The sequence below is a fragment of the Leuciscus leuciscus genome, assembly GCF_965113295.1.
Source record: "Leuciscus leuciscus genome assembly, chromosome: 8".
Lineage (NCBI taxonomy): Eukaryota > Metazoa > Chordata > Actinopteri > Cypriniformes > Leuciscidae > Leuciscus > Leuciscus leuciscus.
In genome coordinates, this window is record NC_138732.1 from 41367832 (window position 1) to 41418472 (window position 50641).

Sequence of the window (50641 nt, forward strand, 5' to 3'; positions counted from 1 at the left end):
TACAGCGATCACATGGTACAAGTCGGAGCTCTCAGAAAATTCCACGTTTACAAGTTGTTGTTATGAATACACCTCTTACACCTAAACTCTACTGGAAGTGGATCTCTACTGGCATAAATTTGCGTAGAATATGAAGAGACACAGCATACACAGACACAGGGGCATGTCTAGAAATGGAAACTGAATTACAATTGCTGATTGACTTGCGATGCGGATCCAAGTAATTATGACTAACAACAATGTTTCAAGCAACTAGGGAATACAGCCATTCTTATATCAACGCCACTTTAAAAAAAAATAATATATATATATATATATATATATTGATGATGAACAGATAGAATTTAGGCTGAAAAATTTTTTATTGAGTTAACAATAGGGGAATACAGAGCCATAAAAACACTTGAATCTATAAAACAATGAAATCAAAACTTTGCATCTTGTATCAAAATCATACATCTAAAACATAAGCTATCTTTTTCAACAGCCTGTATGTCTTAACAACTTTATAATTGTCCTCTATTGAGGTTAGGGAATTGTGAAAGATCTTTAAGTCAGTGGAAAACTGTCTACCATTCGGTACAGTTGACGTACTTTGCTTTATGTATATTATATTTCCCAAATAAAATATGAATTTAATTAAATTGTCAATTTCCAATAAACCGGTATCACATTCCATAAACAAGACCATAGATCTTGCACCTTGGAAACATATATGTTTCTGGATATATCTATCATAAACGGCAACACTTCTGTCATCTCTCAATAATATTTCATCTCATTCACTCCTGTCGTCATTATCTTAAAATCTGTAAATATGCACATTATTAGCAAACCTTAGGTTACTTGTGTAACCCTGGTTCTCTGTGAACAGTGCGATGTATCTCACTATACATCCCCAGGCGTGATAGACTTTGGAAGCACCAATTACGCCACAGCTCACAGTTACAATCACAGCTCATGATAAGGAGCCCACCCCCTCTCTATATATACAGCTATGAAACCCAAAACGGCATTCTAAGCACGCTCTTCCCCTGTGTTATGCGAGTAGGGAAGCTTGGTCAGATACCTTGCTCTGTTCCCAGAGAGCCGGAGTTACGCAAGTGACCTAACGTTCTCTTTCAAGCAAACACTCGGTATATCTCTATGGAAATGATATAGCCAACTCCCGTAACGCATGCTTTCCAAAGTTTTTTCGAACAGACCCAGCAAGAAAGAAAGAGAACCTTTCGATTCTCCAAAGAACCAACATTGAGAACTTCATGAGCCATAGAGGTTGCAGTTAGAGACCTGCACTCCCGCGGGACTACCGCGGGACCCGCGGGACCCAGCGCAACCGAGTGCGGCGCGGGACAATATTTGATGGGTGAATGCGGGTGCGGGCGGCAAGATATTATTGTGTGCGGGTTGCGGGAAAATAAAATTATTTGCGGGAAATATCGAACAAAATAAAATAACTAGAAACAAATAAAGCGTTATTTATCTAATGCACAAGCAACAAGGATAACTAAAATAAAAACGATTTACAGGCGCAAGGTCGGAAGCTAACTCTCGCGTGGTTCATAGGCGCGGAACAGCCAAGCCTTGCACCGCATTACTCAGGTGGATCGTTTAGTGTTACAGATATTAGTTCGTTATTAAAGAAAGGAACCTGCAAAACTACAAAACCAAACAAAGGAAAATCTGATATTTGGAAATGTTTTAGTATGCGACAGCGATGGAAAGCACCTTCCTTTTGCGAGCTGTGACAAATGCAGCAAAATACTCACAAGTCTGGAACTTCAGGTCTGAAGCGTCATGTGTGCACCGTTTTGAAAGGACAAAATCTTGCGGGAGCGAGACGGAGAAATCCGTCCCATGCAGGTCTCTAGTTGCAGTGACATTCAGACAGTAAAATCTGACAAATGTATGAGGGGAAGTCCAGCTTGTAAGGGTGGAATTCCTGCAGAGGTTCAAGCTGCAAGACTGCCGAATGACAAAAAAAAAGTTGTCAGTAATATGGTAGAAAACTGTACATTTCTTGTCTTTTCCACCCACTGCCACTTATACCACTGACGGATATAAGCGCAGTTACAACAGCTTAATATGTGGGAGAGCGTTGCTATAGAGAGTGACAATATTGCATTGCAATATGTAACACTTCAAAGTCAATACCAAATCAAAACTAGTTAGCACATTATTTGTAAATGAAAAGGTTTAATGACAAAATATGGTTATGGTTACACTTAAAATAGTTACAAAATAGATGTATGAGATGATGATAACTTATACCATTAATCTTACCCAGCATGTAAATGTTACCTGAGAGAGAGAGAGAGAGAGAGAGAGAGAGAGAGAGAGAGAGAGAGAGAGAGAGAGAGAGAGAGATTAAGAGGAAAGAGGATGTAAAGAGAGAGAGCCCCAAGAAAGGGATCCAGAGAAGAAGAGAGCCAGAGCATAAAAGAGACAGAGCAACAGTTTCAATCTTCTTTTATCCTTTCCCGACCATGTGACTAATACCCAATTGTGAGACATTCAAACTTACCAATCAGATAATTACACTTCCCCCACCTTACTAAAGGTGTGACAATTCATCGACCCACATATTGTACACACATATTGGCCTACAGGCTTTGATCACTATCTGTGTCTTTGGGAACTCCAAATGGCCCTTGTGTTGGAAAGAGGGGGTAGAAAAACAGTCAAGCAAATGTCTTTGTTCGTTTCGAATATCTTGGATTATTTCAATTCTACAAGCTTGCCGCTGCACAAATATCTCATACCGAAATCCTCTTGAACACTTCCCTGAGGTAGCCATACCCCTTGTAGAATGAGCCCTTAAGCCCACTGGGGAATGAAGACTCATAGAAGTATAGGCCAATTCAATCGCCTCCACCATCCAGTGGGAAAAGCGCTGCGAGGAGATCGGCTTATGAGATCGGTCCATGAAACGAATTACTGATCATTCTTAATGAATGATCATGTCCTGTTTACATAATGCCGTAGCGCTTGTACAGGACACAAAGTGTGCAATTTCTGCTCCTCTGAAGAAAATGGAGGGGGGTAAAAGTAGGGCTGGGTATCGAGTTCAATACTTTTTAGGCACCGACCGAATTGACTCGATACCATTGAGTATCAAAAAACGTCTTGTTGTTCGTACCAAATTTCAATACCTAAGGGGTCAATCTCGTCAATATCTGTGAGCCAATAATCATGAAGCGTGATTGGCTGTGGCGAGGCATCAAGGAAAAACACTAGTTTACTCCGGGCGGTTACACCCAGAGACGTGGCTCACATGTGAGGCTGTAGTATGTAAGCGTCCCAAACAACCCATGTAAAAGATGTGCTTTGTGACAATACACTTGAGAACTTGTGATTGTGCCCATCAGACCACATTCTTTTGGTGGATGAGTATTCTGGACTGTCAGCAATCCACGGAACATTGTGTGTTGAGGGGAAGCTGAACTGGGCCGAACACAACTTAGAACCATTTGCCCGCCCAAATTCCACATCCCCCGCTTCTTCGCAGGTGGGGAAACAAATGTGGTGGAATCGGGAGTGGAATTTATCCCTGTCCACAATGCTCCAGAGATTTAGCCACAGTGACCTCTCAGGGTGGTAAGAGGAACTAATAGGTTCAGTGGCTTTGGCCACATTCAAATAAATTGACATTGGATGGTTAGCGGACTTGGACTTTGCAGCCGCCGCGAATGACTGCTTTCCCCACACCTTTTGCAGTCCTGGACTGGTGAAACAGGACGCGGGGGAACAGGAGGACGTGGTGATCTCTTACACACTCATGTGACTGAGCGCATATAAGAAAATCGTCCAGATAAGCAGATATTCTGAGCTCATTGCCTCTCTGCACCTGCTGAACCCATGCAGAGTTAGGCTGAGCCTGAATGGAAGAGTAAAAAAAAAAAAAAAAAGTGTACACATTGCTCTGAAAGGAAAAACTGATATATTTCCTGTGCGCAGGATAGATGCTTATATGAAAGTAAGCATCCTTGAGATTGCCCCTGCAGATTGTGCGAGCGAGAGCTTTGTACGCACTACTGCAACGCTTTACTTTGGAATTGACAACAAAGCATTGGCACGTCTTCAAAGTACAGAATGCTGGCGAGAATGCTCAAGTCAGCCTAAAGAAATGAGTCAATAACTGTATTTTTAAAATAGTCGCCGTTTCGGTATAATTATCTATAAGATCATGTTACTTGTTTAGAAGATGTCACACAATTTTGCCAGTTCTTATCTCTTTAGCATGCTGGCATTTTATAATCCATCTTGAGATAATGGCGACAGAGTGTTCTCATGTCGGAACCAAACTTTGGAATGAACTCCCACTTTCTGTAAAGTCACTACCGAAATTTAAGGCCATGTTAAAAGCACATCTTTTCAGACTTCCTAGGCATCTTCATGACGGGTGTTTGATCATTACCTTGTCTATGTTTTGTTTTTTTCTCTGTACTGTTATTTGTTTTTAGTTATTGTGAACCACTTTGGGCAACAGCTGTTGCAATATAAAAATGAAACTCTTCAGGCAAATAAAAATAAATCGAGACTTAAAGTAAGACATTTATTTGTTAGACAGGAAAAACATCCCATACATCAGTGGTAAACATCAACACCGTTAACTGCATGCATGGCCACATTCTTTATGGCCAGGAGGACACCCCTTAGGGCCAGGACATGGGGCATCAGGGTGACTTTTTTGGCAGTTTTCTGCACACACTGCAGGCTTTGCTGGTTCGGCCACATACTTCACTGGAGGCTTTGCTGGTTCGGCCACGTACTTCACTGGAGGCTTTGCTGGTTCGGCCACGTACTTCACTGGAGGCTTTGCTGGTTCGGCCACGTACTTCACTGGAGGCTTTGCTGGTTCGGCCACGTACTTCACTGGAGGCTTTGCTGGTTCGGCCACGTACTTCACTGGAGGCTTTGCTGGTTCGACCACGTACTTCACTGGAGGCTCTGGAGGACCCCCCTTAGGGTCAGAACATGGGGCATCAGGGTGAGTTTTTTGCCAGTTTTCGGCACACACTGCAGGCTTTGCCGGTTCAGCTGCAGGCTTCACTGCATGGATTCAGATAGTCAGCTTTAATCAGTCCGTTTAACAACATTCAGTCTTAGATGTACAGCACAAAACACGCAAAGCATGAACAACAAGTTGTACATACAGAAATACATTTTATTTTAATTATTATTCATCATCTATTAAATTTGTAAAGCAATCCTGTGCTTGAAACTGTGCTATCGGCTCAATACACGGTGAACGATAAAATAAGTCCAACTGAAATAACGAGAAGGCTGACTCAAACACTAATAGAACATAAATACCTGTAAGTGGAGCCATACACTGACGTCCACATCCATTGCTGCAGCATTTCTCATGTTTCGGACAGTCACTATCATAGGAACACAACTCAGCACACGTTCCTCCTCCAGATTTTGTGCTTGGACACTGTCCTGGCTTTTCTGTGATAGAGACACATGACAGAAACATACAGTAATGAGACTTTCAGCATTCAGTGATATGAAAAGAGTAGTCAAAGATCAGAGTAGGTTTTACAAGAAAATACTAGTTCAGTCTTTCTACTTTATAGTTTCATATTTAGTTCAGTTGAATTAACAATGTCCTCCAGAGCAGTCTCGATCACAAGTACATCCTCCACAGCACGACCGTCAGCTTTACCAGACACCACATGAGTGTTGTTGTAATAGTTTCAGTATTTATAAGTCAGGGGTTTCGCAGTGTGCGTCTCAAACTTGAAAATATTCATACATTTATCAGCTTCAAATCAAGTAGAAATACCATTTATAACTAAACTGACAATTAGTTTCAAAGACACAGAGTGCCATTACAACCTACCCCACTACTGGTGAGGTGTGTTATAGAAGCACAATGCAGAAAGAAGACATCCATCAATATGTTGTTCATAAGTTTACCATTACAACTAATTGTACTGTACATCATATTTTGTAAGGCATTTATTTATGCATTTCTTCGGGTGGTGTAATGAAGCTAAAAGATCTTCTCACCTATGACTCCAGCATGGTTTGTGCTCAAACATGCAGACAGACACAATAAAACAACACTCAACGAGCAGTACACTCGAGCTATCATCCTCTCGACCTGTGATCTCACAATCAACTCTACTGGAAAACGCGCTGAATTAGTCAGTCAGTAGGAACAGTGAGGCACACAAAACTACACTGAAAACATGTGTTGCTGAATCCCTTAACATAAAGTGCTGTCCAAAGATTTATAGATCCAAGGACGTCTGGGTAACTCCAACCCTGATGAAACTCACCTGCGTGTAGCTTTCTAGTAGCCTAATCTTGAAGACCTTGATTAGCTTGTTCAGGTGTGTTTGATTAGGTTTGGAGGAGTGGAGCACTGCGGTCACCCAGATGACATAATTAGAAGATTGAGTGTTTCTATGGCAACACTATCAATGACAAAATGGTCAGGTGGTACAGCGATCACATGGTACAAGTCGGAGCTCTCAGAAAATTCCACGTTTACAAGTTGTTGTTATGAATACACCTCTTACACCTAAACTCTACTGGAAGTGGATCTCTACTGGCATAAATTTGCGTAGAATATGAAGAGACACAGCATACACAGACACAGGGGCATGTCTAGAAATGGAAACTGAATTACAATTGCTGATTGACTTGCGATGCGGATCCAAGTAATTATGACTAACAACAATGTTTCAAGCAACTAGGGAATACAGCCATTCTTATATCAACGCCACTTTAAAAAAAAAATATATATATATATATATATATATATATATTGATGATGAACAGATAGAATTTAGGCTGAAAATTTTTTTATTGAGTTAACAATAGGGGAATACAGAGCCATAAAAACACTTGAATCTATAAAACAATGAAATCAAAACTTTGCATCTTGTATCAAAATCATACATCTAAAACATAAGCTATCTTTTTCAACAGCCTGTATGTCTTAACAACTTTATAATTGTCCTCTATTGAGGTTAGGGAATTGTGAAAGATCTTTAAGTCAGTGGAAAACTGTCTACCATTCGGTACAGTTGACGTACTTTGCTTTATGTATATTATATTTCCCAAATAAAATATGAATTTAATTAAATTGTCAATTTCCAATAAACCGGTATCACATTCCATAAACAAGACCATAGATCTTGCACCTTGGAAACATATATGTTTCTGGATATATCTATCATAAACGGCAACACTTCTGTCATCTCTCAATAATATTTCATCTCATTCACTCCTGTCGTCATTATCTTAAAATCTGTAAATATGCACATTATTAGCAAACCTTAGGTTACTTGTGTAACCCTGGTTCTCTGTGAACAGTGCGATGTATCTCACTATACATCCCCAGGCGTGATAGACTTTGGAAGCACCAATTACGCCACAGCTCACAGTTACAATCACAGCTCATGATAAGGAGCCCACCCCCTCTCTATATATACAGCTATGAAACCCAAAACGGCATTCTAAGCACGCTCTTCCCCTGTGTTATGCGAGTAGGGAAGCTTGGTCAGATACCTTGCTCTGTTCCCAGAGAGCCGGAGTTACGCAAGTGACCTAACGTTCTCTTTCAAGCAAACACTCGGTATATCTCTATGGAAATGATATAGCCAACTCCCGTAACGCATGCTTTCCAAAGTTTTTTCGAACAGACCCAGCAAGAAAGAAAGAGAACCTTTCGATTCTCCAAAGAACCAACATTGAGAACTTCATGAGCCATAGAGGTTGCAGTTAGAGACCTGCACTCCCGCGGGACTACCGCGGGACCCGCGGGACCCAGCGCAACCGAGTGCGGCGCGGGACAATATTTGATGGGTGAATGCGGGTGCGGGCGGCAAGATATTATTGTGTGCGGGTTGCGGGAAAATAAAATTATTTGCGGGAAATATCGAACAAAATAAAATAACTAGAAACAAATAAAGCGTTATTTATCTAATGCACAAGCAACAAGGATAACTAAAATAAAAACGATTTACAGGCGCAAGGTCGGAAGCTAACTCTCGCGTGGTTCATAGGCGCGGAACAGCCAAGCCTTGCACCGCATTACTCAGGTGGATCGTTTAGTGTTACAGATATTAGTTCGTTATTAAAGAAAGGAACCTGCAAAACTACAAAACCAAACAAAGGAAAATCTGATATTTGGAAATGTTTTAGTATGCGACAGCGATGGAAAGCACCTTCCTTTTGCGAGCTGTGACAAATGCAGCAAAATACTCACAAGTCTGGAACTTCAGGTCTGAAGCGTCATGTGTGCACCGTTTTGAAAGGACAAAATCTTGCGGGACGGAGAAATCCGTCCCGTGCAGGTCTCTAGTTGCAGTGACATTCAGACAGTAAAATCTGACAAATGTATGAGGGGAAGTCCAGCTTGTAAGGGTGGAATTCCTGCAGAGGTTCAAGCTGCAAGACTGCCGAATGACAAAAAAAAAGTTGTCAGTAATATGGTAGAAAACTGTACATTTCTTGTCTTTTCCACCCACTGCCACTTATACCACTGACGGATATAAGCGCAGTTACAACAGCTTAATATGTGGGAGAGCGTTGCTATAGAGAGTGACAATATTGCATTGCAATATGTAACACTTCAAAGTCAATACCAAATCAAAACTAGTTAGCACATTATTTGTAAATGAAAAGGTTTAATGACAAAATATGGTTATGGTTACACTTAAAATAGTTACAAAATAGATGTATGAGATGATGATAACTTATACCATTAATCTTACCCAGCATGTAAATGTTACCTGAGAGAGAGAGAGAGAGAGAGAGAGAGATTAAGAGGAAAGAGGATGTAAAGAGAGAGAGCCCCAAGAAAGGGATCCAGAGAAGAAGAGAGCCAGAGCATAAAAGAGACAGAGCAACAGTTTCAATCTTCTTTTATCCTTTCCCGACCATGTGACTAAAACCCAATTGTGAGACATTCAAACTGACCAATCAGATAATTACACTTCCCCCACCTTACTAAAGGTGTGACAATTCATCGACCCACATACTGTACACACATATTGGCCTACAGGCTTTGATCACTATCTGTGTCTTTGGGAACTCCAAATGGCCCTTGTGTTGGAAAGAGGGGGTAGAAAAACAGTCAAGCAAATGTCTTTGTTCGTTTCGAATATCTTGGATTATTTCAATTCTACTAGCTTGCCGCTGCACAAATATCTCATACCGAAATCCTCTTGAACACTTCCCTGAGGTAGCCATACCCCTTGTAGAATGAGCCCTTAAGCCCACTGGGGAATGAAGACTCATAGAAGTATAGGCCAATTCAATCGCCTCCACCATCCAGTGGGAAAAGCGCTGCGAGGAGATCGGCTTATGAGATCGGTCCATGAAACGAATTACTGATCATTCTTAATGAATGATCATGTCCTGTTTACATAATGCCGTAGCGCTTGTACAGGACACAAAGTGTGCAATTTCTGCTCCTCTGAAGAAAATGGAGGGGGGTAAAAGTAGGGCTGGGTATCGAGTTCAATACTTTTTAGGCACCGACCGAATTGACTCGATACCATTGAGTATCAAAAAACGTCTTGTTGTTCGTACCAAATTTCAATACCTAAGGGGTCAATCTCGTCAATATCTGTGAGCCAATAATCATGAAGCGTGATTGGCTGTGGCGAGGCATCAAGGAAAAACACTAGTTTACTCCGGGCGGTTACACCCAGAGACGTGGCTCACATGTGAGGCTGTAGTATGTAAGCGTCCCAAACAACCCATGTAAAAGATGTGCTTTGTGACAATACACTTGAGAACTTGTGATTGTGCCCATCAGACCACATTCTTTTGGTGGATGAGTATTCTGGACTGTCAGCAATCCACGGAACATTGTGTGTTGAGGGGAAGCTGAACTGGGCCGAACACAACTTAGAACCATTTGCCCGCCCAAATTCCACATCCTCCGCTTCTTCGCAGGTGGGGAAACAAATGTGGTGGAATCGGGAGTGGAATTTATCCCTGTCCACAATGCTCCAGAGATTTAGCCACAGTGACCTCTCAGGGTGGTAAGAGGAACTAATAGGTTCAGTGGCTTTGGCCACATTCAAATAAATTGACATTGGATGGTTAGCGGACTTGGACTTTGCAGCCGCCGCGAATGACTGCTTTCCCCACACCTTTTGCAGTCCTGGACTGGTGAAACAGGACGCGGGGGAACAGGAGGACGTGGTGATCTCTTACACACTCATGTGACTGAGCGCATATAAGAAAATCGTCCAGATAAGCAGATATTCTGAGCTCATTGCCTCTCTGCACCTGCTGAACCCATGCAGAGTTAGGCTGAGCCTGAATGGAAGAGTAAAAAAAAAAAAAAAAGTGTACACATTGCTCTGAAAGGAAAAACTGATATATTTCCTGTGCGCAGGATAGATGCTTATATGAAAGTAAGCATCCTTGAGATTGCCCCTGCAGATTGTGCGAGCGAGAGCTTTGTACGCACTACTGCAACGCTTTACTTTGGAATTGACAACAAAGCATTGGCACGTCTTCAAAGTACAGAATGCTGGCGAGAATGCTCAAGTCAGCCTAAAGAAATGAGCCAATAACTGTATTTTTAAAATAGTCGCCGTTTCGGTATAATTATCTATAAGATCATGTTACTTGTTTAGAAGATGTCACACAATTTTGCCAGTTCTTATCTCTTTAGCATGCTGGCATTTTATAATCCATCTTGAGATAATGGCGACAGAGTGTTCTCATGTCGGAACCAAACTTTGGAATGAACTCCCACTTTCTGTAAAGTCACTACCGAAATTTAAGGCCATGTTAAAAGCACATCTTTTCAGACTTCCTAGGCATCTTCATGACGGGTGTTTGATCATTACCTTGTCTATGTTTTGTTTTTTTCTCTGTACTGTTATTTGTTTTTAGTTATTGTGAACCACTTTGGGCAACAGCTGTTGCAATATAAAAATGAAACTCTTCAGGCAAATAAAAATAAATCGAGACTTAAAGTAGGACATTTATTTGTTAGACAGGAAAAACATCCCATACATCAGTGGTAAACATCAACACCGTTAACTGCATGCATGGCCACATTCTTTATGGCCAGGAGGACACCCCTTAGGGCCAGGACATGGGGCATCAGGGTGACTTTTTTGGCAGTTTTCGGCACACACTGCAGGCTTTGCTGGTTCGGCCACATACTTCACTGGAGGCTTTGCTGGTTCGGCCACGTACTTCACTGGAGGCTTTGCTGGTTCGGCCACGTACTTCACTGGAGGCTTTGCTGGTTCGGCCACGTACTTCACTGGAGGCTTTGCTGGTTCGGCCACGTACTTCACTGGAGGCTTTGCTGGTTCGGCCACGTACTTCACTGGAGGCTTTGCTGGTTCGGCCACGTACTTCACTGGAGGCTTTGCTGGTTCGGCCACGTACTTCACTGGAGGCTCTGGAGGACCCCCCTTAGGGTCAGAACATGGGGCATCAGGGTGAGTTTTTTGCCAGTTTTCGGCACACACTGCAGGCTTTGCCGGTTCAGCTGCAGGCTTCACTGCATGGATTCAGATAGTCAGCTTTAATCAGTCCGTTTAACATTCAGTCTTAGATGTACAGCACAAAACACGCAAAGCATGAACAACAAGTTGTACATACAGAAATACATTTTATTTTAATTATTATTCATCATCTATAAAATTTGTAAAGCAATCCTGTGCTTGAAACTGTGCTATCGGCTCAATACACGGTGAACGATAAAATAAGTCCAACTGAAATAACGAGAAGGCTGACTCAAACACTAATAGAACATAAATACCTGTAAGTGGAGCCATACACTGACGTCCACATCCATTGCTGCAGCATTTCTCATGTTTCGGACAGTCACTATCATAGGAACACAACTCAGCACACGTTCCTCCTCCAGATTTTGTGCTTGGACACTGTCCTGGCTTTTCTGTGATAGAGACACATGACAGAAACATACAGTAATGAGACTTTCAGCATTCAGTGATATGAAAAGAGTAGTCAAAGATCAGAGTAGGTTTTACAAGAAAATACTAGTTCAGTCTTTCTACTTTATAGTTTCATATTTAGTTCAGTTGAATTAACAATGTCCTCCAGAGCAGTCTCGATCACAAGTACATCCTCCACAGCACGACCGTCAGCTTTACCAGACACCACATGAGTGTTGTTGTAATAGTTTCAGTATTTATAAGTCAGGGGTTTCGCAGTGTGCGTCTCAAACTTGAAAATATTCATACATTTATCAGCTTCAAATCAAGTAGAAATACCATTTATAACTAAACTGACAATTAGTTTCAAAGACACAGAGTGCCATTACAACCTACCCCACTACTGGTGAGGTGTGTTATAGAAGCACAATGCAGAAAGAAGACATCCATCAATATGTTGTTCATAAGTTTACCATTACAACTAATTGTACTGTACATCATATTTTGTAAGGCATTTATTTATGCATTTCTTCGGGTGGTGTAATGAAGCTAAAAGATCTTCTCACCTATGACTCCAGCATGGTTTGTGCTCAAACATGCAGACAGACACAATAAAACAACACTCAACGAGCAGTACACTCGAGCTATCATCCTCTCGACCTGTGATCTCACAATCAACTCTACTGGAAAACGCGCTGAATTAGTCAGTCAGTAGGAACAGTGAGGCACACAAAACTACACTGAAAACATGTGTTGCTGAATCCCTTAACATAAAGTGCTGTCCAAAGATTTATAGATCCAAGGACGTCTGGGTAACTCCAACCCTGATGAAACTCACCTGCGTGTAGCTTTCTAGTAGCCTAATCTTGAAGACCTTGATTAGCTTGTTCAGGTGTGTTTGATTAGGTTTGGAGGAGTGGAGCACTGCGGTCACCCAGATGACATAATAATAGGCTTGTTCGACTTGAACCGGCGCTGCACAGACCGATCATTTATGAGATCAAAGTACCGCGAGAGCAATTCAAAAGCATAAGGAGGCGTCTACTTTCTATTCGCTCTCGCGGTACTTTGATGTCATTCACCGATCGGTCTGTGCAGCGCCGGTTCAAGTCGAACAAGCCTTAGAAGATTGAGTGTTTCTATGGCAACACTATCAATGACAAAATGGTCAGGTGGTACAGCGATCACATGGTACAAGTCGGAGCTCTCAGAAAATTCCACGTTTACAAGTTGTTGTTATGAATACACCTCTTACACCTAAACTCTACTGGAAGTGGATCTCTACTGGCATAAATTTGCGTAGAATATGAAGAGACACAGCATACACAGACACAGGGGCATGTCTAGAAATGGAAACTGAATTACAATTGCTGATTGACTTGCGATGCGGATCCAAGTAATTATGACTAACAACAATGTTTCAAGCAACTAGGGAATACAGCCATTCTTATATCAACGCCACTTTAAAAAAAAAAATATATATATATATATATATATATATATTGATGATGAACAGATAGAATTTAGGCTGAAAAATTTTTTATTGAGTTAACAATAGGGGAATACAGAGCCATAAAAACACTTGAATCTATAAAACAATGAAATCAAAACTTTGCATCTTGTATCAAAATCATACATCTAAAACATAAGCTATCTTTTTCAACAGCCTGTATGTCTTAACAACTTTATAATTGTCCTCTATTGAGGTTAGGGAATTGTGAAAGATCTTTAAGTCAGTGGAAAACTGTCTACCATTCGGTACAGTTGACGTACTTTGCTTTATGTATATTATATTTCCCAAATAAAATATGAATTTAATTAAATTGTCAATTTCCAATAAACCGGTATCACATTCCATAAACAAGACCATAGATCTTGCACCTTGGAAACATATATGTTTCTGGATATATCTATCATAAACGGCAACACTTCTGTCATCTCTCAATAATATTTCATCTCATTCACTCCTGTCGTCATTATCTTAAAATCTGTAAATATGCACATTATTAGCAAACCTTAGGTTACTTGTGTAACCCTGGTTCTCTGTGAACAGTGCGATGTATCTCACTATACATCCCCAGGCGTGATAGACTTTGGAAGCACCAATTACGCCACAGCTCACAGTTACAATCACAGCTCATGATAAGGAGCCCACCCCCTCTCTATATATACAGCTATGAAACCCAAAACGGCATTCTAAGCACGCTCTTCCCCTGTGTTATGCGAGTAGGGAAGCTTGGTCAGATACCTTGCTCTGTTCCCAGAGAGCCGGAGTTACGCAAGTGACCTAACGTTCTCTTTCAAGCAAACACTCGGTATATCTCTATGGAAATGATATAGCCAACTCCCGTAACGCATGCTTTCCAAAGTTTTTTCGAACAGACCCAGCAAGAAAGAAAGAGAACCTTTCGATTCTCCAAAGAACCAACATTGAGAACTTCATGAGCCATAGAGGTTGCAGTTAGAGACCTGCACTCCCGCGGGACTACCGCGGGACCCGCGGGACCCAGCGCAACCGAGTGCGGCGCGGGACAATATTTGATGGGTGAATGCGGGTGCGGGCGGCAAGATATTATTGTGTGCGGGTTGCGGGAAAATAAAATTATTTGCGGGAAATATCGAACAAAATAAAATAACTAGAAACAAATAAAGCGTTATTTATCTAATGCACAAGCAACAAGGATAACTAAAATAAAAACGATTTACAGGCGCAAGGTCGGAAGCTAACTCTCGCGTGGTTCATAGGCGCGGAACAGCCAAGCCTTGCACCGCATTACTCAGGTGGATCGTTTAGTGTTACAGATATTAGTTCGTTATTAAAGAAAGGAACCTGCAAAACTACAAAACCAAACAAAGGAAAATCTGATATTTGGAAATGTTTTAGTATGCGACAGCGATGGAAAGCACCTTCCTTTTGCGAGCTGTGACAAATGCAGCAAAATACTCACAAGTCTGGAACTTCAGGTCTGAAGCGTCATGTGTGCACCGTTTTGAAAGGACAAAATCTTGCGGGACGGAGAAATCCGTCCCGTGCAGGTCTCTAGTTGCAGTGACATTCAGACAGTAAAATCTGACAAATGTATGAGGGGAAGTCCAGCTTGTAAGGGTGGAATTCCTGCAGAGGTTCAAGCTGCAAGACTGCCGAATGACAAAAAAAAAGTTGTCAGTAATATGGTAGAAAACTGTACATTTCTTGTCTTTTCCACCCACTGCCACTTATACCACTGACGGATATAAGCGCAGTTACAACAGCTTAATATGTGGGAGAGCGTTGCTATAGAGAGTGACAATATTGCATTGCAATATGTAACACTTCAAAGTCAATACCAAATCAAAACTAGTTAGCACATTATTTGTAAATGAAAAGGTTTAATGACAAAATATGGTTATGGTTACACTTAAAATAGTTACAAAATAGATGTATGAGATGATGATAACTTATACCATTAATCTTACCCAGCATGTAAATGTTACCTGAGAGAGAGAGAGAGAGAGAGAGAGAGATTAAGAGGAAAGAGGATGTAAAGAGAGAGAGCCCCAAGAAAGGGATCCAGAGAAGAAGAGAGCCAGAGCATAAAAGAGACAGAGCAACAGTTTCAATCTTCTTTTATCCTTTCCCGACCATGTGACTAAAACCCAATTGTGAGACATTCAAACTGACCAATCAGATAATTACACTTCCCCCACCTTACTAAAGGTGTGACAATTCATCGACCCACATATTGTACACACATATTGGCCTACAGGCTTTGATCACTATCTGTGTCTTTGGGAACTCCAAATGGCCCTTGTGTTGGAAAGAGGGGGTAGAAAAACAGTCAAGCAAATGTCTTTGTTCGTTTCGAATATCTTGGATTATTTCAATTCTACAAGCTTGCCGCTGCACAAATATCTCATACCGAAATCCTCTTGAACACTTCCCTGAGGTAGCCATACCCCTTGTAGAATGAGCCCTTAAGCCCACTGGGGAATGAAGACTCATAGAAGTATAGGCCAATTCAATCGCCTCCACCATCCAGTGGGAAAAGCGCTGCGAGGAGATCGGCTTATGAGATCGGTCCATGAAACGAATTACTGATCATTCTTAATGAATGATCATGTCCTGTTTACATAATGCCGTAGCGCTTGTACAGGACACAAAGTGTGCAATTTCTGCTCCTCTGAAGAAAATGGAGGGGGGTAAAAGTAGGGCTGGGTATCGAGTTCAATACTTTTTAGGCACCGACCGAATTGACTCGATACCATTGAGTATCAAAAAACGTCTTGTTGTTCGTACCAAATTTCAATACCTAAGGGGTCAATCTCGTCAATATCTGTGAGCCAATAATCATGAAGCGTGATTGGCTGTGGCGAGGCATCAAGGAAAAACACTAGTTTACTCCGGGCGGTTACACCCAGAGACGTGGCTCACATGTGAGGCTGTAGTATGTAAGCGTCCCAAACAACCCATGTAAAAGATGTGCTTTGTGACAATACACTTGAGAACTTGTGATTGTGCCCATCAGACCACATTCTTTTGGTGGATGAGTATTCTGGACTGTCAGCAATCCACGGAACATTGTGTGTTGAGGGGAAGCTGAACTGGGCCGAACACAACTTAGAACCATTTGCCCGCCCAAATTCCACATCCCCCGCTTCTTCGCAGGTGGGGAAACAAATGTGGTGGAATCGGGAGTGGAATTTATCCCTGTCCACAATGCTCCAGAGATTTAGCCACAGTGACCTCTCAGGGTGGTAAGAGGAACTAATAGGTTCAGTGGCTTTGGCCACATTCAAATAAATTGACATTGGATGGTTAGCGGACTTGGACTTTGCAGCCGCCGCGAATGACTGCTTTCCCCACACCTTTTGCAGTCCTGGACTGGTGAAACAGGACGCGGGGGAACAGGAGGACGTGGTGATCTCTTACACACTCATGTGACTGAGCGCATATAAGAAAATCGTCCAGATAAGCAGATATTCTGAGCTCATTGCCTCTCTGCACCTGCTGAACCCATGCAGAGTTAGGCTGAGCCTGAATGGAAGAGTAAAAAAAAAAAAAAAAAAAAGTGTACACATTGCTCTGAAAGGAAAAACTGATATATTTCCTGTGCGCAGGATAGATGCTTATATGAAAGTAAGCATCCTTGAGATTGCCCCTGCAGATTGTGCGAGCGAGAGCTTTGTACGCACTACTGCAACGCTTTACTTTGGAATTGACAACAAAGCATTGGCACGTCTTCAATGTACAGAATGCTGGCGAGAATGCTCAAGTCAGCCTGAAGAAATGAGCCAATAACTGTATTTTTAAAATAGTCGCCGTTTCGGTATAATTATCTATAAGATCATGTTACTTGTTTAGAAGATGTCACACAATTTTGCCAGTTCTTATCTCTTTAGCATGCTGGCATTTTATAATCCATCTTGAGATAATGGCGACAGAGTGTTCTCATGTCGGAACCAAACTTTGGAATGAACTCCCACTTTCTGTAAAGTCACTACCGAAATTTAAGGCCATGTTAAAAGCACATCTTTTCAGACTTCCTAGGCATCTTCATGACGGGTGTTTGATCATTACCTTGTCTATGTTTTGTTTTTTTCTCTGTACTGTTATTTGTTTTTAGTTATTGTGAACCACTTTGGGCAACAGCTGTTGCAATATAAAAATGAAACTCTTCAGGCAAATAAAAATAAATCGAGACTTAAAGTAGGACATTTATTTGTTAGACAGGAAAAACATCCCATACATCAGTGGTAAACATCAACACCGTTAACTGCATGCATGGCCACATTCTTTATGGCCAGGAGGACACCCCTTAGGGCCAGGACATGGGGCATCAGGGTGACTTTTTTGGCAGTTTTCGGCACACACTGCAGGCTTTGCTGGTTCGGCCACATACTTCACTGGAGGCTTTGCTGGTTCGGCCACGTACTTCACTGGAGGCTTTGCTGGTTCGGCCACGTACTTCACTGGAGGCTTTGCTGGTTCGGCCACGTACTTCACTGGAGGCTTTGCTGGTTCGGCCACGTACTTCACTGGAGGCTTTGCTGGTTCGGCCACGTACTTCACTGGAGGCTCTGGAGGACCCCCCTTAGGGTCAGAACATGGGGCATCAGGGTGAGTTTTTTGCCAGTTTTCGGCACACACTGCAGGCTTTGCCGGTTCAGCTGCAGGCTTCACTGCATGGATTCAGATAGTCAGCTTTAATCAGTCCGTTTAACATTCAGTCTTAGATGTACAGCACAAAACACGCAAAGCATGAACAACAAGTTGTACATACAGAAATACATTTTATTTTAATTATTATTCATCATCTATAAAATTTGTAAAGCAATCCTGTGCTTGAAACTGTGCTATCGGCTCAATACACGGTGAACGATAAAATAAGTCCAACTGAAATAACGAGAAGGCTGACTCAAACACTAATAGAACATAAATACCTGTAAGTGGAGCCATACACTGACGTCCACATCCATTGCTGCAGCATTTCTCATGTTTCGGACAGTCACTATCATAGGAACACAACTCAGCACACGTTCCTCCTCCAGATTTTGTGCTTGGACACTGTCCTGGCTTTTCTGTGATAGAGACACATGACAGAAACATACAGTAATGAGACTTTCAGCATTCAGTGATATGAAAAGAGTAGTCAAAGATCAGAGTAGGTTTTACAAGAAAATACTAGTTCAGTCTTTCTACTTTATAGTTTCATATTTAGTTCAGTTGAATTAACAATGTCCTCCAGAGCAGTCTCGATCACAAGTACATCCTCCACAGCACGACCGTCAGCTTTACCAGACACCACATGAGTGTTGTTGTAATAGTTTCAGTATTTATAAGTCAGGGGTTTCGCAGTGTGCGTCTCAAACTTGAAAATATTCATACATTTATCAGCTTCAAATCAAGTAGAAATACCATTTATAACTAAACTGACAATTAGTTTCAAAGACACAGAGTGCCATTACAACCTACCCCACTACTGGTGAGGTGTGTTATAGAAGCACAATGCAGAAAGAAGACATCCATCAATATGTTGTTCATAAGTTTACCATTACAACTAATTGTACTGTACATCATATTTTGTAAGGCATTTATTTATGCATTTCTTCGGGTGGTGTAATGAAGCTAAAAGATCTTCTCACCTATGACTCCAGCATGGTTTGTGCTCAAACATGCAGACAGACACAATAAAACAACACTCAACGAGCAGTACACTCGAGCTATCATCCTCTCGACCTGTGATCTCACAATCAACTCTACTGGAAAACGCGCTGAATTAGTCAGTCAGTAGGAACAGTGAGGCACACAAAACTACACTGAAAACATGTGTTGCTGAATCCCTTAACATAAAGTGCTGTCCAAAGATTTATAGATCCAAGGACGTCTGGGTAACTCCAACCCTGATGAAACTCACCTGCGTGTAGCTTTCTAGTAGCCTAATCTTGAAGACCTTGATTAGCTTGTTCAGGTGTGTTTGATTAGGTTTGGAGGAGTGGAGCACTGCGGTCACCCAGATGACATAATTAGAAGATTGAGTGTTTCTATGGCAACACTATCAATGACAAAATGGTCAGGTGGTACAGCGATCACATGGTACAAGTCGGAGCTCTCAGAAAATTCCACGTTTACAAGTTGTTGTTATGAATACACCTCTTACACCTAAACTCTACTGGAAGTGGATCTCTACTGGCATAAATTTGCGTAGAATATGAAGAGACACAGCATACACAGACACAGGGGCATGTCTAGAAATGGAAACTGAATTACAATTGCTGATTGACTTGCGATGCGGATCCAAGTAATTATGACTAACAACAATGTTTCAAGCAACTAGGGAATACAGCCATTCTTATATCAACGCCACTTTAAAAAAAAAATATATATATATATATATATATATATATATTGATGATGAACAGATAGAATTTAGGCTGAAAATTTTTTTATTGAGTTAACAATAGGGGAATACAGAGCCATAAAAACACTTGAATCTATAAAACAATGAAATCAAAACTTTGCATCTTGTATCAAAATCATACATCTAAAACATAAGCTATCTTTTTCAACAGCCTGTATGTCTTAACAACTTTATAATTGTCCTCTATTGAGGTTAGGGAATTGTGAAAGATCTTTAAGTCAGTGGAAAACTGTCTACCATTCGGTACAGTTGACGTACTTTGCTTTATGTATATTATATTTCCCAAATAAAATATGAATTTAATTAAATTGTCAATTTCCAATAAACCGGTATCACATTCCATAAACAAGACCATAGATCTTGCACCTTGGAAACATATATGTTTCTGGATATATCTATCATAAACGGCAACACTTCTGTCATCTCTCAATAATATTTCATCTCATTCACTCCTGTCGTCATTATCTTAAAATCTGTAAATATGCACATTATTAGCAAACCTTAGGTTACTTGTGTAACCCTGGTTCTCTGTGAACAGTGCGATGTATCTCACTATACATCCCCAGGCGTGATAGACTTTGGAAGCACCAATTACGCCACAGCTCACAGTTACAATCACAGCTCATGATAAGGAGCCCACCCCCTCTCTATATATACAGCTATGAAACCCAAAACGGCATTCTAAGCACGCTCTTCCCCTGTGTTATGCGAGTAGGGAAGCTTGGTCAGATACCTTGCTCTGTTCCCAGAGAGCCGGAGTTACGCAAGTGACCTAACGTTCTCTTTCAAGCAAACACTCGGTATATCTCTATGGAAATGATATAGCCAACTCCCGTAACGCATGCTTTCCAAAGTTTTTTCGAACAGACCCAGCAAGAAAGAAAGAGAACCTTTCGATTCTCCAAAGAACCAACATTGAGAACTTCATGAGCCATAGAGGTTGCAGTTAGAGACCTGCACTCCCGCGGGACTACCGCGGGACCCGCGGGACCCAGCGCAACCGAGTGCGGCGCGGGACAATATTTGATGGGTGAATGCGGGTGCGGGCGGCAAGATATTATTGTGTGCGGGTTGCGGGAAAATAAAATTATTTGCGGGAAATATCGAACAAAATAAAATAACTAGAAACAAATAAAGCGTTATTTATCTAATGCACAAGCAACAAGGATAACTAAAATAAAAACGATTTACAGGCGCAAGGTCGGAAGCTAACTCTCGCGTGGTTCATAGGCGCGGAACAGCCAAGCCTTGCACCGCATTACTCAGGTGGATCGTTTAGTGTTACAGATATTAGTTCGTTATTAAAGAAAGGAACCTGCAAAACTACAAAACCAAACAAAGGAAAATCTGATATTTGGAAATGTTTTAGTATGCGACAGCGATGGAAAGCACCTTCCTTTTGCGAGCTGTGACAAATGCAGCAAAATACTCACAAGTCTGGAACTTCAGGTCTGAAGCGTCATGTGTGCACCGTTTTGAAAGGACAAAATCTTGCGGGACGGAGAAATCCGTCCCGTGCAGGTCTCTAGTTGCAGTGACATTCAGACAGTAAAATCTGACAAATGTATGAGGGGAAGTCCAGCTTGTAAGGGTGGAATTCCTGCAGAGGTTCAAGCTGCAAGACTGCCGAATGACAAAAAAAAAGTTGTCAGTAATATGGTAGAAAACTGTACATTTCTTGTCTTTTCCACCCACTGCCACTTATACCACTGACGGATATAAGCGCAGTTACAACAGCTTAATATGTGGGAGAGCGTTGCTATAGAGAGTGACAATATTGCATTGCAATATGTAACACTTCAAAGTCAATACCAAATCAAAACTAGTTAGCACATTATTTGTAAATGAAAAGGTTTAATGACAAAATATGGTTATGGTTACACTTAAAATAGTTACAAAATAGATGTATGAGATGATGATAACTTATACCATTAATCTTACCCAGCATGTAAATGTTACCTGAGAGAGAGAGAGAGAGAGAGAGAGAGATTAAGAGGAAAGAGGATGTAAAGAGAGAGAGCCCCAAGAAAGGGATCCAGAGAAGAAGAGAGCCAGAGCATAAAAGAGACAGAGCAACAGTTTCAATCTTCTTTTATCCTTTCCCGACCATGTGACTAAAACCCAATTGTGAGACATTCAAACTGACCAATCAGATAATTACACTTCCCCCACCTTACTAAAGGTGTGACAATTCATCGACCCACATATTGTACACACATATTGGCCTACAGGCTTTGATCACTATCTGTGTCTTTGGGAACTCCAAATGGCCCTTGTGTTGGAAAGAGGGGGTAGAAAAACAGTCAAGCAAATGTCTTTGTTCGTTTCGAATATCTTGGATTATTTCAATTCTACAAGCTTGCCGCTGCACAAATATCTCATACCGAAATCCTCTTGAACACTTCCCTGAGGTAGCCATACCCCTTGTAGAATGAGCCCTTAAGCCCACTGGGGAATGAAGACTCATAGAAGTATAGGCCAATTCAATCGCCTCCACCATCCAGTGGGAAAAGCGCTGCGAGGAGATCGGCTTATGAGATCGGTCCATGAAACGAATTACTGATCATTCTTAATGAATGATCATGTCCTGTTTACATAATGCCGTAGCGCTTGTACAGGACACAAAGTGTGCAATTTCTGCTCCTCTGAAGAAAATGGAGGGGGGTAAAAGTAGGGCTGGGTATCGAGTTCAATACTTTTTAGGCACCGACCGAATTGACTCGATACCATTGAGTATCAAAAAACGTCTTGTTGTTCGTACCAAATTTCAATACCTAAGGGGTCAATCTCGTCAATATCTGTGAGCCAATAATCATGAAGCGTGATTGGCTGTGGCGAGGCATCAAGGAAAAACACTAGTTTACTCCGGGCGGTTACACCCAGAGACGTGGCTCACATGTGAGGCTGTAGTATGTAAGCGTCCCAAACAACCCATGTAAAAGATGTGCTTTGTGACAATACACTTGAGAACTTGTGATTGTGCCCATCAGACCACATTCTTTTGGTGGATGAGTATTCTGGACTGTCAGCAATCCACGGAACATTGTGTGTTGAGGGGAAGCTGAACTGGGCCGAACACAACTTAGAACCATTTGCCCGCCCAAATTCCACATCCCCCGCTTCTTCGCAGGTGGGGAAACAAATGTGGTGGAATCGGGAGTGGAATTTATCCCTGTCCACAATGCTCCAGAGATTTAGCCACAGTGACCTCTCAGGGTGGTAAGAGGAACTAATAGGTTCAGTGGCTTTGGCCACATTCAAATAAATTGACATTGGATGGTTAGCGGACTTGGACTTTGCAGCCGCCGCGAATGACTGCTTTCCCCACACCTTTTGCAGTCCTGGACTGGTGAAACAGGACGCGGGGGAACAGGAGGACGTGGTGATCTCTTACACACTCATGTGACTGAGCGCATATAAGAAAATCGTCCAGATAAGCAGATATTCTGAGCTCATTGCCTCTCTGCACCTGCTGAACCCATGCAGAGTTAGGCTGAGCCTGAATGGAAGAGTAAAAAAAAAAAAAAAAAAAAGTGTACACATTGCTCTGAAAGGAAAAACTGATATATTTCCTGTGCGCAGGATAGATGCTTATATGAAAGTAAGCATCCTTGAGATTGCCCCTGCAGATTGTGCGAGCGAGAGCTTTGTACGCACTACTGCAACGCTTTACTTTGGAATTGACAACAAAGCATTGGCACGTCTTCAAAGTACAGAATGCTGGCGAGAATGCTCAAGTCAGCCTGAAGAAATGAGCCAATAACTGTATTTTTAAAATAGTCGCCGTTTCGGTATAATTATCTATAAGATCATGTTACTTGTTTAGAAGATGTCACACAATTTTGCCAGTTCTTATCTCTTTAGCATGCTGGCATTTTATAATCCATCTTGAGATAATGGCGACAGAGTGTTCTCATGTCGGAACCAAACTTTGGAATGAACTCCCACTTTCTGTAAAGTCACTACCGAAATTTAAGGCCATGTTAAAAGCACATCTTTTCAGACTTCCTAGGCATCTTCATGACGGGTGTTTGATCATTACCTTGTCTATGTTTTGTTTTTTTCTCTGTACTGTTATTTGTTTTTAGTTATTGTGAACCACTTTGGGCAACAGCTGTTGCAATATAAAAATGAAACTCTTCAGGCAAATAAAAATAAATCGAGACTTAAAGTAGGACATTTATTTGTTAGACAGGAAAAACATCCCATACATCAGTGGTAAACATCAACACCGTTAACTGCATGCATGGCCACATTCTTTATGGCCAGGAGGACACCCCTTAGGGCCAGGACATGGGGCATCAGGGTGACTTTTTTGGCAGTTTTCGGCACACACTGCAGGCTTTGCTGGTTCGGCCACATACTTCACTGGAGGCTTTGCTGGTTCGGCCACGTACTTCACTGGAGGCTTTGCTGGTTCGGCCACGTACTTCACTGGAGGCTTTGCTGGTTCGGCCACGTACTTCACTGGAGGCTTTGCTGGTTCGGCCACGTACTTCACTGGAGGCTTTGCTGGTTCGGCCACGTACTTCACTGGAGGCTTTGCTGGTTCGGCCACGTACTTCACTGGAGGCTTTGCTGGTTCGGCCACGTACTTCACTGGAGGCTCTGGAGGACCCCCCTTAGGGTCAGAACATGGGGCATCAGGGTGAGTTTTTTGCCAGTTTTCGGCACACACTGCAGGCTTTGCCGGTTCAGCTGCAGGCTTCACTGCATGGATTCAGATAGTCAGCTTTAATCAGTCCGTTTAACATTCAGTCTTAGATGTACAGCACAAAACACGCAAAGCATGAACAACAAGTTGTACATACAGAAATACATTTTATTTTAATTATTATTCATCATCTATAAAATTTGTAAAGCAATCCTGTGCTTGAAACTGTGCTATCGGCTCAATACACGGTGAACGATAAAATAAGTCCAACTGAAATAACGAGAAGGCTGACTCAAACACTAATAGAACATAAATACCTGTAAGTGGAGCCATACACTGACGTCCACATCCATTGCTGCAGCATTTCTCATGTTTCGGACAGTCACTATCATAGGAACACAACTCAGCACACGTTCCTCCTCCAGATTTTGTGCTTGGACACTGTCCTGGCTTTTCTGTGATAGAGACACATGACAGAAACATACAGTAATGAGACTTTCAGCATTCAGTGATATGAAAAGAGTAGTCAAAGATCAGAGTAGGTTTTACAAGAAAATACTAGTTCAGTCTTTCTACTTTATAGTTTCATATTTAGTTCAGTTGAATTAACAATGTCCTCCAGAGCAGTCTCGATCACAAGTACATCCTCCACAGCACGACCGTCAGCTTTACCAGACACCACATGAGTGTTGTTGTAATAGTTTCAGTATTTATAAGTCAGGGGTTTCGCAGTGTGCGTCTCAAACTTGAAAATATTCATACATTTATCAGCTTCAAATCAAGTAGAAATACCATTTATAACTAAACTGACAATTAGTTTCAAAGACACAGAGTGCCATTACAACCTACCCCACTACTGGTGAGGTGTGTTATAGAAGCACAATGCAGAAAGAAGACATCCATCAATATGTTGTTCATAAGTTTACCATTACAACTAATTGTACTGTACATCATATTTTGTAAGGCATTTATTTATGCATTTCTTCGGGTGGTGTAATGAAGCTAAAAGATCTTCTCACCTATGACTCCAGCATGGTTTGTGCTCAAACATGCAGACAGACACAATAAAACAACACTCAACGAGCAGTACACTCGAGCTATCATCCTCTCGACCTGTGATCTCACAATCAACTCTACTGGAAAACGCGCTGAATTAGTCAGTCAGTAGGAACAGTGAGGCACACAAAACTACACTGAAAACATGTGTTGCTGAATCCCTTAACATAAAGTGCTGTCCAAAGATTTATAGATCCAAGGACGTCTGGGTAACTCCAACCCTGATGAAACTCACCTGCGTGTAGCTTTCTAGTAGCCTAATCTTGAAGACCTTGATTAGCTTGTTCAGGTGTGTTTGATTAGGTTTGGAGGAGTGGAGCACTGCGGTCACCCAGATGACATAATTAGAAGATTGAGTGTTTCTATGGCAACACTATCAATGACAAAATGGTCAGGTGGTACAGCGATCACATGGTACAAGTCAGAGCTCTCAGAAAATTCCACGTTTACAAGTTGTTGTTATGAATACACCTCTTACACCTAAACTCTACTGGAAGTGGATCTCTACTGGCATAAATTTGCGTAGAATATGAAGAGACACAGCATACACAGACACAGGGGCATGTCTAGAAATGGAAACTGAATTACAATTGCTGATTGACTTGCGATGCGGATCCAAGTAATTATGACTAACAACAATGTTTCAAGCAACTAGGGAATACAGCCATTCTTATATCAACGCCACTTTAAAAAAAAAATATATATATATATATATATATATATATATTGATGATGAACAGATAGAATTTAGGCTGAAAATTTTTTTATTGAGTTAACAATAGGGGAATACAGAGCCATAAAAACACTTGAATCTATAAAACAATGAAATCAAAACTTTGCATCTTGTATCAAAATCATACATCTAAAACATAAGCTATCTTTTTCAACAGCCTGTATGTCTTAACAACTTTATAATTGTCCTCTATTGAGGTTAGGGAATTGTGAAAGATCTTTAAGTCAGTGGAAAACTGTCTACCATTCGGTACAGTTGACGTACTTTGCTTTATGTATATTATATTTCCCAAATAAAATATGAATTTAATTAAATTGTCAATTTCCAATAAACCGGTATCACATTCCATAAACAAGACCATAGATCTTGCACCTTGGAAACATATATGTTTCTGGATATATCTATCATAAACGGCAACACTTCTGTCATCTCTCAATAATATTTCATCTCATTCACTCCTGTCGTCATTATCTTAAAATCTGTAAATATGCACATTATTAGCAAACCTTAGGTTACTTGTGTAACCCTGGTTCTCTGTGAACAGTGCGATGTATCTCACTATACATCCCCAGGCGTGATAGACTTTGGAAGCACCAATTACGCCACAGCTCACAGTTACAATCACAGCTCATGATAAGGAGCCCACCCCCTCTCTATATATACAGCTATGAAACCCAAAACGGCATTCTAAGCACGCTCTTCCCCTGTGTTATGCGAGTAGGGAAGCTTGGTCAGATACCTTGCTCTGTTCCCAGAGAGCCGGAGTTACGCAAGTGACCTAACGTTCTCTTTCAAGCAAACACTCGGTATATCTCTATGGAAATGATATAGCCAACTCCCGTAACGCATGCTTTCCAAAGTTTTTTCGAACAGACCCAGCAAGAAAGAAAGAGAACCTTTCGATTCTCCAAAGAACCAACATTGAGAACTTCATGAGCCATAGAGGTTGCAGTTAGAGACCTGCACTCCCGCGGGACTACCGCGGGACCCGCGGGACCCAGCGCAACCGAGTGCGGCGCGGGACAATATTTGATGGGTGAATGCGGGTGCGGGCGGCAAGATATTATTGTGTGCGGGTTGCGGGAAAATAAAATTATTTGCGGGAAATATCGAACAAAATAAAATAACTAGAAACAAATAAAGCGTTATTTATCTAATGCACAAGCAACAAGGATAACTAAAATAAAAACGATTTACAGGCGCAAGGTCGGAAGCTAACTCTCGCGTGGTTCATAGGCGCGGAACAGCCAAGCCTTGCACCGCATTACTCAGGTGGATCGTTTAGTGTTACAGATATTAGTTCGTTATTAAAGAAAGGAACCTGCAAAACTACAAAACCAAACAAAGGAAAATCTGATATTTGGAAATGTTTTAGTATGCGACAGCGATGGAAAGCACCTTCCTTTTGCGAGCTGTGACAAATGCAGCAAAATACTCACAAGTCTGGAACTTCAGGTCTGAAGCGTCATGTGTGCACCGTTTTGAAAGGACAAAATCTTGCGGGACGGAGAAATCCGTCCCGTGCAGGTCTCTAGTTGCAGTGACATTCAGACAGTAAAATCTGACAAATGTATGAGGGGAAGTCCAGCTTGTAAGGGTGGAATTCCTGCAGAGGTTCAAGCTGCAAGACTGCCGAATGACAAAAAAAAAGTTGTCAGTAATATGGTAGAAAACTGTACATTTCTTGTCTTTTCCACCCACTGCCACTTATACCACTGACAGATATAAGCGCAGTTACAACAGCTTAATATGTGGGAGAGCGTTGCTATAGAGAGTGACAATATTGCATTGCAATATGTAACACTTCAAAGTCAATACCAAATCAAAACTAGTTAGCACATTATTTGTAAATGAAAAGGTTTAATGACAAAATATGGTTATGGTTACACTTAAAATAGTTACAAAATAGATGTATGAGATGATGATAACTTATACCATTAATCTTACCCAGCATGTAAATGTTACCTGAGAGAGAGAGAGAGAGAGAGAGAGAGAGAGAGAGAGAGAGAGATTAAGAGGAAAGAGGATGTAAAGAGAGAGAGCCCCAAGAAAGGGATCCAGAGAAGAAGAGAGCCAGAGCATAAAAGAGACAGAGCAACAGTTTCAATCTTCTTTTATCCTTTCCCGACCATGTGACTAAAACCCAATTGTGAGACATTCAAACTGACCAATCAGATAATTACACTTCCCCCACCTTACTAAAGGTGTGACAATTCATCGACCCACATATTGTACACACATATTGGCCTACAGGCTTTGATCACTATCTGTGTCTTTGGGAACTCCAAATGGCCCTTGTGTTGGAAAGAGGGGGTAGAAAAACAGTCAAGCAAATGTCTTTGTTCGTTTCGAATATCTTGGATTATTTCAATTCTACAAGCTTGCCGCTGCACAAATATCTCATACCGAAATCCTCTTGAACACTTCCCTGAGGTAGCCATACCCCTTGTAGAATGAGCCCTTAAGCCCACTGGGGAATGAAGACTCATAGAAGTATAGGCCAATTCAATCGCCTCCACCATCCAGTGGGAAAAGCGCTGCGAGGAGATCGGCTTATGAGATCGGTCCATGAAACGAATTACTGATCATTCTTAATGAATGATCATGTCCTGTTTACATAATGCCGTAGCGCTTGTACAGGACACAAAGTGTGCAATTTCTGCTCCTCTGAAGAAAATGGAGGGGGGTAAAAGTAGGGCTGGGTATCGAGTTCAATACTTTTTAGGCACCGACCGAATTGACTCGATACCATTGAGTATCAAAAAACGTCTTGTTGTTCGTACCAAATTTCAATACCTAAGGGGTCAATCTCGTCAATATCTGTGAGCCAATAATCATGAAGCGTGATTGGCTGTGGCGAGGCATCAAGGAAAAACACTAGTTTACTCCGGGCGGTTACACCCAGAGACGTGGCTCACATGTGAGGCTGTAGTATGTAAGCGTCCCAAACAACCCATGTAAAAGATGTGCTTTGTGACAATACACTTGAGAACTTGTGATTGTGCCCATCAGACCACATTCTTTTGGTGGATGAGTATTCTGGACTGTCAGCAATCCACGGAACATTGTGTGTTGAGGGGAAGCTGAACTGGGCCGAACACAACTTAGAACCATTTGCCCGCCCAAATTCCACATCCCCCGCTTCTTCGCAGGTGGGGAAACAAATGTGGTGGAATCGGGAGTGGAATTTATCCCTGTCCACAATGCTCCAGAGATTTAGCCACAGTGACCTCTCAGGGTGGTAAGAGGAACTAATAGGTTCAGTGGCTTTGGCCACATTCAAATAAATTGACATTGGATGGTTAGCGGACTTGGACTTTGCAGCCGCCGCGAATGACTGCTTTCCCCACACCTTTTGCAGTCCTGGACTGGTGAAACAGGACGCGGGGGAACAGGAGGACGTGGTGATCTCTTACACACTCATGTGACTGAGCGCATATAAGAAAATCGTCCAGATAAGCAGATATTCTGAGCTCATTGCCTCTCTGCACCTGCTGAACCCATGCAGAGTTAGGCTGAGCCTGAATGGAAGAGTAAAAAAAAAAAAAAAAAGTGTACACATTGCTCTGAAAGGAAAAACTGATATATTTCCTGTGCGCAGGATAGATGCTTATATGAAAGTAAGCATCCTTGAGATTGCCCCTGCAGATTGTGCGAGCGAGAGCTTTGTACGCACTACTGCAACGCTTTACTTTGGAATTGACAACAAAGCATTGGCACGTCTTCAAAGTACAGAATGCTGGCGAGAATGCTCAAGTCAGCCTAAAGAAATGAGCCAATAACTGTATTTTTAAAATAGTCGCCGTTTCGGTATAATTATCTATAAGATCATGTTACTTGTTTAGAAGATGTCACACAATTTTGCCAGTTCTTATCTCTTTAGCATGCTGGCATTTTATAATCCATCTTGAGATAATGGCGACAGAGTGTTCTCATGTCGGAACCAAACTTTGGAATGAACTCCCACTTTCTGTAAAGTCACTACCGAAATTTAAGGCCATGTTAAAAGCACATCTTTTCAGACTTCCTAGGCATCTTCATGACGGGTGTTTGATCATTACCTTGTCTATGTTTTGTTTTTTTTCTCTGTACTGTTATTTGTTTTTAGTTATTGTGAACCACTTTGGGCAACAGCTGTTGCAATATAAAAATGAAACTCTTCAGGCAAATAAAAATAAATCGAGACTTAAAGTAGGACATTTATTTGTTAGACAGGAAAAACATCCCATACATCAGTGGTAAACATCAACACCGTTAACTGCATGCATGGCCACATTCTTTATGGCCAGGAGGACACCCCTTAGGGCCAGGACATGGGGCATCAGGGTGACTTTTTTGGCAGTTTTCGGCACACACTGCAGGCTTTGCTGGTTCGGCCACATACTTCACTGGAGGCTTTGCTGGTTCGGCCACGTACTTCACTGGAGGCTTTGCTGGTTCGGCCACGTACTTCACTGGAGGCTTTGCTGGTTCGGCCACGTACTTCACTGGAGGCTTTGCTGGTTCGGCCACGTACTTCACTGGAGGCTTTGCTGGTTCGGCCACGTACTTCACTGGAGGCTCTGGAGGACCCCCCTTAGGGTCAGAACATGGGGCATCAGGGTGAGTTTTTTGCCAGTTTTCGGCACACACTGCAGGCTTTGCCGGTTCAGCTGCAGGCTTCACTGCATGGATTCAGATAGTCAGCTTTAATCAGTCCGTTTAACATTCAGTCTTAGATGTACAGCACAAAACACGCAAAGCATGAACAACAAGTTGTACATACAGAAATACATTTTATTTTAATTATTATTCATCATCTATAAAATTTGTAAAGCAATCCTGTGCTTGAAACTGTGCTATCGGCTCAATACACGGTGAACGATAAAATAAGTCCAACTGAAATAACGAGAAGGCTGACTCAAACACTAATAGAACATAAATACCTGTAAGTGGAGCCATACACTGACGTCCACATCCATTGCTGCAGCATTTCTCATGTTTCGGACAGTCACTATCATAGGAACACAACTCAGCACACGTTCCTCCTCCAGATTTTGTGCTTGGACACTGTCCTGGCTTTTCTGTGATAGAGACACATGACAGAAACATACAGTAATGAGACTTTCAGCATTCAGTGATATGAAAAGAGTAGTCAAAGATCAGAGTAGGTTTTACAAGAAAATACTAGTTCAGTCTTTCTACTTTATAGTTTCATATTTAGTTCAGTTGAATTAACAATGTCCTCCAGAGCAGTCTCGATCACAAGTACATCCTCCACAGCACGACCGTCAGCTTTACCAGACACCACGAGTGTTGTTGTAATAGTTTCAGTATTTATAAGTCAGGGGTTTCGCAGTGTGCGTCTCAAACTTGAAAATATTCATACATTTATCAGCTTCAAATCAAGTAGAAATACCATTTATAACTAAACTGACAATTAGTTTCAAAGACACAGAGTGCCATTACAACCTACCCCACTACTGGTGAGGTGTGTTATAGAAGCACAATGCAGAAAGAAGACATCCATCAATATGTTGTTCATAAGTTTACCATTACAACTAATTGTACTGTACATCATATTTTGTAAGGCATTTATTTATGCATTTCTTCGGGTGGTGTAATGAAGCTAAAAGATCTTCTCACCTATGACTCCAGCATGGTTTGTGCTCAAACATGCAGACAGACACAATAAAACAACACTCAACGAGCAGTACACTCGAGCTATCATCCTCTCGACCTGTGATCTCACAATCAACTCTACTGGAAAACGCGCTGAATTAGTCAGTCAGTAGGAACAGTGAGGCACACAAAACTACACTGAAAACATGTGTTGCTGAATCCCTTAACATAAAGTGCTGTCCAAAGATTTATAGATCCAAGGACGTCTGGGTAACTCCAACCCTGATGAAACTCACCTGCGTGTAGCTTTCTAGTAGCCTAATCTTGAAGACCTTGATTAGCTTGTTCAGGTGTGTTTGATTAGGTTTGGAGGAGTGGAGCACTGCGGTCACCCAGATGACATAATTAGAAGATTGAGTGTTTCTATGGCAACACTATCAATGACAAAATGGTCAGGTGGTACAGCGATCACATGGTACAAGTCGGAGCTCTCAGAAAATTCCACGTTTACAAGTTGTTGTTATGAATACACCTCTTACACCTAAACTCTACTGGAAGTGGATCTCTACTGGCATAAATTTGCGTAGAATATGAAGAGACACAGCATACACAGACACAGGGGCATGTCTAGAAATGGAAACTGAATTACAATTGCTGATTGACTTGCGATGCGGATCCAAGTAATTATGACTAACAACAATGTTTCAAGCAACTAGGGAATACAGCCATTCTTATATCAACGCCACTTTAAAAAAAAAAAATATATATATATATATATATATATTGATGATGAACAGATAGAATTTAGGCTGAAAAAATTTTTATTGAGTTAACAATAGGGGAATACAGAGCCATAAAAACACTTGAATCTATAAAACAATGAAATCAAAACTTTGCATCTTGTATCAAAATCATACATCTAAAACATAAGCTATCTTTTTCAACAGCCTGTATGTCTTAACAACTTTATAATTGTCCTCTATTGAGGTTAGGGAATTGTGAAAGATCTTTAAGTCAGTGGAAAACTGTCTACCATTCGGTACAGTTGACGTACTTTGCTTTATGTATATTATATTTCCCAAATAAAATATGAATTTAATTAAATTGTCAATTTCCAATAAACCGGTATCACATTCCATAAACAAGACCATAGATCTTGCACCTTGGAAACATATATGTTTCTGGATATATCTATCATAAACGGCAACACTTCTGTCATCTCTCAATAATATTTCCTCTCATTCACTCCTGTCGTCATTATCTTAAAATCTGTAAATATGCACATTATTAGCAAACCTTAGGTTACTTGTGTAACCCTGGTTCTCTGTGAACAGTGCGATGTATCTCACTATACATCCCCAGGCGTGATAGACTTTGGAAGCACCAATTACGCCACAGCTCACAGTTACAATCACAGCTCATGATAAGGAGCCCACCCCCTCTCTATATATACAGCTATGAAACCCAAAACGGCATTCTAAGCACGCTCTTCCCCTGTGTTATGCGAGTAGGGAAGCTTGGTCAGATACCTTGCTCTGTTCCCAGAGAGCCGGAGTTACGCAAGTGACCTAACGTTCTCTTTCAAGCAAACACTCGGTATATCTCTATGGAAATGATATAGCCAACTCCCGTAACGCATGCTTTCCAAAGTTGCCGAACAGACCCAGCAAGAAAGAAAGATAACCTTTCGATTTTCCAAAGAACCAACATTGAGAACTTCATGAGCCATAGAGGTTGCAGTTAGAGACCTGCACTCCCGCGGGACTACCGCGGGACCCGCGGGACCCAGCGCAACCGAGTGCGGCGCGGGACAATATTTGATGGGTGAATGCGGGTGCGGGCGGCAAGATATTATTGTGTGCGGGTTGCGGGAAAATAAAATTATTTGCGGGAAATATCGAACAAAATAAAATAACTAGAAACAAATAAAGCGTTATTTATCTAATGCACAAGCAACAAGGATAACTAAAATAAAAACGATTTACAGGCGCAAGGTCGGAAGCTAACTCTCGCGTGGTTCATAGGCGCGGAACAGCCAAGCCTTGCACCGCATTACTCAGGTGGAACGTTTAGTGTTACAGATATTAGTTCGTTATTAAGAGCTTATGTGTCTCGCTCATCTGTCTTCAGACAGACGGAGCAGCTCTTCGTTTCGTTCAGCGGACGTTCCAAGGGACTAGCCGCGTCGAAACAGAGCCTATGGATAGTTGACGCCATTGCGCTGGCGTACACTTCCAAGGGTATGCAGTGCCTGTTGGGTGTCAGAGCGCACTCCACGAGAAGCATGGCTTCATCGTGGGCCTGGTCAAGTGGGATTGCCTTGCAAGATATATGTATGGCGGCAGGCTGGGCCTCCCCGTCTACATTTACAAGGTTGTATAAACTAGAGGTTCCCGCCTTACAGGCCAGGCTGTTGTCAGTCTAAATATACCAGTACTGTCTGTTCTGATGCTATCGGTTCAGAATACTGTGTCTGCTGAGCACTGCTCGATGAGCACTGCTCGCTGATCGACCGCAAGATGCTTCTGGGCAAATAAATAAGACCCACAATTTTCCATCAGCTCAGGCCGTACTCCGCCCTGTCTGTATGATGCAATTTGAGTCTGAGGGACGCTGCTATATGTGGAAGCGCGCGGCTCCGCCCCTCCCTCTTCCCGGACTCCCTGTGAGTTCCCCTGGTGATTATGCACTATATGAACCCCGGGCTTTCGCCCTTGGGTCTTTGGTGTGAGATCCCAGCACGCACAGCGTTTTACATTGGGTCCCCTAGCGTAAGATACTTACGCAGTACGAGAGACCTCTCGTAAGAGAACGTACTCGGTTACTAACGTAACCTCGGTTCTCTCTAGAAGAGGGAACGAGTACTGCGTATCTTGCCGTGCATGCACACGCTCTGGTTAGCTTCGGCGATGAAAAACCAGATATCAGCTGCCTGCGAGCGGTATTTATAGGCCTAAGCCACGCCCGTTTCGGCGGGACGTGACGCAGTGGGCGCGAAGCACCCTAATTGGGTCTGACGTCACGCTAGGCCTCGCTCGATAGGCTGCTGCAGTTGCCGCAGAACAGCCAATAGGCACACGAGCCGCCTTGCCTATGTCTGTATGCTGCCGCAACGTGTTTTACAATAATACAAAATTAAGGATAATTTTTTGGCTTCAATATCTCGCGGAAAAGGGATTTTCCCCTAGCGTAAGATACTTACGCAGTACTCGTTCCCTCTTCTAGAGAGAACCGAGGTTACGTTAGTAACCGATTACGTTTCATTTCGAGGATCAACGTATCCAGCTGAGGAATAGGTCAGTTCTATATTTGCTTTGTTCTAATCGCAAGTGTCTGTACACGCAAAAAGACTGTTTAAATATGAATCGTGTTTCTGTGTGTGAATGAATGAATGCACAGATGCGCGCTGTTGTGTAGCTACAGCTGGCAAAAATACTGTTTCAAAATGAATCGCATTTTTGTGTGTGAATGAATGAACAGCTTTTACCAAACTCTAATGCTATACTGAGATGAGTAAAAATCTGTCACAGTGTCTGGTTTATGTTCCTTGGGTCACCACTAGATGTCCTCCTTCCCCACGGTGTCCATCACACTCTTGAACTACATTCCCCTTGATCCTTGTCTTTTCATTGCACTCAGCTGTCCCTTATCACTGATCATTGCACTCAGCCTGTTCCCCATTAGCATTGTCATTTCCCTGTGTATATAACCCTGTCTGTTTTAGTATGTGTCACGGAGTCCTTGTAACTATCACACCACTTCTGAGCAGTGTTGGGAGTAACGCGTTACAAAAGTAATTCATTACTGTAATGCATTGCTTTTTGCTGTAACGCGGTAATGTAAGGCATTACTGGGGGAAAAAAAGTAATATTTTACTCGGTATAAATGTCAGTAACGCGCGTTACAAGCATTGTTAGTTAACCTGGAATAAAGTGGTTGTTTTTTTTTTCTTCATACAAATTCGCCAAAATCACCGCGAGATCAGCAGAGGAGAAACGTCCGCGCAAAATGTTTCACTTCCTGTAAGTTAATCAGACAGAGCCGAGATGAGTGAGCCTGCAGCGGATAGTACATTCTCAACAGCGAGAGAGGGAGTTTCCTGCTTACCAGTCGCAGTGGTCCAGCGCCGTTTCCATGGCAACTCTGCGCCGCGGCTGCTCCAGTGTTTGAAAGCGACATGAATGTTCAAAGTTCACGCGCACGGCAATTGATTAAACCACGTCAAAATCATGCAGCATTTACAAACATCTAGAATTAGAACATTACTTAAATAAAAATCTCATTAATATTAAATTATACATTTAAAACTGATTTTGGAGATCTATGACTCGTTCATAAACCAAATGGCCTATGCCCACACTACTGCAGTCACTCACAAAAATAATTAAAATAAAATAAAAATATTTGGCTTAGTTATTATTCATTAGTTATTTTTATTTTTGCTAAAGTTTAAGCCTAAAGTTTACCCCGGGCTTAAAGTAAAAAGATGTCTGTACCATGCGTCCATGCAAAGTACCATGGTAATATTTGAGGTACCATGGTTATATCTGAGGTAGTATGTACCATGGTAATATGTACGGCAGAATGTACCATGGTTATTTCTGAGGTACTAGGGCATGTACCATGGTAAATCTGAGGTACCATACTATGTACCATAGTAACATACTGTACAGTATAGTACTTCAGATATTATCATGGTACCATGATAATATCTGAAGTACTATAAAGTATGTACCATGGTTATATCTGAGGTACTATGGTATGTACCATGGTAAATCTGAGGTACCATACTATGTACCATAGTAACATCTACAGTACCATGCAATGTACCATGGTACCATGATAATATCTGAAGTACTATATAGTATGTACCATGGTTAGATGTAAGGTACCATGGTACTACCATGGTACTACTATGGTACTACTATGGTATACCATGGTATGTACTATAGTACATCATGGTCAAATTTCTTATGGGTCCAAGCTCAGTCGGATACCACATCACCTTCTACTGGATGTGTAATGAGCTAATTGAGCATCATACGCTACATTTAGATTGCCAAATCCATATTTGCAGTTATTTTGGTGAGAGTAACTTAAAAGTAATGCAATAGTAGTGTAATGCCTTACATTTTAAATACAGTAATATTGTAATGTAACGAATTACTTTGAAATGACAGTAACAAGTAATAAATAACGCATTACAGTTTCGAAGTAACTTGCCCAACACTGCTTCTGAGTACTGTCGTTAGACCTGTTTATGTTGGATTGCTACCTTGGTTTTGACCCCTGCCTGGACTGTGTACGATTTTGGATTTTCCCTAAATAAAACATTCTTACCGCATCCTTGGATCTTCCCTTCTTTCCCGAGTGTGGATCGTGACAAAATCGACTACAAAAATTGGATAGATTATAAAGTTTTTACTGTAAAATACTGCCACATCAAATAAGCTTATGTTGCCAATTTCTGCTCATATGTTAAATATATATACTATGTTTTGTCAAAAATAAAGTCATCAACTAAGATGTTATTACAGTGTTTGTTCCAATGTAGGCTATATTCAAACTAATGAATCCTTAACTTTGAATTTTAGTTTTTACAAAGAAAGATTACACTGGAAATATTGTTACAATTTTAATTGTTGTTGTAATTGTATAACCTTTTTAATGAAATAGCAACAAAAAAAATATATATACACAAGGATAGATGTAAACAAAATCTTAAAAGGTCAATATAAGCCTTCTCTTTAAATTATTTTTATTGTGTTTTATTAGTGACACATTTGGGTAGAGAATATATTCCAAATCTGAAAACACAGTATGAGAACAATTAACTGCACAATTACTAGAAATGTTTACCTTGGATATTATACAATTTGCAAGCACAATTTGTGGAAAAAACAACAACTGTGAACCAATTATATATATACCAATTTATGTCTCCTCGGGTGTGAATCACGCCCACTCGCATATTGCCTTTCCAAACAAAAAGTGTCTTACAAAATTTAAATCAATGTATTGTTTTATGTGAATGATTAGGCAGGATGATTTTCACATCATTTTGACGAAAAAACTCTAGGCGACAAAATGCATTATACAGAAGTCTTATGGACACATATTTAGTATGTGTTTTGTGGCCTTATTTCAGAAATTTTCATTTTTTGTTTTTTCAATAACCATGCATAAACATTCGTCGGTACGCAAAAACTTTTCGCAGTCTTGAGATGGGGTCCTTTTGGGGTCCTTGAGATGTTCTGACATGCCCTGACATTTGTGCTTTTTTCAGTTGTCAAACTCCTTAATAAATTATCTGCCTATATTTCTGCACATGTAGATGTGCCTACCAATATCACTGTGTTCTCAAGTGCACACAGGTAATATTGCTTTGAGCAATAAAGCAAATTATCATTTTTGTTTGGTGAAAAGCCCTAGCATTGCAGCACAGTGCTGTGCTTAAAAGCTATAGTCAATGCTCAATAAATTCATGATGTTATCAAAGCCAATGAATAGGGTTGCAAAATTCTGGGAATTTTCAAAGTTGGAAAATTTCCATGGGAGTTAACAGGAATATAAGGGAATTAATGGGAATTTACAAAACTGAAAGGTTATTCCTTTAACAGGGAACTTAAATATAGTTGAGGAAAATATATTGTAGCATAATCTTGGCTAAAACAAGCAGATTTAATGCAGCACACTTAAATATCTCTGCTATTAAATCATATGCACACTGCAGGGCTACTGAGGCCACGCCCCCTACATGCACTGTGCATTCCTCAGTCACATGCACTGATGATTTCTTCAACCCTGGAGTACTGAGGACACACTTGAGCTTGCAAACTACATAAAGTGTAATGAGTAATATTTTACTCAACATTCATGTTTTTGTTATTCCGTGGAAGAATTAATGGTTCAGTACAAGAGTTAAAGTTTTAAAGTTCTACTCTAAAATAAATCTGATAAAAGATCATGTTGTTTACATTGTTTTACTATTTAAAAAACTAATTTTTGATATTTATGTTTGGATATGATAGTTTGTTGAAATTATCACCAAATTCCAGTTAATTTCTATTAATTTCCTTTAATTCCCATCATTTTTGTGGAAAGTTTTCAAATTTGAATATTTCCACAAAAGAGATATATATATATATATATATATATATATATTACGTATTATATATTATAGACTTTTACAAAACAGAGAAATATCTGACACTGAGCAGAAATATTTAACACACATAGTATAGCCTCATATAAATATACTTGATATACTTGATAAGTAGAGATGGTGGTCTAGTGGGTTAAACCACTGAACTGGTAAATCGAAGGTTGCTGGTTCGATCCCAGCAGTCACCACCAGTGCTTGAGTGTCTTGAGCAAGACACTTTACTCCACGTTGTTCCAGGGGGATTGTCCCTGTAATAAGTGCACTGTAAGTTGCTTTGGATAAAAGCGTCTGCCAAATGCATAAATGTAAAATATAAATGTACTTCATACTTGATATGCAAGATTTGCAGTTGGCATTAAAATACTAGACTTACCTGAAGAGGAACACTGCAGCTGAACTTTAGTCAAGAGTGTCAGAGGTTTTGGGTTCTAATCCGCATTCGTAGGTTGTTTTTTTGTTTTTGTTTTTTTAAACCGATTATGCTCATCAGTGGTTGTATATCAAGCAGGGACACTTTGTGTGCATTAGGCTATATTTTGTGATTTCACCAGAACGAATAGATATGAGGCGCCGTCTAGGGCTTAAATCGAACTTCATTCACGCACACATAAAACGCTTGCATACACATATACTAAGTAGTCACACATGTATACTGCTGAATGCTCCAACTATATGAAATGCACAACGTCACATCTAAAGTCGCTCACGCACACACACATAAACTCTACACACACGAGACGCGCGGAACTCTCCGCGCACATACTCATCTGAGACGCGAGCACACACTAATAAGAGAAGATGGGAGGGGCTAGACAATAGACATGAGCACATGGCTCAAAATAACAAAACACCCATGTGCAGCACAAGACAGGACAGGCATGTGACATTACCCCCTCCCTACGGAGCGGCTACCAGACGCTCCATAAGACCAGGGTGGGACGGGGGGGACAGACCAGGGCGGGAAAAGGGGAATGGACCGTTCAGAAGGCCAGGGAGGCACACAAAGTTCGGGAGTCCAGGGCGGAGCAGACAGTCCATCGGGCGGCCAGGGCGGAGACGACAGTCCATCGGGCGGCCAGGGCGGAGACGACAGTCCATCGGGCGGCCAGGGCGGAGACGACAGTCCATCGGGCGGCCAGGGCGGAGACGACAGTCCATCGGGCGGCCAGGGCGGAGACGACAGTCCATCGGGCGGCCAGGGCGGAGACCCCTCGGGCGGCCAGGGCGGTGAAGACCCCTCGGGTGGCCACGGCACAGGAACTGGAACTGGCACCACCGACTCAGGCACCGGCACCACCGGAACCGGCACCACCCGAACCGGCACCACCCGAACCGGCACCACCCGAACCGGCACCACCCGAACCGGCACCACCCGAACCGGCACCACCCGAACCGGCACCACCCGAACCGGCACCACCCGAACCGGCACCACCCGAACCGGCACCACCCGAACCGGCACCACCGGGGCGGAGACTTTCCCTCGGGTGGCCAGGGCGGTGAAGACCCCTCGGGCGGCCACGGCGGTGAAGACCCCTCGGGCGGCCACGGCGCAGGAACTGGAACTGGCACCACCGACTCAGGCACTGGAACAGACACCACCGGCTCAGGCTCAGGAACAGACACCACCGGCTCAGGCTCAGGAACAGACACCACCGGCTCAGGCTCAGGAACAGACACCACCGGCTCAGGCTCAGGAACAGACACCACCGGCTCAGGCTCAGGAACAGACACCACCGGCTCAGGCTCAGGAACAGACACCACCGGCTCAGGCTCAGGAACAGACACAGGCTCGACGGCGGCCATCTTGTCAGGGGAAACAGGCTCGGCAGGCGTGACGTGAACAAGCTCGGCGGCCATCTTGTCCGAAGAAACAGGATCAGCAGGCGTGACGTGAACACTCTCGGCGGCGGCCATCTTGTCCGAAGACACAGGCTCGGCAGGCATGACGTGAACAGGCTCGGCGGTGGCCATCTTGTCCGAAGACACAGGCTCAAGAACAGTCTCTGGATCGGCAGACGTCCTGTGCTTCCTCCACGCCTGCAGTACCGCCACTGCATAAAAAAGGAAGACCACTCTCTTGGCCGTGGCAGGACTGATGGTGGGCGACTCCGAGACGATCTCAGGGATGACAGCGGGCTGCTCGAAGGGGACGGCCTCCGGGACGACAGCGGGCTGCTCAGAGGGGACGGCAGCGGGCTGCTCGGAGGGGACGGCAGCGGGCTGCTCGGAGGGGACGGTCTCCGGGACGACAGCGGGCTGCTCGGAGGGGACGGCCTCCGGGTCATTGGGGAGGCAGGAAGTCTTCCTCCTCCTCTGGACCACCAGACTCGAGACCACCGGAACTGGGACCACCGGACTCGGGACCACCGGAACTGGGACCACCGGACTCGGGACCACCGGAACAGGAATGGAGGAAGTCTTCCTTCTCCTCCTCCGTTTCGGGGTCACCGGAACTGGGACCACCGGAACAGTCACGGAGGGGTTCTTCCTTCCTCTCCTCCGTTTCGGGACTAGCAGTGAAGGCTTGCCTTTCTGCGGACCGCCATCTGCCATGGTCCTCTCCTCCTCCATAGTCCTTTGAACACACCTGGCGAAATATTCAAACAAGGAAATTGAAGACCCCTTATACTCGCCAGAAAAAATTTCACTCCGCTGAATCCACATATTTGGCTGGTTCGTTCTGTCACGGAACAGTGAACGAGAGACGAGGATTCAAATGCAGAGGAGATTTATTAAAGGGTAATCCAAAGTCGTGGTCAAAAACAGGCAGGGTTCAATATCCAGACAGGCAGTACAAACTCAAGAAACAGATAGCCAGCAGGAAGGAAACACCAGGAACATGTAACTCAGACAACGAACCAGCACAAGACTACAAACACAAGGAGGCTAAATAGGGGAACAAACAAAGGAGGGTAACGAGACAGACAGGTGGGACAAATTAACCAATAATCAGATAACAAGATGGGAGGGGCTAGACAATAGACACGAGCACATGGCTCAAAATAACAAAACACCCATGTGCAGCACAAGACAGGACAGGCATGTGACACAGGCAACATATCCCAAACTTGTTTCCTTTTAATTGCAAAGATAAATGTAAAAATAACAAGGCAATTTCTGTGGAGAATTTACCTTTTTTTTTTAAAGAACCATAAAATAAGATAACTACAAAAAATGTTTGACTTCATGTAAGAGAAGTGTTAAAATGAATAGATCTGGGTACAAATAACAGAACAGAACAATTACTAAAGAAACAGAACTTCTGTTCAAAAAATCATGGAACTGTTAAAACAGACATAAAGTGAATAATGTAGATTAACTACAATAGAAAAACAATATAGACTATTCTCTTATTGATTATGAAAATTAACTAATTTCTGCAGAGACCAGTCCAAGAAATTCATTAATCAAAGGTTTTAGTCCTCCTTTGTGAACAACATGACATGGGGTTGTATTCTGGTTTTTGGTGAGACTGTTGTGACATGCTCACACAGGTCATCATATTTTTCCCAGGCAAAAGAGTTTCTTCTGCAGTAAGCCACGTAATGTCCAAGAGATTCCCTTGTTGGTCCTGGAATGAATGCAACAACCCCTCGCAAAGTGAACAGCTGATTGTCCAGCTCCATGTGGACAGGGATTTCAGACAGTGGATGGTTAGTATCCACACTTGTTTCAATACACAGTAGTTGTCCAGCTATGCATCTGTGTGTGACAGAGCCATTGCAGAGGAATTTCATTGATGGATCATCCTTAATTTTCCAGTTATCTGGACACTCTTGGGGTGATTTCAGTGGCTTCAGACACTTGGACCTGTTGAGGTGTAGCCCATCTTCCAGTGCTGCTTGGAGGCTTTTCAGTCCACCAGTTTGTAGAATATCTATGTTGACTGGTAGGAGATAGATGGTCCTTGAAGATTTTGTATTTCGGCTGCAGTATGGAGAAGAGCACTCAGCTGTAAGTGTTGCACTTGGCATTTGTTTCATTGTTGATGCGATAATGTTAGCAACATTGCAATCCGCATTGACCTGCCTCACACCTGATTTTAGGTGAACACACTGAAATGTATCCAACAGCATTTTTGCCCTCTTTGCATAAGCATCTTTTCCAACTCCTTTTGTGACTATGGTCTTACCAAATCAAACATTTCAGTTTTTGTGTGCTCTTTGTCGAGATAATGACAGAATGATCCACTGTCACAGAATGCAGAGCAAAGGCACTGGCAAAAGGAATCAAAGGCACAGGTATTACTTACACTTACAAGCATTTTGTCAACCGCAATTGGCTTTTTAGCCTGGTAGTTGCCATTTTTCAAGACATACATTTTTGTCTTTTTTCTTTTCAGGTTTATGTCTGCATGCAACCACTCAGAGCAAGGGGTAAGGTAGGACAGTCGCTTTTTTGGAGGAACACCGAGGCCTTTCCAGTTTTCAACAGGGTCTTCCTCCACTGATTGTTGCTTAACCCCCTGAGGTCTACGGTATCGCCGGCGATACCAGCTCGCTTTTTTTTTATCAATGTAAAAGAAACTCATAAATACTCTGTTGACTTTGATTTTCCATAGGAGTTTCATACATCAATCGATTCTGTTAAATGTGTATTATTTTTGTGTATACTCACAATAAAAACAAAGTGTTGTGCTTTTTGCCAAATAAAGAAAAATAAACACGAAGCGAGTTCTGCCTTCTCTCTGCCAGTGAAGTCCATTCTGAAACGCGTCCGAAAATGAACAATAACTGAGCGAATACTCAGTCAAACAGGCATACAGAGACACAGGCATGAAGCTTGAATTCTCTTCTTTTAAATGAAGTAATTTATATAAAAAACAAATATTTTCATCTTGTGAAATCTGTATTAAAAGAGAGCGATTCCAGTTGACCTCATCTCATCTCATTACGTTATAATCGGCCACGCCCACGGAGAGCGTGCGCTATTCAAACGCAAATGACTGAGACGATCCCATACAAACTGTGAACGCCCACATATCAGCTCGAGAAAACACATCAAGTTTATTCAGATAAGTGTAGTTGTCTACACTGTCTCGCAGCGCTGTGAGGAATAATAATAATGGAAAACTTACCTCAGAAGTGCTGGTATTTCGAGGAGCAACGGATGGAATAATGTAGTAAGTTTTTTTTTTCATTCTCAAGTAAATCGCGTTTCTGTGTGAATGAATGAACGAAAGAGATGCGCTGTTTACCACAACTCGCAAAAAGACGGTTTAAATTTGAATTGCGTTTCTGTGTGTGAATAAATGATCTGCTTTTAGCAAACTATTTTGCTATACTGAGTAAAATCGATTGAAATATGTTGAAATAAAATGTATTTGTATAAGCAACGTATTAAACTGCAAATTAACATTTATATTCCTTATAATAAAAACGAAAGACCTATGTTACAGACATATGAAAGACAACATTTCGTTGATTAGTTTTGGATAGATTACACATTTTTACTGTAAAATATCTGCCACCTCAAATAAGCTTTTGTTTGCCAATTTTTGCTAATATGTTAAATATAGTATGTTTTGTCAATGTAGGCTATATTCGAAGTTTGAAATATGTATGATAAAATGTATACTTTAGTTTTTACAAAGAAAGATTACACTTCAATTGTTGTTGTAATTGTAACCTTTTTAATAAAAAAATATATATTTACAAGGTAGATGTAAACAAATTTTAAAAGGTAAATATAAGCATTTTCTTTAAATAATTTTTATTGTGTTTTATTATTGACAAATTTGGGGAGAGGATACATATTCCAAAACTGAAAATACAGTATGAGAATTAACTGCACAATTAATAGACATGTTTTCCTTGGATATTATACAATTTGCAAGCAAAATGTATGAAAAAAAAAAAATTGACATGCTTCCAACTGTGAACCAATTTGGTAGAATATATATATATATATATATATATATATATATATATATATATATATATATATATATATATATACTGTATATATATATTGCTCTTGCATTCTTTCTTGTGGCTATAGGTGACACACCTGAATGAATGGCTCATTAAGTATGCGGGCCCCATTGTCTCCTAAGGTGTGAACCACTACATATGCATGATGCTGTTGAATGGTTGACGCCCCTTGCGCATATTGCCTTTACAAACAAAAAGTGTTTTACAAGATTTAAATCAATGTATTGTGTTATGTGAATGATAAGGGCAGGATGATTTTCACATCATTTTGAAGAAAAAACTCTAGGCAAAGACATCAATTAGTCAAAAGTCTTATTGACACGTATTTAGTATGTGTTTTGTGGCCTTATTTCAGAAACTTTAGTTTTTTGTTTTTTCAATAACCATGCATAAACATTATTCTCTCAAAAATACAAACATGTACATGCATGTTGCTCACATATTATGGTAGCCCTGTTTGTGCTAAATAGAGTGTAATTATACCATTGCCATTAATATGTTTATAAGCAACTGAAAAAAGCACAAATGTCAGGGCATGTCAGAACATCTCAAGGACCCCAAAAACCCCTCAGACCTCAGAGGGTTAACCTCTGTGTCCTGCTCACTATGGGCAGTTTGTGTCTTCTGATTCTTTGTCTCAATGTGCTCTGTTATCTTCACCGGTGCAGAGGAAAGCCTCATGTTTCCCTCAAGAAACTCAAGGTGGCGTGTGACAAAACGGTCAATTCGGATGGGGAGGCTTTCATGTTTGAAAAGACCATGTTTTATGTTTTTTTAAATTCAGCCTCAACATTTGCAGAGCTTGCTGTGTTGTGTACGCTTTTAAAGTGTGGAACCATCACAGCTGTCCAAAGAGGTAGGTAGCATGCCATTCTTATTATATTTGGGACAAGCTCTGGAAGGAAATGAAGATTGTCTCTGTCACCATGATGTGCTGCAATCATCTTACTTTCTTCACAGATTTCTGTAACCCATGTTTTCAGATCTGTGTGGAGTGTCTCCTCGACTCCGATCACCTCTGTTAAATGGTCATCTTCAGTGACACATGGCAAGACCCCCTCTGCAAATCGTCTCTTCAATTGTGCTTTGCATGTTTCCGAGACAACAGGTAAATCTTTATCATCGTTTCCTTCTGATTCACTGAAGGCAACAACTGCAATTGAATGAATGAGCTCCTTTGCATCTTCCAGTGTATCAGACTGTAAAAGTTGTGCCATGGCTCGTAGATAGAATTCTCTAACTCTGTTTCCTCTTTGTCTAAGGCATTCCCACCGGCTAATGAGCTTGATGCAGTGTGCAACATCTACTCTGATGAAGCAAGGTGGTAGCTTTGAGTCTTCGGGCTTCCTTGTAAGCTGTAAGCTGTTAAAAATATTCAGAAAACTTAAAGGGATACTTTACCGTTTTTTCATATTAAACTATGTTATTCCCTTAACTAAGACGAGTTGATACATACCTCTCTCGTCTCAGTGCGTGCACTAAATCCCTCTGTCTTGCGGCGAAACTTTGTTAGCCCAGTTCATTTATTATGGGCCAAGCAGAGAAGCTACCAAACACCTCCACGTTTTCCCTATTTAAATACAGTTACTCGCGAAGTGTAACTCGACCTAGAACGGTGACACAAAACAAAACGTTGCGCTTTTCTAAGCGTGTAAAATGGATAACTATTTTGTATGGCGGAATACCATAGCAAGTGCTTGTAAGCACTTCGACTTGGCGCAGTAATATCTTCACTCGTGAAAAATCCTCTCACCGGCCCCCGCTCCCTCTAGTGAAGATATTACTGCGCCAAGTCGAAGTGCTTACAAGCACTTGCTATGGTATTCCGCCATACAAAATAGTTATCCATTTTACACGCTTAGAAAAGCGCAACGTTTTGTTTTGTGTCACCGTCCTAGGTCGAGTTACACTTCGCGAGTAACTGTATTTAAATAGGGAAAACGTGGAGGTGTTTGGTAGCTTCTCTGCTTGGCCCATATTAAATGAACTGGGCTAACAAAGTTTCGCCGCAAGACAGAGGGATTTAGTGCACGCACTGAGACGAGAGAGGTATGTATCAACTCGTCTTAGTTAAGGGAATAACATAGTTTAATATGAAAAAACGGTAAAGTATCCCTTTAAGACACTACACAATTTTTTTAATACATTTTTTTTATTGGTTATTTTATTTTATTTTAATACAAAATTAAGCATCAGTCACACGTAGCTTACAGCCACAGTAGTGGCAGTACATTACATATCATAGTGCATTGGTGATTATATAAAGACCAGTGTCAATATCTAGCACAAATCTAAAATAAAACATTCCCATATCTACAGAAAAGAACACTGACAGCTGCGGCCCTGTGCGATCACAAACGAACCGGACAGGTTTGTAGATGAGATGGATGGAGAGCGCGGCTTGCTTGCGTGACGTCACTACTCCTCCAAAGATTTTGTGATGTCTAAAGAATGGAATAATTTATGATGGTTCTTTCTACGGCACAAATCGAGCACAAACAAAAAGCACCGGTTTGGGGCGATTTGGATGGCATGGGGTGGAGAGTGACGTCACTGTCCCGAATCTAATGTGTTATTTCTAAGGAGGGGAAAAAGATACAATGTCCATCGTAACGGCACGAACCGGCACAAATCGAGCACAAACAAGCGGCACAGTTTTGCAACGATTTGCACCATATGGGGTGGACAGTTATGTAACTGTTCTTAAAAAGTTAATTTTTTTATGTTTAAGAGGGGAACGACACCGGTTTGGTGCGATTTAGATGACATGGGGTGGAGAGTGACGTCACTGCCCCGAATTAAATTTGATATATCTGCGAAAGGAAAACAGATACAGTGTTTGTTTTAACAGCACAAACCAGCACAAACCGAGCACAAACGAATGACACCGGTTTGGAGCGATTTGAAGGACATGGGGTGGAGAGTGACGTCACACAACCCCCAAAAATTATGTTCAATATCTCAAACACCACACCAGCACAAACGTTTGTTTTTGCGGCACAAATCAGCACAAACGCAGCACAAACGAATGGCATAGTTTTGGAAATTATTTCGTTTTATGGGGTGCTAACTTCACGGAGGTACATCTTACAGGAACGATTGCCTTACAATATCCCTAACATTTGTGTACATGCTCAAGTGTAAACTTTTTAATGTGATAGGCTATTACTCTCTAAACATATTTGTATATATATTTCACTCAGTTTTGATTAGCTTATAAAACTGATTATCATGCTAAAATACTGCCTTATGTTTAATGTAGATTATTTGCGAATATCTGCTTAAGTGTAATGTGATTTAGTCTAAATATATTTCAGCCTCCGGTAAAATATGTGATAATACTGAGTAGCCTAGGCCTACTGTCTAAATACTAGACATTATATATATATAAATGTATGGTTTTGGTTAGACTACGACACTGCTTATCATGATTCAATACTGCCTTATGCACAGATGTTTGTGAATACAGGTGTAAATGTTTGAAATGTAGTGATGTGTCGTTCGCGAACGATCCGTTCATTGCGTGCGTCACTAAATGCGTGCGGTCATATGGCCCATAAATAGATACTCGCGGTGACGCGGTGATATTTCTCTTTTCTATGGACCATCAACAGATATATACATACATTGTGCATCCATAACAATTAATTGCCCATCAGTTTACTTTGGATAATGTATGCCAACATTTTTTTTTTTGTTGTTGTTGTTGTTTTTAGGAATGTGGCTGCATCTAGCTCTCCTTCTCCAGCACCCCGCAGAGGGGCACGCAGGTGTCGTTCAGTATACTCAGTGCGATGGAGAATCATCCCGAGTAAGTCCACAGACGTAATATTTACAGATTTAATTGTGTTAAATAGAGGAATTACAATAAAACAGATTGAAAAACAAAACCTTTGAATCTCCTCTCATTCTTTGTTCAGGCTTTGTAAAATGCTTTGCTATACTGAGATGAGTAAAAATCAACTAAAATATGTTGAAATAAAATGTCTTTGTATAAGCAACGTATTAAACTGCAAATTAACACTTATATGCCCTAATATTTAATAAAAACAACGTTACAGTCAGGCGAAATATGAAAGACAACCTTTTGTTGACTAGATTTGGGTACAGTTTTTACTGTAGAATATACTGCCACATCAAATAAGCTTTTGTTTAGCAATTTCTGCTCATATGTTCTATATATACTCTATATATATATAGAATACTATTTTTGTCAAAAATAAAGTCATCAACTAAGATGTTAGCTGTTCCAATGTTGGCTATATTCAAACTAATGAATACATATGGTAAAATGTAGGCCTATAATAATTTTTTTACAAAGAAAGAGTACACTTGAAATATTGTTGAAATTGTAATTATTGTTATAATTGTAAACTTTTTAATAAAATAGCAAAACATATTTACAAGATAGATGTAAGCAAAATCTTAAATGGTCAATATAATTCTTCTTCTAAATATATCTTTTGTCCTTGCATTCATTCTTGTGGCTCAGTCATTGTCACACCTGAATGAATGGCTCATTATGGAAGTAATTACGCATAAGTCAGAACTCGAAGCGACAACATCCATTAGTCAAAAGTCTTGTGGACACATATTTAGTATGAGTTTTGTGGTCTTATTTCAGCAACTTTCATTTTTATTTTTTTCAATAACCACGCATAAACATTATTCTCTTAAAAATACAAACATCTACATACATGTTGCTCACATATTATGGTAGCCCTGTTTGTGCTATATAGAGTGAGTTTACACCTTTGCCATTAACATGTTTATAAATAACTGAAAAAAGCACAAATGTCAGGGCATGTCAAAACATCCCAAGGGCCCCAAAAACACCTTAGACCCCAGAGGGTTAATAAACATTTTTAAAAATGTCCATATTTAACAACTATTTACAGAAACTACACCAGGATGACGGAGTTCATTCAGCACGCAAGCTCCACTCATATAGAGGGGAGAGAGTCACTTTCAAATATTTCATAAATGTACACATAGTTTGTTAATTTGAACATTTGGTCACTTCGGTCGGGTACCAGATCTTGTTGAAACACGCAGACATCTTGCTGGTAGAGAAGAGGGCATCTTCAACACCGTCCTACACACAGTCGAGCAACGTTGGACTAATGAAATGCAGAGCGTGGTAATAATAAGCAACAAGCATATTGGTGCATACAACATTAAACCAGCTTTTATGAGTAATATATATTCACAGCTGCCTCCTTATCATGAGCTGTGATTGTAACTGTGAGCTGTGGCGTAATTGGTGCTTCCAAAGTCTATCACGCCTGGGGATGTATAGTGAGATACATCGCACTGTTCACAGAGAACCAGGGTTACACAAGTAACCTAAGGTTTGCTAATAATGTGCATATTTACAGATTTTAAGATAATGACGACAGGAGTGAATGAGATGAAATATTATTGAGAGATGATAGAAGTGTTGCCGTTTATGATAGATATATCCAGAAACATATATGTTTCCAAGGTGCAAGATCTATGGTCTTGTTTATGGAATGTGATACCGGTTTATTGGAAATTGACAATTTAATTAAATTCATATTTTATTTGGGAAATATAATATACATAAAGCAAAGTACATCAACTGTACCAAATGGTAGACAGTTTTCCACTGACTTAAAGATCTTTCACAATTCCCTAACCTCAATAGAGGACAATTATGAAGTTGTTAAGACATACAGGCTGT

The 50641-nt window shown here is 41.3% G+C and overlaps 5 protein-coding genes across 5 annotated transcripts; all 5 read right to left on the bottom strand.

Annotated features, from left to right (window-relative positions):
- Positions 1–10074: 10074 nt before the first annotated feature.
- Positions 10075–12658, bottom strand: LOC309505304 (uncharacterized protein; the record flags this gene model as incomplete). The annotated part of the gene is made up of 4 exons (XM_082178680.1): positions 12464–12658; positions 11762–11899; positions 11127–11500; positions 10075–10293 (listed from the first exon to the last, which is right to left on the bottom strand). The coding sequence occupies exons 1-4, from the start codon at positions 12546–12548 to the stop codon at positions 10075–10077; spliced, it is 816 nt and encodes a 271-aa protein (XP_082034806.1). The 5' UTR covers positions 12549–12658.
- Positions 12659–16692: 4034 nt separating this feature from the next.
- LOC309505305 (uncharacterized protein) lies at positions 16693–19214 on the bottom strand (the record flags this gene model as incomplete). The annotated part of the gene is made up of 4 exons (XM_082178681.1): positions 19020–19214; positions 18318–18455; positions 17749–18056; positions 16693–16911 (listed from the first exon to the last, which is right to left on the bottom strand). Exons 1-4 carry the CDS (start codon positions 19102–19104, stop codon positions 16693–16695), a joined length of 750 nt encoding a protein of 249 aa, XP_082034807.1. The 5' UTR covers positions 19105–19214.
- A 3861-nt stretch (positions 19215–23075) lies between these two features.
- On the bottom strand, positions 23076–25663 carry LOC309505306 (uncharacterized protein; the record flags this gene model as incomplete). Its single annotated transcript, XM_082178682.1, has 4 exons — positions 25469–25663; positions 24767–24904; positions 24132–24505; positions 23076–23294 (listed from the first exon to the last, which is right to left on the bottom strand). The coding sequence occupies exons 1-4, from the start codon at positions 25551–25553 to the stop codon at positions 23076–23078; spliced, it is 816 nt and encodes a 271-aa protein (XP_082034808.1). The 5' UTR covers positions 25554–25663.
- A 3877-nt stretch (positions 25664–29540) lies between these two features.
- On the bottom strand, positions 29541–32058 carry LOC309505307 (uncharacterized protein; the record flags this gene model as incomplete). The annotated part of the gene is made up of 4 exons (XM_082178683.1): positions 31864–32058; positions 31164–31301; positions 30595–30902; positions 29541–29759 (listed from the first exon to the last, which is right to left on the bottom strand). Exons 1-4 carry the CDS (start codon positions 31946–31948, stop codon positions 29541–29543), a joined length of 750 nt encoding a protein of 249 aa, XP_082034809.1. The 5' UTR covers positions 31949–32058.
- Positions 32059–39767: 7709 nt separating this feature from the next.
- LOC309505308 (uncharacterized protein) lies at positions 39768–41575 on the bottom strand (the record flags this gene model as incomplete). The annotated part of the gene is made up of 3 exons (XM_082178684.1): positions 39768–39771; positions 40536–41158; positions 41255–41575. 3 exons carry the CDS (start codon positions 41573–41575, stop codon positions 39768–39770), a joined length of 948 nt encoding a protein of 315 aa, XP_082034810.1.
- Positions 41576–50641: the final 9066 nt, after the last annotated feature.